Source organism: Trachurus japonicus, chromosome 4, assembly GCF_045865225.1.
Source record: "Trachurus japonicus isolate A0001 chromosome 4, Traja_1.0".
In the NCBI taxonomy this organism is placed as follows: Eukaryota; Metazoa; Chordata; class Actinopteri; order Carangiformes; family Carangidae; genus Trachurus; species Trachurus japonicus.
In genome coordinates this window covers 31,460,955-31,533,043 of record NC_140910.1, presented here as the reverse complement: position 1 = coordinate 31,533,043, position 72,089 = coordinate 31,460,955, and the positions used below count along the sequence as shown (strand labels likewise).

The 72,089-nt window shown below is 42.9% G+C and overlaps 1 protein-coding gene across 1 annotated transcript; it reads left to right on the top strand.

Annotated features, from left to right (window-relative positions):
* Positions 1-13,370: 13,370 nt before the first annotated feature.
* Positions 13,371-66,681, top strand: efna2b (ephrin-A2b). The gene is made up of 4 exons (XM_085775358.1): positions 13,371-13,543; positions 63,163-63,455; positions 63,533-63,598; positions 66,494-66,681. Exons 1-4 carry the CDS (start codon positions 13,371-13,373, stop codon positions 66,628-66,630), a joined length of 669 nt encoding a protein of 222 aa, XP_085631484.1. The 3' UTR covers positions 66,631-66,681.
* Positions 66,682-72,089: the final 5,408 nt, after the last annotated feature.

Genomic DNA, 72,089 nt, shown 5'->3' with positions numbered 1-72,089 from the left:
CTAGGAGAAAAAAAAATTATTAAAATGGCTCAGCTCATTCCTGCTCCATGTCCACAAAGTGTCCTCTGACTGATATCCTCAGTTCCCACAATGCACTGCACATCCTCCAGGGGCAGATCCACTTGGTCTGAACGCCCCACAGCGAGTATTAAAACACAACAACATCTACCTGTCTCAGGTATGTCCCCTCCTCCTCCTTGGCCAACAGGTCAACTCTCCACAAAACTAGACGCACAAACTCCCTACATCAGGACTGAGACCCGGTTCCTCAGGTTCTGATCACAGCGCAGTCGTCACAGTCGGACAGTGGAGCAGTGATGTCACCAGAGGCCGAGACACCGACACCGAATCAGGGACCTGGATCCTCAAAAGTTACTGAAATTAAAAAAAAAGAAAAAAAATCAATCTCACTTGATGTGAATCATGTCTCCCCAGGTGCCTTGAATGCATCATGAGCCTTCAGTGTCGGGGTGGGGGTGAGATAGGTGAGGCAGGTGAGGCAGGTAGAGGGGTTGGTGGGGGTTGGGATGGGGAGGGGATGGGAGGGGGGGTGGTGTGTTAACTGTACATACATGTTTTGTAGCACAGGTGAGTCAGTGATGTTGGTTTTATATCTGATGAAACGTTTATTTTGATTCAAGTGTCGACGGTTCTGAGCCTTAAACTGTGTCACAGACAAAAACACATTAAATCACTTTTTATCTACGACTGTGTCATTACTCTCTGTGTTTGTGTGTGTTGGTGTGTGTGTGTGTGTGTGTGTGGACAGTAGATCATCTAAGAACGCCAGAAATGCATTAGAATAAATCAAAATATGTACACTCCATTTTCAATAAATGTATCGTTTTGTCTTTTATAGATATTTTGATATTATTATTTAGTGGTCGACTCACCCAGCATTTCCTCGTTTCGGTTTCCCAGACGGTGCCCGATGGGTCATGGGAATAACGCCGTCGGATCGAACTTCGAACCGCCGACTTTCGTTCTTGATCAATGAAAACATTCTTGGCAAATGTTTTCGCTTTCGTCCATCTTGCGCCGGTCCAAGAATTTCAACGTGCACATGGAGGCTCATGGGAAATGTAGTGTGAAAACACTTTGCTTTCGAAAACTCCTCATAGTCCCTTTTTAATAAACAATAAGTACGGTAAACTTTAATGATTATCATTGAGGTTGTAATACAGCGGGATCCCCAACCATCGCTTCTGTTTACAGGATTTTTTTTTTTTTCAGTCTTAGATTTAATTCAAGGTGGCATTAAAAAGATCTTTAAAAGTCTTAATCTTAATCTTATTTGAGTTGCTGAAACCTGCAGATACCCTGTGTGCTGATCAAATGATGATCAAAACGATTGCACCTCAAGAGTCCGGAGGTCCTGCTCTGCAGTGGAGACACGGCCGCGGAGAGAGAGAGGATGGTTCCCTCTTTACCAGGAACTCCTGCAGTGGAAATGCACCTAATTGTAATAAACCCACTGTAGGAAAGTTTGTTTAATTCAAGTTTAGTTATGACATCACTGTCCAGGGATGCAAACAGCGCGCCGAAAAGCGAAACTCGCTTTTTTCATGACCAGTTAGGTGACTTGTGTGAATCGTTCAGATCCGAAGAGTTTTTGTTTTTGAGGGGAGGGGGTGGGGTCTCAGCGTCTCAGCTGGGGTCAGTAAAATGTTTTTCTAACAGGTTGACAGTGACAATCACGTGAAACTGAGGCGAACTCATTCATGGTCTCTGATTATACTGATAACAGCCTCTTCCAATGTAGACGCACGACGTGCGCGCTCGTTACCCAAAGCGGCGCATATCCGCGTGCATTCGATACGACGGCGACGCCGTTTTTCCCCCGGTGCATGTCCGTGGAGCTGTGCGCCGCGGACATGCACGGTTCCCTACGTTGCTGTGTTAGGCAGGTGTCTCCCACGGAGCTCTGCCCCGTTTCAGAGGTGAAGGAAGCCCTAATAAGTGGAAAGACGTCGCCTCCGCGATGTAGAATGTGTTCAATTCAAAAAGTGAAACTGCAGGCCTAAATGTCCATTACAGACTGAATGAAACATCCCATGTCTTTATTTATTCAGTTTATTTTAATAGTAATAATTATGACTAACATTCAGTGAAGACCTAAAATTCAGTATCTCCAAAATTGAAATATTGCAAAGGATCTTTTTTTTTTAAAGCATTTCTAATATAGAAATGTTGGCCTTCTGAAAACTATGTCCATCTATATGCACTCAGTACTTGGTTGGGGTTGAACTACTGGAAATTGACTTTTCCATGATATTGTAATGTAATTATTTGTTAATGGTGAGCCCCCCCGGCCAGACAATTCCTCTCTTTTTTGGTCCTGACCCGTTTGCATCCCTGTCACTGTCTCAGGATGACCTCACAGGGGCACGGTGGTTAAGTCCTCAGGTAATTTATAATCAGAATCTTCCTCATTCATCTTATTATCATATCATATCATCATATTCATGTTTATTTGTTCTGTGTTTGTTTATATTTTCAGTGTGTGAAGACTTAAGTTTATTTCTTACAATAGAAATTACAGTTCAACATAATACGGCAGCGAAACAAGGACTAAAAGTGAAAAGGTGTAGGCTGAAGTTTAGCTTATTTTGCCTACCCTATTATAAATCAGGTTACCGGTGCTATGCATCCACTAGTTCCTTTTTATCAGCAAATAATCAGAAAAAAGAGAATAAACAGCTCTACAGCATAGCAGGCATCACAGTTCATTGCTCTAACTTATTGATCATCCTATTTTCGACTGTTTTTTTAAATGAGATTTTGGTACTGCATGTTTTTAAATCAATCTCCAGATTATTCCATAGATTTAGTGTTGGTTCTGATTTTTGACTTTCTGAATATACACATTACTCTGAAGTTGTAATAGCTTTGTCTTTTATTGAACTTTTACTGAAAACAGTCAGGTAGCGTGTTGTTCATTTCAAACACAAGCTGTGCAGTTTCAAAGTCCACCAGTTCTTTGAATTTTAGTTCATATGTATTTATAAATAATAAAATGCTGTGTTGTGTTGACTCCATCTTGTCACCAGCAGGTGGCAGCAGAGACACACACCTTACCACCTGTCGGTCTGTAGCGTGTGACGTCTGATCCGAAGCAGCAGGTGGCAGCAAACACTCAGAAACACCAACGGACCTTGACCTCATCGTCATCTTGTAGCTGCAGGGAGCGAACTGTACTTTTATTAGAAACACCTGTGCACCTGCAGCAGATCTGGATCCACCTGGCAACCAGCAGCTGATTCAGAGGAGGAAACACGCTGGTGTGTGTGGCATCATCATGTGACCTTCATGATCTTTGTGTGATATCTGTGTGGAGGCGAGAGGTGAAAAGTCGGTGAGAGTCGCCACTCAGGTAACCACCACCGCCGCCATCGGATCAGAGACCGACCGAACCGCACGTCAGGTTTCACTTCCTGTCGCTTAGTCTGAGAGAGCTGAACCTGATGAACCTGCAGAGAGAAAGAGAGAGGGAGAGAGGAGCTGTATCTAAGAGGACGATCAAAGAAGGAGGAGGAGGAGTGGGTGATGTGGGGGGGGTGGAGATAATAAAACAGAGGAAGAGGAGAAGTGAAGCGTTCACTTTCACATTCAGTCCTGTGGAAACGGCAGACGAGATTTGAGGCTTTACAGACTGGAGGAAGTTCATATCCGTGAATTCTTATACACACACACAATCACACACGCCCCCCTCCCGAATCGCCACACACACATGCACCACCAGCCGCCACACCTCCCCACCAACACACGCGCACACACACACACCCTCTCCCCACACAACAACGCTGGACCGGTGACACGCCAGCGAACAAAGAGGGATTGTGGGAGAAAAAGCGTCGGCACGCCAGCTTGGTCTGACACAAATCCTTCAGACTGAGCAGAGAGGAGGGAAGAGTTAGCATAATCCTACACACACACACACTTACACACACTTTCTCACACTCACACACACACACTTACACACACTCTGTCAGGTCTGTTCACCGGGCGCCGAGTCTGATCTGCAGGTGCAGGAACACGACGACCAGCTGACCTCACCTGTCTGACTGACACGTTCTTTCTCCTCCCGTTAGGGTTGAGATTTGTTTACTTTGTTCACTTCCTGTTTACATCACTCTCTGCTGTTTCACGTCACGTTGAACTCATCACCTGCCACCGCAGTCGGGTTGTAGTCACATGTGAGCAGGGACGGGAACCTGAATTTGGTTCTTTTATTGGTGCCGACCAAGGTTTTATCGTGAACGAAAACGAACGAAATGACGAAAACTAGAATTAACTGAAATTAAAAAAAACTATAATTCTTGTGGAGTTGTAGTAAAAAGGCAACTGGACTTCTTCTCTTGTTTGAAGACGTTTCACCCCTCATCCAAGATGCTTCTTCAGTTCTGAGACTAAAGAAGAAGCATCTTGGATGAGGGGTGAAACGTCTTCAAACAAGAGAAGAAGCCCAGTTGCCTTTTTACTACAACTCCACAAGAATAAGATGACCTGGATGACTGAGAACCTTCACTGACACAAAAACTATAATTAAAAGAAAAAAACATAATTGAGTTTTTACAAAACTAACTTAAACATATTGAAATTATAGATAAAATTCACTTCGTTTTCGTCAGTTTCGGATTGATATGAAATCGATTTATTTTGCTTGAGCAGTTTTACGTGAGCTGACCATGTAGTAGTCCGTTAAAGCCTAACGTTAGCGTTTTACTTCTGGCCATCGCATTAAGCTTCAAATACGGTAGAAAAGGAGTTCATATGTGAAGATTATCTCACTGAACTAAATTTGTAAGTATCAGTATTGTCTGACGAAGAGCTGCTTCTGCTCGAAACGTTAAGTCTTGTCTTGTGTAAATAAATGGACTGCATATTGGAGCCCTGTGGTGTGCGAGCCGTTCTACTTTCTTTTTAACTTTTGTATGTTTCCGGCTAAGCACCTGCCCAAAGTTTTTTGACACGGATGTGCGTGTGGATTTTTCTTTTTAACTATCAGAAACTGTGTTTTAGTCACAGAGCTGATTTTCTGACATCATCCAAAACACAATGCAGAAATCCCATTCACTTTCTTTTCCTTGAACCAGCGCCGTGATGAACTTCAACCCTGAATCAACTCTATAACATGTGTCTGTCAGACTGTAGAAGATGAAAATCTCCTGGAAAATGACTTCAAGAAAAGTAATAGCTATATACGGACAAAATTGGATCACCCACTTTACTGCGACCGGAGTCAGAGGGAGTGGACCGACACAAGATGGCCGCCTGTGAGTTATCTGTACGTTGTCCGATCCATCCACGAAGAAGGAGGAGGAGTCTCGTCCAGGTGTACTGCAGCTGCTGCACACCTGCTCACGGTTTCAGCATCAGTCAATGACGGTGGACTGATGTGTTGCCATAGGAGCAACACACACACACACAGACACACACACGCCACCTCTCTCTGTGATGTGTTGATGTGATGTCTGAGTTTTCGGCAGCAGCAGGAAACAGATTGCTGGGCTCACTAAGGTGTGCTAATGCCTGGTGGGCAAGTACTTTAAATGCTAATTCTCCCGCCCACCGTCCTGCAGTCAAACATATCAGCCAACACACACACACACCCCCCGCACACACACACACACTAACACACACCCCCTCCACCCCCCACAGAGTGACCGCTGCAAACAAGCACATGGCGCCCGTCAGACAGCTAATCCCGCTGCCGAGCGCCATGTTTATATGTGTGTGTGTGTGATGCTGCTGCTGCTCGATGAGATGAGCGCCGGTCACGCGTGTTTGACGTGTTTGAGCGGGAGAAGAGGAGGTAAACGCCGCTTTTTTTTAGGCGGGAAGCCGAGGAGGAGGCGTCTCAGCGTGCGGCTAATGGCCGCCCGGCTGACAGGCCCCATCACCGCCCGGCGGCTTGACAGCTTCACCGCTTCCACCTAAAAGGCAGATTATTCAAACAGTCGTCTCTTCGGCCTCTTCCATCACACACACACACACATATACACACACACATCCTTGTAAATATATCTTCGTGAGGACATGTCATTGACATAATGTATTCCCTATAGCCCCTTACCCTAACCTTAACCATCCAAAACAAATGCCTAAACTTAACCATTACTCTAATTTAAACCTAATTATCAGTCCCTCCAGGAATTCGCGATGTTGCGATCGCAACAATTAACGCAAATTCAGCCAATCCCCGCGAATTTTTGCGATCTTGCAATTTTGTACAATCACCGCAACTTTTCCGCAAATTGGACCAATCGTCGGTGCTTTCCGCGAGTTACACAGCAGAGAGTGCGAGTCTGGACGGAGCGGTGGTTGAAAGTGAGTCCACGGAGGAACGGCGTGGCTGGGCTGACGGCAAGAAACTTGATACAACGTGCACAAAGTGATAAGTAAAGGAACACAAGCTGAGTTGAACGTGTTGAGTGTGTGAGCTGTCCTGCTTGACCACCCGAGGCTGTGTCAACCCCGCAGCACTCGCCGAGGGGGAATCCAGTGAGTGCGCCACTGCAGGGCCGGAGCGGAGTAGCCGGCGGCCAGGTGCCCCTTCCCCCATCCTAAGGCCCTGGCCCTGGACTTGAGTAGCCACCCTCCCCTTTTTATTCAAAAACTGGACTGTTTTAATAAAACAGTTCTTTTACCACGATTTTTAAACAGACATTTTAATTAAAAGTAAAACAACTTTAAACTCTATATAATTTTCCTGTGCCTTTCTTAACAAGTGGAAAATTGCTGGTATAACATGACATCACATTAATTTGTGACATTTCAAAATTTTCAATTTTCCTTTGATTTTTAATTATTCAGAACAAAACTGCAACTTTTTTTTGCAACTTTCGCTGTCTCCCGCAATTTAATCGCAACAAAAGCACTTAAAACATCGCAACATTCACCGCAATTTTTTCAAAATGTGGCCGCAAATTCAGGCATTTTAGGCCGCAACAATCACAAAAAAAGCCCGCGAAATCCTGGAGGGACTGAATTATAATCTAACGTCTTAACCCTCAAACAGCCCTTGGAAAAAGTGAGCACCGGCCAAAATGTCCTCACTTCCCAAAAATGTCCTCACTCTGTTGATTAAAAACTCGTTCCGGTCCTCACAACGTAGCATGTACAAGAACACACACACACACACACTCCTCAGGCTGCTCCGTCCTGGCGTCTCTGTGATTGGACGCCGTCCCGCAGGGGGTCGCCAGGTAAACCTGTCCCCGAGCGGTGAAACGTGAATAATCGGTCCACTCTGGTCTGGGTGGTAATTAACCCTTTAATTCTGTCTGAGAGGACGGAGATTGGTCACATGTAAGAAACACACACACACACACACACACACACACTTCAACACACTTAAACACACACACTGAAACACACACACACAGCAGGTCAATTAAAGCCCGGCGGAGGACGAATCAGCACAGTCCATTAAGTCGTCTGGTTTGGTCCGGACCCCCCACGGAGACGCTCTCCGTCCTTCAGCAAGGACGAACAGAACTTGTAAGAGTCTCCGTGGAAACGCACACACAACTGCAACTGGACCTGAGGTCAAAGGTCACATCAGCATCAACATCCATGTCGTCGTCGTCGTGGACCGGGACCGTCAGAACCGTCAGCTCGTCAAACACCTGTTGGAGTCACATGGAGTTATAACCAGTGATGGGAATAACGGCGCTCCTTTTTCCAGTTACAAGTAATCGCAGAAGTTTCCTCCGTTATAACGCTGTTACCGTTACTGATAATAAAACGCGTTACTCAACGTTACTTGACTCTAGAAGTCCCGTCACAAAATAATACACCCGTTAAAGTGGATGTTATTTTTTTAGTCCATCAACTAGTTGGAAAAAAGACGTTTATCTTTTTATTTAAGAAAAAACGTAACAGATACTACTAGAAATAGTTACTTTTCCTTGTAATAAGTTACTTTTATAATGTAGTAATTCAGTTACTAACTCTTTTACTTTTTGGGGAAAATAACAACTAAACTAACTATAACTAATAACTTTTTTAAAGAGACGTGCCCTAAAACTGTCGATTGAATTTAACCGATCAACCTATCACAGCTCTACATTACACACTCCTTCCTTCCTTCCTTCTTTTTTGACCCAATCGGTTTCCTCCCTCCATCTGTTTCCTTCTTTTTTCCCTTCCTTCTTTCCTCCCATCTTTCCCTTTGTCCTTCCTGCCTTCCTTTCTTCTATCCCTTTGTCCTTCCTTCCTTCCCTCCTTCTTTCCCTTTGTCCTTCCTTCCCTCCTTCCTTCCCTCCATCCTTCCTGCATTCCTTCCTTCCTTCGACCTTCCTTCCTTGACCCAGGAGGACAACAGGAGGGTTTTAGGGCAATAATTCAGTTTTCTCAAGCGTCATCATGTAAACGTACTGTCTGAAAGTTCTCCAAACCCTTCCTTCATTGGCATGACGGTGAGTAGACGATTGGTGAATTATCGATTTTGGGTGAAGTATCCCTTTTGGGACAACGAGGAGTTTCTCCATTGGCAGAACGAAAAATTCTGCGACAATAAAAAAGTCTCACTTTAATGTGGATGAATCTACGTTACCACTTGTTAATGGGCCCATTTTAGATAAATATATAGTTTTGTCTCTATGGTTATTTTGTTATTATTAGTGGTGGTGGAAATGCTGGGCGAGCCGACCAGCGTTTCTTTACTTTTGGTTTCGTGGCGAGTCATGAGAATAACGCCGCCGAATCACCGTTTATGGTGGGAACTACGACATGAGTCTGTCTTGCGCCGGTCAAAGAATTTCACGGTGCGGAGGCTCATAAATGTAGTGTGAAAACACTTCGCTTTTCCAAAACTCCTCATTGTCCCTTTAGCGGCAGTGGCTCAGGTGGTAGAGCGGGTCGTCCAATGATCAGAGGGTTGGCGGTTCGAACCCCGCTCTGTCCCGGTTGCTGCCGTAGTGTCCTTGGGCAAGACACCTTACCCACCTTGCTCCTGATGGGTCGTGGTTCGCGCCTTGCATGGCAGCTTCCGCCATCAGTGTGTGAATGTATGTGTGAATGGGTGAATGCGATGTACTGTAAAGCGCTTTGGGTATCGTTCAGGTATAGTAAAGCGCTATATAAATACAAGACCATTTACCATTGTCCCTTTAACTATGACTAATTATTATTTTAAAGTAACCCAGAACCTGTCGTCTGGTACCTGTGACCTGGTCCAGGTCCAGTCCCGGCCTCTCCCGACTCCAGGTGAGGTCAGTGAACGCCTCATTCATTCACTCTCTGGATTCTTCTGGGTCGGTGTAGAGCCGAGCCCCCCTGCAGACAGATGTTACCTGGTCCAGATGTGTAATTAGAACACACTGATGTAATGTGGAGCTGCTGCTGTGCAATAACCACGACTCTCTCTCTCTCTTTCTCTCTCTCCCTCTCTCTCTCTCTCTCTCTCTCTCTGTGTCTACATGGTCAGTGGTTGTCGAACGCCCGGCGGTCTCTGCATTTATTCATGGGGACCCTCTGAAAGTTTAATAGAGCAGCTCCATTAATCTGTGAGCCCGCTTTAAAAGCAAGAATTAAAGATTCATCTGTATTCCTCCTCCCCCCTCCTCCTCCTCCTCCTCCTCCCCCCGCTCCCACTTTCCCTCCAAAGCTTACACTCTGAAATATGTATGAGTGCTGAATCACTGGGAGAGAGAGAGGAGGAAGAGGAGGAAGAGGAGGAGGAGGAAGAGGGGGGTCGTCGTCCTCCTCACAGCAGCAGCAGCAGCAGCGTTACAGGTTCAAACCCCCCCACACTGATCAGCTGATTCACCACAGAGACACAGGTGAGATGGCAGGTGTGTAGTTTACAGGTTAAAGGTCTAGATATAAGGTTTAGATATCTTTATATATGTTTAAAGGGATAGTTCAACATTTATTCAGATTTTCCTATCACCATAATCCCTATAGTCATAGCAGTAGGTTCATTTTTACCTTTAAAGCAGAAGTAAGCAGAATATTTGTGTTAATATAAGTCTTAAATAGTTGTATCTTCCGACAGCAATCACTTCTATAGAGTGTTTGGTCTGAAACACGGGTCTGTCAGTCACTCTGCTCTGCTGTAAGCCGAGGAGAAAACTTTCCTTCTATCCTACAACCTTTATCCAATGAGGAGAGAGAACAGCATAAAGGGGCGGTCCTCTCTGTGTGTGCAGCCAAGGGATGCGCCTGAATGTGGTGACGTAGGGACGAGGGCGGGGGCTGCTAACTCCATCGGCTGACAGGAAGTTAGACAAAACCACCGGATCGCTTACTTCTGCTTTAATTATCGGTGCATTTTGAGATCGGCGGGGCAGAGACGTGAGCTGCTCAGTGAACACAAATATGAAGCAAATACTCAGAACTACTTTGCACTTTTGAAATCCCTCCACCCCAGCAGTCGTGTCTGGAATGTAGTTCCGGCTGCATTTGCCTCTAAAACAACTCTGTCTGGTAACGTTGTGTTATCTCATAGCGTGGTGAATGTGTATTTGATGAGTTTGATGATGAGGGACAGGGGACCTGTACCGTTCACCTCCATTGTGTTCACTGAGCAGCTCACGTCTCTGCCCCGCCGATCTCAGAACAACATTAAAGGGACTATGAGGAGTTTTGGAAAGCGAATTATTCTCACACTACATTTCCCATGAGCCTCCGTGCGCACGGTGAAATTCTTGGACCGGCACAAGACGGACGAAAGCGAAAATATTTGCCAAGAATGTTTTCATTGATCAAGAATGAAAGTTGGATGTTGGAAGACGATCAGATAGCATCGTAGTTCCGACCATAAATGATGCCAACTAGCGATAAAGACAAAATGATATACAGTATTTATCGATAATGGACCCATTAACAAGTGGGTAATCTAGATTCATCCACATCAATATGAGACTCTTTTATAATCAAAAGCAAACTCCTTGCAGGGGTCTCTTTAAAGGTGTTCAGAAATGGCCGTTTGTCCTGTTTGTCACGCCGAGTTTCCACGAGTTTACCCGAGTAAGGAAATCAAATTTGATTGGTCGTTATCGAGCGGGCGGGATATTCAATGTTTGGGGCGAGACCGAGCTCGGTGTGTGTGTGTGTGTCTCAGACGTTTGATTGACGGATGACGCATCCAATATCAGTGGCTGATGAATCGTGAGCAGGCTGACGTATAATCCGTGCGCCTGCATTATCCGATGTGAAAAAGAAATACCTCACTTTCATCCCGGATTTACTTGAAAATAGAATTTTGCACAAAGTTTGGGCTCCATCGTCTGATAGATGAGTGGATTCACCTGCACCTTAGTCTAGATCCGGGTCTTAACTCCAGATTCTGGTTCTGATCCAGATCCGAGGCCCCGGTGGTGTCCACTTATTTCTGTTCGCGGAGCTGCCGCCGCCTGTGGTTGGAGGAGGAGCAGGAGGAGCAGGAGCATACTGCAAAAACTCAAACTCTTACCAAGAACATTTGTCTTATTTACTTAAAATAAGACTCATCACATGATCACAATAAAAAGTAGCTTGTTTTTAGACTTTTCCTTTTTTTTTTTTTACTTCTTCCAAGCAGATTTTCACTTGAAATAAGTAGAAAAATCTGATAGTGGAGCAAGTTTTTCTTTCTTTCTTATTACAAGCATAAAAAAAAACTTGATTTCACTGGCAGATTTTTCTACTTATTTCAAGTGAAAATTAGTTTGAAACTAGTGAAAATGATCTAAAAACAAGATCATTTTTAGGTGAAGAGTCTTCTTATTTAAAGTGGAAAGAGATTCATATTGAGTAGAAACTAGACATTTTGAGAAGAAATAAGACAAATATTCTTGGAAAGATTTTGGGTTTGGACCGGAGCACACTGCAAAAACTCAAACTCTTACCAAGAACATTTGTCTTATTTCTAGTGGAAACAAATCTCATTATACTAAACATACATTAAAAGCAGCTTGTTTTTAGACCCCTTTTTTTTTTTTTTTTTTTTTTACTTCTTTCAAGCAGATTTTCACTTGAAATAGCCTAAGTAGAAAAATCTGATAGTGGAGCAAGTTTTTCTTTCTTATTACCAGCACAAAAAACTTAGATTTTTCTGCTTATTTCAAATGAAAATTAGTTTGATTTTTTAGGTGATGAGTCTTATTTTAAGTGGAAAGAGGTTCGTATTGAGTAGAAATAAGACAAATAGGCCTATTCTTGGAAAGATTTGGGGTTTTTGCAGTGCAGGAGGAGGAGAAGGAGGAGGAGGAGGAGGGAGGAGGAAGACACCGCGGCTCAGAAGCTCCGCCCAGCGGGGACGCACCGGGAGCAGCAGCAGCAGCAGTCGGAGCTGAGCCGGTGCCCACACCAAACGCTCCTCCTGCAGCTGCACAAACTTTCTCCTCCTCTCTCCCTCTCTCTCTCTTTCCCTCCTTCTCTCCCTCTCTGTCTCTCTCTCTCTCTCTCTCTCTCTCTCCTCTTTGTTCCTCTGGTTCGGACTCAGTTCGGTTCGGCTCAGAAGAGTCAGAAGAACAGCTGCGGAAAGTTTGTTTGTGAGTCCAGGTTCGGACGGAGGAGAGACAACTGCACAAACCTGCAAAAAAAAAAAAAAAACTCTGCAAAAACCCACAACGCTCCTTGATGCGGACTCGCGGTGCAGCGGAGTGTTGAACTTCCAGAGCCGCTGCCATCAGCTCAGCCGGGAGCAGCGGGAAGGTTTGGAGGGACGGTGAGATCCTGGAGCGGTTACATAAGAGACTCGCAAAGACATAAAAAAGAAAAAAGGAGAAAAAAAGAAAAGAAAAAAGAAAAAAAAGCATAAATCCTGAATGAGAGGATCCAAGGAGCGGGGATCGATCCGGAGCTTCCAGCAGAGAAAAGCAGCAGCAGCAGCAGCAGGACGCACATGCACATGGACGCACTGATCCTCCTCTGTGCACAACAACCCGGTCCCCTGTGGCTCTGATCCTGGTCCTGGACCAGGTTCGATCCCCTTGGCTCTGGTTCTGGTTCTGGTTCTGGTTCTGGTTCAGACTGATCTGATCTGAAGTGAAGTGAAGAGGAGGATGAGACTGAGACTTTGGGACAGTTTGTGCTCGTCGTGGACCTGCAGGATTAACGTGAATTCACCGGTTTGTGTGGAGGAGAAACGGTCCCCGTGAAGAAAAAGAAGAGGAGGAATCATGGATTATTTTTATTTTTATCATCATCATCATCATAATTATTGCTGTTGTTGTTGGGGAATCTCCAACTCCAACTAAACGCGCCTAATAATAATAATACTAGGAGTGAAATCGATGCTTATTGATAAGTTATATCGATGTTCTGCTGAGAGGAACTCGGAGCCTCAGACCTGATTGATGTGTTTGGGTTCTGGTCCTGGTGGTTCTGGTCCCTGCAGCTGAAGAAGAGAAGAGAAGAGAAGAGAAGAGAAGAGAGAGATGTTCCGGTTCCCGTTAAAGCCGTTAAAGCCGCCGTTCCTCGTGCTGCCGGTGCTCGCGCTGCTCCTCGCGCCGCTGCTCAGACTCTGCTGCTCCGCCGCCGCCGCCGCCGTCACCGACGACCGGCTCTTCTCAGACCGGTACGCGGTCTACTGGAACAGCTCCAACCCGAGGTAAGAAAGACCAGAAGACCAGAAGACCAGAAGACCATGCAGCTCTTAGTCTGGTCCAGTTCTGCAAAGTTTAGTTTTATCTGAGGCTTCAATATGTGTCTAATTAACCTCTGACCTAATTAGAAAAAAGGCCTCAAGATTAAGATCCATCTATGAACTTTCTCCTCTCTCAGACTGAGAAGCATCAAAGCAAAAACAACCAGATTTAACAGCAGCAGCTTGTTCCTCTTCTTGATAATTAATAATTGTTCATTCTTCACTTTTAACGTTTTGCAAAGTTTAGTTTTATCTGAGTTTTCAATAAAGGAGAACAGGCATATACACAAACACACACTAATTAACCTCTGACCTAATTAGAAAAAAAGGCCTTAAGATTAAGACATCTATGAACTTTCTGCATCAAAGCAAAAACAACCAGATTTAACAGCAGCTTATTCCTCTTCTTGATAATTAATAATTGTCCATTCTGCACTTTTAACGTTTTAACGACTTCTTAATTGTAATGATTAGCCTACGACTTTGCACTTTAACAAGCATTAATACAAGAATATGCATTGTGCACTTTATTTGATGAGGCTGCTCATCCCTCAGCAGGTTAACCTGGTATTGGTGTTATTTATTGGTATTTTTGGCTATTTGTCTTATCTTATTATCTTCCTTTTTTCTTTTTTTCCTTTTTTTAAAAAAAAATCTGTTTTTAGTTTCTAGTCTGGACCAGTTCTGTAAAGTTTAGTTTTATCTGAGGTTTCAATAAAGGAGAACACACATAAGCCTATACAAACGCACACACTAATTAACCTCTGACCTAATTAGAAAAAAGGCCTTAAGATTAAGATCCATCTATGAACTTTCTGCATCAGAACAAAAACAACCAGATTTAACAGCAGCAGCTTGTTCCTCTTCTTGATAATTAATAATTGTCCATTCTGCACTTTTAACGTTTTAACGACTTCTTAATTGTAATGATTATTACCACTGTGCACTTTAACAAGCATTAATACAAGAATATGCATTGTGCACTTTATTTGATGAGGCTGCTCATCCCTCAGCAGGTTAACCTGGTATTGGTGTTATTTATTGGTATTTTTTTGCTATTTATCTTATCTTATTATCTTCCTTTTTTCTTTTTTTAAATCTCTTTTTAGTTTCTAGTCTGGACCAGTTCTGTAAAGTTTAGTTTTATTTGAGGTTTCAGTAAAGGAGAACACACATACACAAACGCACACACTAATTAACCTCTGACCTAATTAGAAAAAGGCCTTAAGATTAAGATCCATCTATGAACTTTCTCCTCGGACTGAGAAGCATCAAAGCAAAAACAACCAGATTTAACAGCAGCAGCTTATTCCTCTTCTTGATAATTAATAATTGTCCATTCTGCACTTTTAACGTTTTAACGACTTCTTAATTGTAATGATTACCACTGTGCACTTTAAGAATATGCATTGTGCACTTTATTTGATGAGGCTGCTCGTCCCTCGGCAGGTTAACCAGATGTTGGTTGCAATATTGGTATTTTTTTGCTATTTATCTCATCTTATTATCTTCCTTTTTTCTTTTTTCTTTCCTTTTATTGTTGGATTTTATCTAGTATTTAGCTATTTATCTCACATTTATTGTCTGAATCTGATGGAATGAGGGTTTTTGTATCGTTGGGCCGCGATGAAATAAATTCCCATTGATCTGGTCGACGTGGCAGTAAAGTATTGAAATAGAAATTGGAAATAGTCGGTCTGCACTAGTGTATTGATCAGGTCCTGGTTCGAGTTCATCTCTTCATCCATAGATGTGTCGTTGCAGTGAGTGAAGGTGAACCTGTACCTGTTAGGCCCCGCCCCCTTCGGCCTCTCGATTCTAGTAGTAGTAGAAGAGGAGAACCAATCAGTCGTAGCTCAGCAGGATTAATCAATAACCACCTTTGGTTTGATATCTGATCGATTATCGAGGTGGATTCTGAAGCGGACGATCTGACGTCGATTTTCGGATTTTCTCTGATTATTAAAAAACCAGATGAACTCGTGTAGCTTAATAAGGAAAACAGCAGCTGAGTTAATCAATAGTTGATGATCAATAATCAATAGTGGTTCATTCTTAAATTCAGACCAAGGTGCCAGAGATTTAAAAACCGATTTTTCTCTGCATCGAACTTCACGACTCCACGGTTCAACAAAGACACAAAGAACACACACACACACACACACACTGACCCTGGATCAGTGTGTGTGTGACCTCAGCTGTCACTGGCTCGTCAGTATCTGCTCCGTCCTGGCAGCAGAGGGTTAACGGCTCGCTGCTCTCTCCTCCGATTGGTCGGCTGGTGTCTGAACGGACCAATAGGAGTTGAAAGAAGTCGGACTCGGTTCGTTCTACTAAATGTAGGCCTACTAAATGCAGCTTTTATTTTGAAAGGGGGACGAAGGAAACACCTCGTCAAAGTAAAAGTGGGAAAAATAAGCGTCGTATTACAGGTGTGTGTGTGTGTGTGTGTGTGTGTTGTCGTCTTCAGAGCACCATGAGACACGCAGCCGTCGGTGTGTGAACATATTAACATCATGTGATGGTGATGGTGATGTCACTGTGACCTCAGAGGTTTTACATCACGTGTCTCTGAGCTCTGATTGGCTGCAGCGTCGCCTGGTTCTGTTGTCATAGTTGTAGGAGTGAAAGCAGAATATTTAGAGGCGCAAACTGTAAATCGACTTGCAAAGTGAAATATTAACGTTTCCTTTTTCCTTGTTCGCTCAGTCATGATCCTCATACGAGGGAGAGAGCGATTATTATATCGGCCATTCTGCATTTTTTCGATAATCGGTATCGGCCGTTTTTTCACCGAAAATCAGTGATGGGAATAACAGCGTTATAAAATAACGGCACTGCTTTTTTCATCAAAAAAGTTACTGCACTGCAAAAAGAATATTTGTCTTATTTCTTGTCAAAATGTCTCATTTCTAGTCAAAACGAATCTCTTTCCACTTAAAATAAGACTTATCACCTAAAAATGGTCTTGTTTTTAGATCATTTTCACTTGTTTCAAACAAAAAATTTGACTTGAAATAAGTAGAAGAATCTGCCAGTGAAAGCAAGTTGTTTGTGCTTGTAATAAGAAAGAAAAACCTACTCCACTATCAGATTTTTCTACTTATTTCAAGTGAAAATATGCTTGAAAGACGTAAAATGTGTCTAAAAACAAGCTACTTTTTATGTGATGAGTCTTATTTTAAGTATAATGAGATTGTTTTGAATAGAAATAAGACAAATATTCTTGGTAAGATTTTGAGTTTTTGCAGTGTGTTTCCCTCGTTACAACGCCGTTATTGTTACTGACGATAAAATATGCCGCTACTTAACCGTTTTTAGGTTTTTAATGCATAAAAGTACCACATAAATCTGTTAATTACATCAAGGCTTTTTGACTTTCTCAGTAACCTCTATTTAAACTAAATAAAACACTTTTTTTTCACTAAATTCTAAAATGCTCTGGTTAAAATTATGACATTTGTGTTGTTAGGGTTGGTTTTGACCGTGTTATGATGAGAAGAACAATAATGAGAGTTAAAAAGTGCAAAACAACCTTTTCATGGATAAGGAGCCTAACGATGTAACCAAGAGATGAGGAACAAATGGGATGATAAGTAATTGTTTTTAGTGTTTTACAGCTGATTTAAGACTCAGGTCAGAACCGAACCGAACACAAGAGATGGAGGCAGAAAGCTGACACAAGAGGAAGGTTAAAGAGGAACTCTGCAGGATTTCACCTTAACTCTTTAGTATTTCCATAAGACTACACAGATATACACATGGTAACCTTATCCACCGCTCCATGGATTGATTTCTCACCGGCTTCTTCGTTGCTGGAAACAGATGCACATGGAGGAGAGGAGGGTTAGAGACACAGAGGAGGAGACACCTGGAGAGTTCAGACTTAATTCAAGAAGTCAGGTTGCACATTAAAAAAATACACCCGTTAAAGTGTAGCTACGTGATATACACAATTTTTTCCAGTCCATCAACTTGTCAGAATGAAGCCGTTTATCTGGAACTAACCAATTCAGTATCAGTATGAGGAATACTGAGTGAGTTGGTTAGTTCCAGATAAACAGGAGTTTAGGGCGCTGAGTCAAGTAATTTTACATATTTAAGCATTTTATTTTATTTATAAAAGTAACGCAATAGTTATTTTTTGTTTTATATCATAGTAATTCAGTTACTAACTCAGTTACTTTTCAGGGAAAGCAACTAGTAACTATCAGTAATTACTCTTTCAAAGTAACGCGCCCAACACTGCTGATTACCACTAAAATAAATTAATTTCTCTCTCAGCTGTGTAACAACGTCCCGCCTACTGAACCAAGGTCTGTGTTGGAGGTTAAGTGTTCTACAAAAGGTCTTTTTTTTAATCAGATTTTTCATTTTCATTTTTTTTTATTGGTTCCAGCCAAGGTGATTTCAAGACTTTTCCCAATAAACAAACCAAAACACAGCACTTTTCTTATTCCCAGCTGTGTTATTCTCAATTCTGATACCAAAATCTTCATCTTTACTTTAAATACATTGGTTCAAAATATCAGTTATCGGTTTCCTTGATTACTAATACTTGGTATCGACCCTGAAAAAAACCATATCGGTCGATTTTTACTTCACACACCTTGGCCTGACACCTGTATTGACAGATTATTGATTCTTTAAGTGTAAAAAAAACCCCAAACAAACAGCAGATTTACTGGTTGCACATGTGTAGGTAGGAAAAAGCCTCCGTTTAGGGGCAGAGTCTGACTGGTAGTACTGGTGGTACTCATGTTGATGTTTGACAGTGTCAATCAATCAATCAATCAATCAATCAATCAATCAATCAATCAATCAATCAATAAATCAATCAATCAATCCGTGAATTTCAGTCTGTTTTCTGTGTCACAACATTGAGCTGAGTGAGTTTTCAGTATTTGAAGCGGTGAAAGGAAACGATTGGTCAGCGCTCAGTGAACAGCTGATGTCATAAATAATTGATGAATGAACATGAATCGATATCAAGTATTGATTAGGGCTCCACAGTTTGTAACAGAAAAACAAAAAACATCGTATTGTGATTATCTGATTTCATTTCTGTGAGCAGCTTTTTAAAAAAACTGAGCAACGTGATTTTGTTTGCGGGTCTGGTACCAAACTAACGTCCTGTCCTTGTTGTCCAGGGCGTCTCCGTAGCAACACAGCACTGATGCTTGGTAACCATGCACACCTGAGAGAGAGAAATGGGTCAAAGGCCAAAGTGTTGTACTGTCCCTGCTCAGGTGATGGACAGTCCGTCGTCGTCCACATCTGATTGGACGTTTGGTTCCTCAGTGTTTAAAGGTGTTCAGAAATGGCCGTTTGTCCTGTTTGTCGCCTCCTTCTACGAGTTTCCACAAGTTGCTGCACGAGTTTACCCGAGTAAGGAAAACGAATTTGATCGGTCATTATCGAGCGGGCGGGATATTCAATGTTTGGGGCGAGACCGAACTCCGTGTGTGTGTGTGTGTGTCTCAGACGTTTGAATGACGGATGACGGAGCAGCGTGACGTATAATGTGAATCCAATCCAATCCAATGTGAAAAAAAATACCACACTTTCATCCCGGATTTACTCGAAAATAGAATTTTGCACAAAGTTTGGCCTACATCGTCTGATAGATGAGTTATTACACTAATGTTAAGACCCACAGTGGGCTCAAATTCAGTTTTCTTTTCTGTACAGCTTTAAGTGAAGTCGTCCATTTGTGTCATGATTCGTGTGTGTGTTACTGTACATTAGTAACTTAATATAAGTGAGTTAAATCTACGTTTCTCTCCCACCTACACACCTGTACCGTTACAGTCTCTGTCTCTCTGTCTCTGTCTCGTCCGTCTCTGAGCTGCTGGGGGAGAAAATGGCGGACGGGTTTGTTCCCAGTAAGAAGAACCACTAACACACACAGCTGCAGCCGCCATTTTGTGTTTCCTCTTGAATTGGAGGTCACCCCCCCCTCACCACCTCACCACCTCACCACCACCTCCCCTCGCCCCACTAACCCCCGACACCCCGACCTGCAGGAGGAGCAGCCGAGCGTCTCCTCACACACACACACACACACACACACACACACACACACACACACACACACACACACACACACACACACACACACACACACACACACACACACACACACACACACAAAGACATGAAATCCAGTACCAGACGAGTGAAGAGTCGAGTCAGTTTTTTTCGTCCGGCGACGGAAGAACGATCAGCTGAGTGAAAGTGTCTGTCGACCTGAGAGACGACTAATAAAGTTCTGACCGTTTGAACACGGACGATGTTTTGGATTCAAAATTAACAGATTCAATTTTTTTTTACCTGGAAATGTAGAACGAGTCTTTGTCACCTGTGATCAGTCCGGTCGTCTGTGAAATCGATCACTGGTCGTCCAATAGAAATATTCTTCTTGATTTTTTTGCACGAATCAAATCTTCATAATTGTTATAACTGTGTTTTTGATCAAACACATTTTTTCATGAGCGCCCGGTGTCCAAGCTCTAAACGTTCACAAAAAACACAACTGGAGGATTTAAAGCTGTTTGAGAGGAGGAACTGTTTCTGTCTCTACGTTGTGGTAAAACAGAGTGAAACAGTCGTCACAGTGAACCGAGGTGACGGACGTGAACACCACTTAATATTTTTTTATTTAAAGCAGAAGTAAGCGATCCGGTGGTTTTGTCTAACTTCCTGTCAGCAGATGGAGTTAGCAGTCTCCGCCCTCGTCCCTACGTCACCACATTCACGCGCATCCCTTGGCTGCACACACAGAGAGGACCGCCCCTTTATGCCGTTCTCTCTCCTCATTGGATAAAGGTTGTAGGATACAAGGAAAGTTTTCTCCTGGGCTCAGAGCAGAGCAGAGTGACTGACAGACCCGTGTTTCAGACCAAACACTCTATAGAAGTGATTGCTGTCGGAAGATAGAACTATTTAAGACTTATATTAACACAAACATTCACCTTACTTCTGCTTTAAACACTGTACACCTCTTAATTTCACACTTTACACCACTTCACTTCACTCCACTTCACCCTGGTTACAGGTGTGCAGATGTGCAGGTGCTGATGTTCATGCTTGTGGGTCACATGATGCAGGTGAGGGGGCGGAGCTCCGGTCGGCTGGTCGTTCTGTCGCTGTGACGGACGGTGAGCAGGAAGCAGCACTCTGTGTCTCCATGTCAGCTCGCTTCCTGTTGGGTGTGTGTGTGTGTGTGTGTGTGTGTGTGTGTGGTGGTGGTGGGGAGTGGAGTCGACCAATGAGGCGTCGGCGTGTCATCAGCAGGGAGGGGCTTCTGTCGACCCCCCCAGTTATTTTTATATTCTCTCCTCCTCGTGTCTCAGCACTTCATCATGCTTTCTGCTCCCTGCTCATGCATTTTAATGCCTGACCCACATTTCACGGGATACACACACACACACACACACACACACACACACACACACTTGGGGGAACTTTGAAGTCCTGGCTCGAGCTCACAGGAGGAGGAGGGTGAAGAGCTGCAACCTTTCACTGTTTTCTGATGAAACCGTGGGGGGCGGCGGGGCGTTAGCAGAGCGTTAGCTTAGCATAAAGAGTGGAAGCAGAGGGAAAGTGTTAGCGTAGCATAGCTTGAACCTTTTTAATTAAAACCTAAAGGAAACTGATCTGAGTGCAGTTAAAATAAACATTTCTGAATTAAGTTGACAACGTGGACGTGTGTCTTTTGTGTCTCTGGTGTCGAACTGGACCTGAACGTCTCACACAGGTGTGTGAATGTGTGTCAGCTTCTTTTAGCAGAGATTTTCTTTTTCTATTTATTTATTTTTTTCTTCTTTGATGTGTTCAGGTTCAGTAAAAAAAAAACAGAAACGGAAAAACATAATCAATATTGTGAAATATTTTTTTTTTACTTGATTTTACCAGAAATCCATACAAGAAATTGAAATATCAGATATTGAAGCATTTGTGGACAGATTCGTGTGTGTTTATCCGTGTGTGTATCTGTGTGTGTTTATCCGTGTGTATCCGTGTGTGTGTGTGTGTGTGTGTGTAAACAGGATTAGCCGCAGGTGTCCTCTAACAGGATTACAGACTCCTGAGTCGTCTCATCTTGTTGATCCCAAATTATCGTCGGTGAAAACAAAGCTGTTTGTGGACCGAGGGGTCACACACACACACACACACACACACACACACACACACACCTACACCTACACCTACCTTCAGGTCCAGCTGTGGAAACATCAGGACCTGCAGTGTTGAAGCTCGGCCGCTGAACAGACTCAATCAATCAATCAATCATAGAATTGAATGTTTTCGTTTTTACAGTTTAAACAAACTTTATGAAAATAAATTTAAACGACGACAATAAAAACACGTTTGAAATGAATCTGAGAGCCAGAGATGAACTGAACCAGAGGATGAGTTCTGCTCTTCTCTCTGAGGACGTTTCCTCCTTTGATCAGCTGATCAGAGAGTATTGATCGGCAGCTCTGAGCCGACCGATCGATAGATAATCCAAAACGGTCTAAAATGACAGCGTGCACCTGCAGTCGCCACAGGGTTCGAGTCCCTGAACGCACCGCGTGGGACTGAGGGAGGCGTTCAGGGTCGGCTCAGGTCAGAACGGATCCGTTTGACTTTATTTTACAAACCTCAACGGTAAATATCTCAATATAATGAATGAGTGAATGAATTTTTATTTTCGTGTATATCGCTCTTCATCTCATCGCCGAAGCCTTTTCAAGAAATAAAGAAAATGCAAATATATTCAACTGAAAAAGAAGTTTTAGCTTCTCAGCATCGTCTGATAACACAAATTTGTTATTTGGATAAACAATTTTTGTCTTATAGAGTCGTAGAAATGTCACATAAATTACAAATTCTATCGTCTTCTGCTGTGCCAACATATCTGCCTCTCTCAATATGATTAATAATATATTAATAGTAATAATATAAGAATAATATTTTATCATATACAACACAACCGGTCTTTAAATTTGTGGTTTTCAGAATAAAACGGCAAAAATAATAATTATAAAAGATCTTTAAACGTTGGTGAATAAACAGTCGTGAGCTCTAATAATTTAAATTATTGAAGATTTATATTTAGTTATCGATTCAAAGATCTAAGTTATAATCATGTTATAATTTAACGTGATGAATTGAACAACTGGAAACTGTAAAATACGGAAATGAGAAGAAATCGTTTTTTAAAAAATGTGTGTTTGTGTTAATTCGCTGTTTTAATCGTCTCTGTTCGTCTGTCGCTTCATCATGTGAAGGTGGAGTTTAATGAGGAGCGCTTGATTCTGTGTGGTGGCAGCTCAACACACACACACACACACACACACACACACACACACACACACACATACACACACCCACACACACACACACAGCTGCTGGTTTTATGTTTCATCAGTTTCGTTTCTGAACCTTCAAGTTGTGACGAGTTCAGGTTCCTGTGATGAGTGAGGGACCAGGTCAGAGTGTGTGTGTGTGTGTGTGTGTGTGTGTGTGTGTGTGTGTGTGTGTGTGTGTGTGTGTGTGTGTGTGTGTGTGTGTGTGTGTGTGTGTGTGTGTGTGTGTGTGTGTGTGTGTGTGTGTGTGTGTGTGTGTGTGTGTGTGTGTGTGTGTGTGTCATTGTGTTATTCATTATGAATGACCTGTTTCCTGCTCGGAGACGACTCATGAATCATTGAGTCGACCAATCAGAGAGCAGCAGCCGCCGTGTTTTTATTCTCCACGTCATTCAGCTGAGAAGAACCGGACTAAATCAGTTACTGGATCTGGACTGGACCTGGACTGGATCTAGACTGGATCAGTTATTAGATCTGGACTGGACCAGTTACTGGACCAGTTACTGGACTAGATCTGGACTAGATCTGGACTGGACCAGTTATTAGATCTGGACTGGACCAGTTAGTGAACTAGATCTGGACTGGACCAGTTAGTGAACTAGATCTGGACTGGACCAGTTACTAGATCTGGACTAGACCTGAACTAGATCTGGACTGGACCTGAACTAGATCTGGACTGGACCGGTTACTGAAATAGATCTGGACTATATCTGGACTAGAACAGTTATTAGATCTGGACTGGACCAGTTATGAGACTTTTCCACTCCACAGTCTCGTCTCGGTTCAGGTCTTTCTCCATCACAGCTGAGTTCTTCATAGTTCTTCCTGCTCAGCGGGTCGAGGTCGTCGATCCTCTCCTCGGCTCCAAACTCGGTCGTCTGCTCCTCGGTAACGAACCACAGCTGGTTTTCACCACAGCAACATTTAACTCAGGTGACAGAGCAGCAATCGTCTCAGTCCAGTGGCACAGCTGGGTTTTCAGTGACGATGCTTTGGCCAATCAGAAGGCAGTCGGCTGACGTCACGTTTCAGTATCGCCTCGGCTTGGAGCCACTGAGGCGTTACCAGAACAGAACCAGGTACCAGGTAGTAGGGCCCGGTGGGGAAGGGGAAGAAAAGAGCTGAGCCAAAACACATTACGCCTGGTTTATGCTTCTGCGTCGTGGTGACAGTGTAACCACGGTGTCGACGCTGACCCCTATGCGGACCCCTACTCCGTAGCCTGACGTGCACCTCCAAAAAATCCTGACTACGCGTCGCGTCGCGAACCACAAGGACTGTGATTGGTCGGCTCAGAACGTCAGTGTGGTAAATTCACCCGTTCAGCCTCGACTGGTCCGACAGACGACAGACCATAACCTCCGCAAACGTCTTCTCCGTCACCTGCGCTTCAACATTTGCAATAAAAGCGTTCGTTTTTCAGTTGCCATTGTTTTACTGTGACCGGAAGCAACGCGTTCCTCGACGGGTCTACGCCGTCGCCGCGACGCAGAAGCGTAAACCAGGCTTCAGACGTTCAGAACACGAGACTGTGATGAGGTCATGAGGTCTGAGTCGGTCCAGGTCTGACCTAGTTTTCCTTCTTTTTATTACCGCCACAAAGCGAGAATCTGTTTTTCTTCTTCATGTGATGGGGAAGGGGGAGAGGGGGGGGGGGCAGGAAACCATTTTCCCCAGACGGGGGTGGGGAGTCTGGGGGTTTTGGGGTTTTTTTTTTGGGGGGGGGGGGGTGTTGGTGGTCCATCAGGATGAAGCTTCCAGACTGAAGAGATTTGGGTTTTTCTGAACTGTCAGACCCCCCCTCCTCCTCCTCCTGTGGCTGTGGAGGTGAGGAAGAAGAGGAGGGGGGAGGTAAGGATTGGGGGGTGAGTAGAGGGAGGAAGGGGGTGGGGGGTGGGGGGGTGTTCATCTCCAGAGTTAACAGGATTATGCAGATGCGTCTGGTCTTTAATGGAGATTATAGAAACGGTCGACGGCTCAGACGAGACACAAAGAGAGAAAAGGAGCAGCTGCTGGAGGGGGGGGGGGGGTGGGGGGGGGGGTGATGGAGATGGACAGCTCCAAGGACAGAGACCTGGTCCTGGTCCTGGTCCTGGTCCTGGTCCTGGTCTGGTTCTGGTCTGGGTCCAGACAGAAGCTGCAGGTCACAAGTCACAGTTTCTGAAGAAACGATGCGTTCATGGACCTCACGTTAAACTGAGAGACTGTAGGACATGAACCAGACTCTTGGTCCTGGTCCAGCCTGGTTCTGGTTCTGGTTCTGACTCAGCAAAGTACAAAAAAGTTTTGACAGCAGTTTAACACTTTAATTCATGAAACTGCACAACAGCAACTAGCGAACGGACGCGTTTCTGCAGTCAGCCGTCCTCGGCGTTAACTGGTTAGTGAGCCAGCTGGTTCCGATTAACATTAATATGTCCGGTAAGATACAGAAGTACAGAGCATTTATAAATAATACATCGAACAGTCAGGAAGTACTAGAAAAAAGTCTAAGCACCGTAGCAAAATAGAAAATATTCACGTGTAAAAAACAATGACAAAAATATAAACTTCCACTCCTTATTTGTAAGGTGACCTTGGCTGACTTGAAAGGCGCCTCCAAATAAAATGTATTATTATTATTACTGTAAACAAAAAACATGAGACTCGACTACTTCTGTCCCCATGAATGTCAGATTATAAACACCATGGCCAGCTGAATTAAAATGCCTGGCAATAGGAGACTTCTCATCATGGTTTCTAATGCTACTTTTGTGTTCTGAGATCCTGGTCTCAGTTCTCTTTTACCTACGTAGGTAAAAGAGAACTGAGATCAGAAACCACATGGTCCTCAGTTCTCTTTTAGTCGTTTTAGGACCAGGATCTCAGAACACAAAAGTAACATTAGAAACCATGATGAGAAGCTGGCCATGGTGTTTCTAGTCTGAGATTCATGGGGATAGAAGTAGTCGCCTCCCTCTTAGGGGAGGTGACAGAGAGAAGAGACTCCTCCAACGAGAGTCTTACTGGATCCACCGTTTACAGACGGAGCATCCAAAAGGACTAAATGAGGAATTGTTGTTGTCATGTTTTTTGTGAATGTAGATAGTAGGGCTGACCCAAAAAAATTAGAAGCTTCGAAGCTTCGTTTGTTGCCATGGTAATCGATCATGAAGTCTTTTTTCCTTTTTGACACCGGTTCTCATCGGCAATTGTTACATTAAAATGAGTTGGCTACTTGGCATCCTGGAAACCTGCCTGATTTGGGAGAAATGCAGTGTTTGTTTTGAATTGTATTGAATTGAATTCCTTTTATTGTCATTCATACCAAGGTATTGCCATTACTTTCATTATTTCCGCTACGATCGCGCACCCCCCCGGCCGTCGAAGCTTCGATTTTGATCGATTTTATGTCCGCGAAGCTTCGATGATCAAAATATGATAATCGGGACAGCCCTAGTAGATGGTGATATGTACTGTACATATGCTCCTTCTTTACTGCCTGGGATGAACTTCATGTTAAACATGTAGACTCATTCTTTTTTCACAGGCAGCGGATGTACCACATCTATTGGTCACTTATCTGTCATCTGCGTTGCTATGGACCCATGTATGTTTTATTCTTATTGTCTGATGCATATTATTGGACAGTAGGGAGTAGGGACACTTGTGGTTATTGTCTACAACTTGTCGATTTTTATAGAAAAGGATTTTCTCATGTTTTTTGTTTATATTTTTATCATTGTTTTTTACACGTGAATATTTTCTATTTTGCTACGGTGCTTAGACTTCTTTCTAGTATATCTAGGAGCTGAAACGTGTCCGTTTGCTAGTTGCTGCTGTGCAGTTTCATGAATGAAAGTGTTAAACTTATAGTGAGTGCTGTCAAAACAAACACACACAGACTGTTGGTCAATGGGATTATTGATAGTATTGATGCTATTGATGCATTTATTGATTCTAAATGAGGAGGTGTGTGTGAGAGGAGAGGGAGACGGGGTTTGTGTGTGTGTGTGTGTGTGTGTGTGTGTGTGTTTGGCCCTGGTTACTGTAATCCCCCTGCTCTGTGATTGGCCGACAATGTGGGAGCTCTGTGATTGGCCGACAGTGTTAGAGCTCTGTGATTGGCCGACGGCCTGCAGATGGTTTTCCAGCAGCCAGTAATAATTGATGGTGTGTGTGTGTGTGTGTTCCCATAAATATATAAATCCTTTGCAGCTTTCATCACTTCTCCTTGTCTATCTGCCCCCCCCCCCGGTCTCATGTCGAGTGGGCGTGACCTCGTGGCCTCGTGGCCTCGTGGCCTCGTGGCCTCGTGGTCGTTCACTGTTAAAACTTTTCCTCCAGTTTGTTTTAAACGTTTCATAAACACTGATTCTGACATTAGACGGATCCAGTGGGACGTGTCTACTTCCTGTACAAACAGGTGTTCAAAACATAACAAAACAACTACCCCCCCCTCCCACCCATCCACCCCATCTCTCACCTGAATTGGCTCATGGCTCCTTGGGAGGTTGTTGCCATGGCGACGTGCTCCCCCGGCTGCCGTGGCGATGAAGCAGAGGGGGAAACGAGCTGAAGACAGTTCAGGGTTCTCTCCTTCTTTCCTGCCCTGAAGCCCCCAGGTGCATGCTGGGAGCTGGAGTTCCTCCCCGGAGACGGAGCAGAGTCCAGATGTTGACACCTGAACCTGAACCTGATCTGTAAACCAGATGTGTGTGGGCCAGATGTGTGTGGGCCAACTCTGTTCAGTCCTGTAACGACTAGGGTTGCACATCTCTCTGTGATAAACGATTCGATATGAATCTAGATACACAGATTACGATTCGATTCAAAAACGATATCCTTTTAATACAGACCGATTCGGTCCGATTCGATACAGTGTAGGACGATTCGATTCTACGGTTAATATTTGTTGTAGGCTAGATATTTTATAAAATAAAGAATTGACTATCTTACAGTAGTACTACAATATTTTTTCAAATATATCCCCAAGCATTGTTGCTTTAAAGCACTGGCAAAAAAACGAAAGAAGAAAAAGAGAATAACAACAAAATCACATGTCAATGTATTTATTCTTTGACTTGGACCAATATCTGTGAGAACGTTTTTGTAATTAGCCCTTTTCCACCGAGCTGGTTCCGGTGCTGGTTCGGAGCCAGTGCCTGCTCAGCACCAGTTCTTGGTTCAGCACCAACTCCTTGCTGGGTCAGAGCTAAGAACCGGTTCTTCCAGGGGCTGGCAGCGGAGTTGCCTTAGCAACAAGACTGCTACGTATTACGTTTGTTTATCGACGAAGCTAACTAGCTGAGCTACAGGCGGTGGCTAACAGCAGCTAACGCTCATATCAAAATATACGTCGAAACGTAGTTGCCGGTCGCGGCGATTACAGCGAAGACGGCTGCTTTTTTTCAGCCGGGTTTAGAGTTATCGCTCATTAATAGCCTAGTCTATGCTTCCACGTCGGGTCCAGTGTTCAACACCCGCAGGTCGGACCAGGTTGTCTACCTGTAGCAGCAGCAGAGACAGGTGCAGCTCCTGGATGGGGAGTGTGCTAATAGCAGCAGCAAAGCTAACATCAGGACGTCATCTGTTAAACCCCCCGTCCCCTCCGTTATTGGACACAACATGAAACTACTCCAGTTAGCGAATCGTGTTGTAACAAAGATATTCGCAGGAAAAAAATTGTTTATACGTGGCCCGTTGATTGATTTATGAGCTATTAAAGACACCGCTAACGGCTAAGCACTCTAGCCCATAGCGATAACCGGTTCATGACTCTACAACCGATTCATCTAGGAATTCATGGCTAATTTGTATCGATTCAGGAGGCTGCTACCGATACAGCCGAATCTCTCACTTGTTAAACCGAATATCCGGTCGCATCGGTTTATCGTTCACAACCCTAGTAACGACCCGTAATTTGTAGGAATTCCCCCCATCTAGCGGTGCGGTTGCATATCTGAACGTATTCTTGATGTTGCATTCACGTGAAACGGGGCAGACGTCAGACAGACAACAGACGCTGCATGTAACAGGATAAACAAGCGTCTATGTAAACAAGTGGTCCGCCAGCACGAGGCAAAACAATACAGGCCTGACAATATGTTGTCATGGTGATGTGGTATTATCGTTTTACCGTCTTTCTCTGGTGGAGTAAAATGACATCCGGTTGGTTTGCCGACGGCCGTCTGCCTGACTGCACCTGAATGCAACACCGGTGCCTCCGTCCTTCCTCACACTACACAGTGGTGACAGTTTTAACAGGCCGTTTCCGTGGTTACCTACGGTCACGATGCAACATGGCCGCCTCGGTTCGGGGCGTCGCCCACTTATGTATTTGTAACGACCTGTAACAACTCATTCTAAGGAACCAGAAAGCTTTTATTTGGATGCAGCTGTGATTCACCTTCAGTGAAATACGGATTTATGAAAGACAGGTTTGATCTTTGCTAATAAAAAGCTTTAAGTTTACTTTTTATTTATTTAAATTTATTCGAGAGGGACAAAGCTCAATACATACTATATCGTGCCAGATTTCGCTGTAGGCTGATTTTCATTTGCAGTCCCTGGGCACAGACGATGGTAAACAACATGAGAGCAAGGCGTGTTGTCATAGAATCTAAAGTTTGAACTTCCTTAGAGAAATGAGAAGAATTCAGAGTTCGATCCCTCATTAAACCATTAGTTGCTAACGACGAGCCTTTAACGAGCTTCGTCGGACTCGGCAGGTCTAGGACTTCCTGTGACTCTGTGATGTCACAACAGAGCAGTCACCAAGCCCCGCCCACCCACCTGGACCCACCTGGACCCACCTTTGACCTGTTCTGCTCAGTGCAGCATCAGCTCCTCCAGTGTTGCTACGGATGCAGCGGCGTAGGTGTCGACAGTGCAGCACGCGCCATTACTCGGGATGGGTACCGAATTGAGACCTTTTATTGGTGCAGACCGAATTGACCCTTCGCCAACTCCTCCCACAAACGGCTATTGTCCAATCCTACGTTAGCAACCGTAACTATAGGCCTGGCAAGCTTTCCGCAGCGAGTCATTACATTTGCTTTTGTGGACACATTTTGAGACTAAAAACGAAAAACATTTGTTTGTAGAGAAGGATGTTGTTGTTGCTGCTGCTACTACGGCGGCGGCGGCGGCGGCAGCAGCAAAATAGAGATGTTCAGATACGAGCGGACTTTTTTTTCGACTTGAGCAAGTGTAAATATGGGGATAACCATATGTTCACCTCCGAAATGAGAGCTGTACTTTTAGGGCTTTTACCTGGGCTTTTAGGCCAGGGATCCTCCAGGCAGGGAGCTGCTTTCACTGATACAGCGGTGGGAGAAAAAAAAACAGCAGCCAAAGCTGTATGTGGTTCACAATTGCCCAAAAACTTGCAGTTTGTCTACGTTTCATGACCAGTGAGATGACCTAAGTCTTGGTGGGTTGATAGACGGTAAAATGACCAGCCCTTACTGCTGCTCTGTACATTGTCCAGTCGTGTCGTTGAACAGATGTTTTATCCTCCTGCGCGAGTCACGTCACTGAAAACTCTGAATGATCTTTGTGACTTCTTCTCTCTATTATCTCAGAACAGTTTATCCAGAAATGTGCTGATATTTCCTTTGAAATCGATACCAAATACTGCCAGGAGCATGGCTGGGAGTGAAAGCTTGCCCGCCGTAGCAACAGTAACCAAGGGGGCGGGGCTTACACGAAGGGTCAATTCCCACCTAAGTAGCGAGTATCGATTCATGTGAAGTTAAACGGTTCCATATTTCAGTACTTGAATGCACCTTCGCGTCAGTGAGAGTGGATCCAGTATGGGAGAGTCTGTCTGACGCAAATATTTGAGAATCAATCCCGGAGAATATTGCAACAGTACCGCTTCTCATTACACCATTACGTAACCCAATGAAGTCCTCGTCATGTAATGAAAGCACATCTCAACTAGGACGAAGTTTCCTCTCGTCAATACGTGAATATTCCCCACTACCGCTTCTCATCACAGTCTTGCAGAGTTGCACCTCGGTTTCATTTGTTTTTTATTTGAGAGAATTCAAACAGAACTTTCTGGTTGTTGTAGGAGTATTTTCCATGTTTCTCTTTCTGTGACAGTAAAAAGGGAAATCATTACCCGTCCCTAGGCTAAAACATAAAATACTCCTACAGGCTGAGGAGTTGTCATGTTGTTGATTAATAAATATTCAAATTTCAGAAGTTTTGGCTATTACAGACAAAATAACTTTAATTACCACACGTACACACAAAAAGTACCGAAAACAGGTACGGTGGTCGCCACTGCAACTGATGAGGTTGTTTACACACTTACTGGTCTGGTCTATGACATTTATTGTGCACAAAATAAACTTTGTAAGTAGATAATTATGTGAAGTTGCATCTAAAGAAGAACTTCAGACACTGGTTTTGGTGGCGGTGGGAGGATGATGCGTTCTGTCGTGAAGGCCTCTGGTTACAGAAATAGTTTGATTCCAGCAGCCATCTGTCAGATTAACACGGGGAAGAAACTTTGAGAGCTGTTGGTTTTTATTTGGTTTTATTTGTATCTATATATGTTACATGTTCTGTGCTGTTTGTAAATGTGAATTTTTAAAGCTGATTCACTGCAAACAAAATGTACCTGAGGGTATAAACAAAGCAATTTTTAAAGCTCTGTTTGGAGCGGATCGGGGTCTGGGCCGCGTTCACACAACAAATGAACCACACCATTGGTTGATTGACTGTAAAATCCAACACACTGTTCTATACAGTGCAAACCGCTTACACAGTAGTGATCACAGATCTAGTAATCAACCGCTCGTATGGATCAAAAGGCCTGGGACAGAATCATTTCTATACAAATGCTGTTTAAATCATTAGTTTATAGTAATTAAGAAATCCGTTCATAGTGTTCATTTTGAGTCATTTTATGAATGAAAACATGTGCAAAAACAATTTTATAACTACTGTACATGTATTTATTTTATTTCTTACTCCCATGCTGCCAGCCAATGTGTGTGTGCAGTTTATGTTCAGTACAAAATAAAAGTAAGTCAGTGCCAAACCGATCAATCTGCACTACGGACAGACAGGAGGCCGACTGGTTTTTACTAAACTGCACAACAGCGTTAAAGGCAATTGTCTACTTATAATTTTAACCACAGTGAGCTCTACATTACTGTGCTGTATTGTGTACAATATTTGAGTTACGTCTGCGCAGTAATTAAACTTGCACGGTGCCTCTGGAAAAGCATTTGAAACGACTGTACAAACATTAGATAAAATTCAGTGAATGCTGAAGCTCCGTTTCCTTACATTTTCTCATTGAAAAACTAAACAAATGGCTTTTAGATGATGTTCTGCATAAAAAATGAAGTGAAATAATAAAAAATCGTCAACTGCTTATAGCGCTCACATTGACTCTGTATAGACTCATAGGCCGTGTTTCCACTGCAGGAGGAACTTTACAGGAACGGTCCTCTAACTCGACCGTCGTTTTTCCAGCAGTGTCGATGCTTTCTGATGGTGCTGGGTTTTAAAATGTAGTTTTGATCGTTACGTATTTGTGTGATAGCGTTTGTCTGTCTGTTTATTATAGGCTGCATCTTCTCATTCTACTAATATCATACGTTTTTCTCTGACTTAAGGCCTTTGCACACCAAGTTCGTTTTTTTTTTTTCGTTGGAAATCGCTGCACGTTTAAAAATAAATTCAACCTCATGTTGTGTTGATCATGTTTATACATCGACTCCAGAACTTTCGTCCGTTATTTAAGTGTTCAGGTTGGATTTTCCTTTCTGATTCTGACCTCACATCAGTGTTTACAGGCTGATCCCGGCCGAGCTGCCTGTGTGTGTGTGTCTGTGTGTTTGAGTGTGTGTTTGAGTGTGTGTGTGTGTGTGTGTGTGTGTGTGTGTGTGTGTGTGTGTGTGTGTGTGTGTGTGTTGGACTTACAGCCAGCTGCTGGAATTTGGTCGTCTTCTTTTTAACGTGTGGCTACAGTAGAACTGACACTATGGAACCACTGAACTAAACTGTTGTCTCTTTGCTCTTTGAGTCCTCTCAGGATTGGATGGACAAAATATTTTATTTTTATTTTGCGATAAAGTCATCGTCACTGCTTGACGACTTTTGTCCCCCATGTGTGGATGGATACTCGAGTATCGATACCTCCTCCGATGCCAAACGTGTCCGTTTTAGGATCGATGCTCATAAAACAGTATCGGTCCAATCACCAGTTTGCACTAATCTGGGGTTAACAACTATTTTTTTATGACAGTAGACCGTTATTTTGCTGTTTTACAGGACCTATTCCCCGCCCGTTGGAAGGGACTACATCTGCAAACTATGTAGACTGTGTAGATTAAATCAATCCACGCTCATAGACCTAACGAGAGCAGCAGGATTAAAGTTGGGGTGTTATTCTTGAAAAAAAGTGTTTCTAATGAAAGAATAAGAAAGATAAGATGTGATTTATTCGCTGCTGTCTCAAAGAAATTTCAGACTATTCCTTTAAATGTGAATTCAGAATGGTCAATGTAGTCCTCAAAACTACGCTCTAATCAGCAAATTTTCGTATATTAATGCTGTAGAACTGTGGGAAATGCACTTTCCCACATACCATGGATACACCCTGGCATTTAATGTCTATTTTTTAGTGTTTTGTTGCCACTGACAAGTAAAACTAAACTCTGTGTTTTAGTGTCATTGCAAAATTATAATTTGAAACTGTCTGTTTTTTCGTTTTCCTCCCTCTTCACACATGAAGCTTTTGTAAAATGTATCGGCATCTGTGTCGGCAACACCACCTTTGGTTTTATTTGGTATCAGATCGTAATGAAAATCAGTGGGATCGCACATAGTTTGGAACAGAAAATAAAACGCAACAGACTCGGTGTGTCGGACGGATTAAAAAACATACGAAAAAACAGACTCGTTGTGCAAGGACTTTTATTCTCTTTGTAGACCCTTTTTAAATAACGCTGGGTTTTAAAAATGCTGCTTATTTCTGGCGCTTTCTCTTGGCATTTGACCAATCAGCACCGAGTAAACCTGAAACCAAGAGTTTTCTGAGTCGCCTCGATTGATTGATTGATTGATTGAACAGCGACTCAGATCGTCAATGCTCTGGTTGTGGCTCCGCCCCCGTCAGCAGATGTGGTCCAGATGTGGTCCAGATGTGGTCCAGATGTGCTCCCCCCCCCCACCAGTCTCTTCTTCTGCTGGTTGGCATGCAGCCCCCGTCTCGCGGCGCCTCGGGACGCCGTGGGCGGAGTCAGGTCAGAGGAAAATCAATGAATAGATAATCAGGCCCCCCATCGCTCCGTCCTCCCATGATGCCTTGCAACGCTACGTGTAAATGGAAGCGACACGCCGAGAACATTTTCCCTCCAAAACCCAAACCCCCTCCCCCTTACGCACACACACACACACACACACACACACACACACACACACACACACTGAGGTGGAGACGCTTCGTCAAAATGAAGATTATAGTGATTTCATATGGGTAATGTGTGTGTTATATGCATCATACACTGTGTGTGTGTGTGTGTGTGTGTGTGTGTGTGTGTGTGTCCTAGTGGCTGCAGTCCTCTGAGAGACACACACACACACACACACACACACACACACACACACACACACACACACACACACACACACACACACACTGACCTCCCTGCAGTAATTATCTGCCCCCCCCCCCCCTCCTTTCATTAGTCCCATATTAATCAGCCTCCTGTTGCTCTGAATCATCACAGCAGGTTTGTTTGGGGGGAGAGGAGGGAGGGAGGGGGGGGGCAATTAGTGTTTCTATTAGTGTCTGAACACACACACAGACAGACACACACACAGGTCATTATTTACAGAAGTGTTGACTTAAAAAAAACAGAAATCTTCAGTGAAACGTGTCTGGTTCATATCGAACTCATCAATATCTAATAATCAACTGTTTCTCAGTTTGTCCTGAGGCTTTTATTTTGGCGGTCTCACCAGGAGAGTTTTTTTTTTACCCTGACGGGGGTTTGACCTCTGTGTGAGCTCCCCATCGGCTTCCTAGATAAATGTTGGTCTCATTGATGAAGTCTAACAGCTGCATCAGTCGCATTAGTTTGTCTGAATGAAAAGTGAAGCTTCAGGTGTGAACTGGACAGAGGAGCAGCGCTGCCTCGGGGCTCTGGGTGAACACAAATCACCGCATTTACATCAATAAATAAATGTTTTACAATGAACCGATCGGTCTGCATTAAATTAAATTAAAGGGATACTTCACCCAAAATCGATAATTCACCAGTCATCTACTCACCGTCATGCCAAGGAAGGGTTTGGAGAACTTTTAGAGTCATCAAAACGCTTTTGGAATTTCATATAATGAAAAGTTCACTTTTGATTGGTCCAAAACACACACTATGAAACATCCAGATACCTCCATACTGCTCGTCTGTACTGACCCAAGTGTCCTGAAGCCGCCACATGGAAAAGTTGTTCAGAAAACATTAATGTGATCTCTGTTTTTAGCCTTGTTGTAGCAGTAGCTCCCAGTGGCTGCAAGAGATTTGCTGCCAGATGTTCTTCCATGTTTACATCAGACATCTAATGGTTTATAATGACCAACGAACATCTCGCAGCAAATCTCGCACATGTGCACAAACATCAACAGCCACTGGGAGCTACTGCTACAACAAGGCTACAAACAGAGATCACATTAAGTTTTTCCCAACAACTTTTCCATGTGGCGGCTTCAGGACACTTGGCTCAGTACAGACGAGCAGTATGGAGGTATCTGGATGTTTCATAGTGTTTTAGACCATTCAAAAGTGAACTCTATCTGCCGCCATTATATGAAAACCCGTTGCCAGCCGGACCCCCCCTGGAACTTCTAAAGCGTTTTTTATATGACTCTGAAAGTTCTCCAAACCCTTCCTTGGCATGACGGTGAGTAGACGATGATTGGTGAATTATCGCTTTTGGGTGAAGTATCCCTTTAAAATCAAACTACAACTGAGGGAAATTCGGTGTGACATTTGTTTTTGTCTGGAGCCGATCGGGTTCTGACTCTCTGACCCTCTTCTTCCTCCTCCTTATGGAACAGAGATGAGGTCACAAACAGCCAATCAGAGTCACAGGAGCATCATGACCTCACAACGTAACTCCGGGACAGGAAGAGGAAGTTACAAAAATAAAAGTTGAAATAAAACTGTGGCTGTGTCCGAAATCCCCCCTACTCACTATAGTGTTTAGTGATTATTAATATTCACTATATAGTGCACTATAGTGACCACGCCATTTTGTAGTGGTGTCCGAATGTTTAGTGATTATTAATGTTCACTATATAGTGCACTGACTCTATCCCAAATGTAGTGAGCATCCGATGGTCACTAACCGGAGCAAGATATCCCATCATGCATTGCGGTCACGGATCGCCGTTACCACACCAGCCCAGAGCGACCGGTGTAGCTACCAAATAAATGCAGTAGTGACCGGTGTAGCTACCAAATAAATGCAAGTAGCGACCGGTGTAGCTACCAAATAAATGCAAGTAGTGACCGGTGTAGCTGCCAAATAAATGAAGTAGCGACCGGTGTAGCTACCAAATAAATGAAGTAGCGACCGGTGTAGCTACCAAATAAATGCAGTAGTGACCGGTGTAGCTACCAAATAAATGAAGTAGCGACCGGTGTAGCTACCAAATAAATGAAGTAGTGACCGGTGTAGCTGCCAAATAAATGAAGTAGCGACCGGTGTAGCTACCAAATAAATGAAGTAGTGACCGGTGTAGCTACCAAATAAATGCAGTAGCGACCGGTGTAGCTACCAAATAAATGCAGTAGTGCAGCAGCCTCAATAAATGTGTCCAGCTGCCAGAGTTGTCCGGTCGCGGCTTCCACAGACTCCCACAACAAACGTCGGAGCAAATTTCCTAACAAGTGTTATAAACTGACCACAGACTCTGGATAGCGATGCTAATTTCTGTTAGCCCGTCCATGGTGTTTTACATTATACGTTAGCATTAAGCTAGCAGACTTTATCCTTAGTTGTGATACTGGCTGACTGTGTGTGTTTTGAACGTTGTTTTAAACTATGTGGGTTTGATTGAACATCTTTGATGCTTAAATATATATATATTACCGCTTAATATATTGCTTTACTCCTCTTTTTATGTTGGTACCTATACACCCGTAGGTCTATGCTACACCGGCCGTTACCATGGTTGTATCCATGGTACCTACACCGGCCGTTACGATCGAGGTCGGAACGTTTTAATTACAGAACGTAATACGTCATTAACTGTGCGGCGGAGTAGTGTCCGAAAGTGTTTTTTTATTTTACCAGTGAGTCACTATATAGTCACTATACTGAATTATAGTGAGTAGGAACTAGGGAATGAGTGAGTGATTTCGGACACAACCTCTCACCACAAAAACCAGATGACCTCGCTGTGACCTCGTTGTCCGTGTCCCTGAGCTCTGACTGGCAGGTTCATAGCTGGAGCGCTGAGGAAGCTGATTGGCCGTCGTCGTCATGGCGGCGGCTGGTGGCTGGCGGCGGTGGCAGCAGAGACGCTCGTCTCCGTCTCCTGGCAGGATTTGTGTTAAATATTAATGAGCGGTCAGATTAGCAGAACTCCCAGCAGCCACTGGGGCTGTGTAATCCAGGCCGTGTCGAGGTGCTGATAAGAGCGGGCGGGGGGTCCCAGTGCCCTGAACGCCCCCCAAAACCCCTCCAACCCCCCCCCCCCAATACTCCGCTCATTGACGGCTTCCACTGAGCTGATTGGCCACAGAACAGGAAGTGAGTTTGTGAGAGAGTGAAACGAGCGACAGGTAGAAAAACTCATTAATATTAATATTAATACATATAAACATGAAAAAAAGCCTCGTGATAAAATACAAGACACTTATTATTTAAATTATATATTAAATAACAATGAAGTAGTTGGTGAAAAGACACTGATAACATAAAATCATCTCACATCACAGAAATATGTAAGATAAGATGAGAATAACTTTATTGATCCCCGAATTCCATTCATCAAATTATAGTAAAATAAAGATTTTATGTCTTTGTTGTAGCTCATCATATCATATCATATCATATCATATCATATCATATCATATCATATCATATCATATGAATAGGTCTTTTTTAGGTAACACTTCACAATAAGGTACACAAAGTTAGAGAAGTTACTCATTTTCTCTGTCTCACTTTACTTTAGGGTAACTAATGACAGAAATGGCCGTTTGTCGAGTTGTCACGAGTTGCCGCACGAGTTTACCCGAGTGAGGAAAACGAATTTGATTGGTCGTTATCGAGTGGGCGGGATATTCAAAGCTTGGGGCGAGACCGAGCTCCGTGTGTGTGTGTGTGTTGTCTCAGACGTTTGATTGACGGATGATGGATCCAATATCAGTGGCGGATGAATCTTGAGCAACGTGATGTATAAAAAAAATAACGAAAAAAATACACACTTTCATCCCGGATTTAATCAAAAATACATAATTTTGCACAAAGTTTGGGCTACATCGTCTGATAGATGAGTTATTACACTAATGTTAAGACCCAGAGTGGGCTTAAATTCAATTTTCTTTTCTGTACAGCTTTAAGTCATAGTTAGTTCCTCAGTAATTTGATTAGGAGTTACTGAAGAACTGACCATTAACTAATAGTTAGTTCCTCAGTAACTAACTCTAACTTTGTGAACCTTATTGTACAATTTTCGAAGTATTTTTTGTTTTTTTGCGTAGCAGTGACATCATAACCTCACGCTCTTGTTACAGTTTGTCCTCCGTTCTTCGTGGTTTTGGACGTTTTTGTTGTTGTGAACTTTGCTGTGTGATTATGGGATGTTTCAGCATGGTCCTAGTGTCCCACCAGTTGATTCGTCTGTTGGTTTGTGGTCTGTTTTACTCCACTAAAAGTCGGTGTTGCGTTCAGGGACCCACTGCCGCCGTCAGAGCTGGTGCTGGTGAAACGGAGCAGAGGTCAAAGGTCAAAAGGTTTAGAGAGTTTGTTTCTGTTGCTGATTTAAAAAAGAAAAGAAAAACACACACACACACGTCGTCACGGAGACGATCTGATCTGATTGATTGATTAAATTAGGCTATATTTAACCTGATCGGACGGACGACTTCAGAGTGTTGAAAGTGACTGTGACCTCGTGGCGAGGAAATGTAACGTGAAGGTCGCAGCGTCAGGGACTCGTGTGTGTGTGTGTGTGTGTGTGTGTGTGTGTGTGTGTGTGTGTGTGTGTGTGTGTGTGTGTGTCAGCATCCGTTCTCAGGGAATTCTGGGAATGATGCAGCTTTTGTGGACGGCAGCGTGTGATTGGTGGAGCGTGTCGACCGCTGACAGCCGGGACAAAGAGGGGGGGAGAGGGGCGGTTGTCAACGAAGCTGAACTAATCCACCCTCTCCTCGACCCTCCAGACCCCCCTCACCCCTCCTCACCCCCCCTCCAGACCCCAACACCTCCCTCCAGACCCAGACCCCCCCTCTGACCCACTAAGGAACTAGAAACATGAACAGACGTAAAAAATATTTTCATTGATTTTTATTTTTTTCATTTTTTTAATAAAAATTGTTACACTTTTTAAAATATAAATACATTTTTATTCATATGTTCAAGCTCTAGTATATGTATCTATATCTATTTATATCTATCTCTTTATCTTTATGTGATTTTATAAATAAATAGATAAAGTTTCAATTTGATGGAATAGAAAATCTGATGATAGATAAAATATGAAATATAGGCCTACAAATATCAGTCTGTTGTAACACATTGACTTTATTGACTTTATTTTACAGGACAGCCCCTTGAGATGTGCCATCTCATTTTCGAGGGGGTCCATATTATCAACGGAAATACAAACATACGTAGTACATATTACGTATAAAGCTGCATTTACTTCAATTTACTGTGGCTTTTTAAAAAAATACAATACAATTATTATTTTGAAGTCTGTCGTTATTATTATTTCACCTCATATATTGTTATATTTACAACGTGAGTGTGTGTAGAGGAGAATCTCTCGCTCTGCTGCACGGAAACAAAAATTGTGTTTTTGTGTTTTCAGTATAAAAACATTTTAAATATAACGAAATCAAAGAAATTATTTCAGTGAATGAAACTAAAGAAACATAACAAACCGTAATAATAACGTACGTATGTATGTGTGTGTGTGTTACACAAAATATTATATTTGAGAAACTTTCATATAAAATCATTTTCATAATCAGACCTGAACAGGATTTATTTATTCTCAGAGAAATTCAGTTTAAATGAATTTATAATTTAAAATCATAACGACGACGTGTTTTAATAAAAATAACTAAAAACAGTAAAAATGAAACGTTAATTTATGACCTCCTGTTTGTCTCATTGATTTATCGCTGTCGTTTTTACTTTTTCTTTTTCAGTCGATTTAAAATCTGTTTAAATGTTTTGTTTTGTCAGAAAAATCAAAAACTAAAAAGAAAAACAGATTTTCTGCCTCAAACTCAAATATAGATTTTCACATTTTGAAGCTGCGACTGAAGAATTTAGATTCTTTTTTTTCAGTTATTTCATTGATTTACAAAAGTAGAAATAGAAAAAAGTATTATTTGGGTGAATTGATAAATTGTCTCCGTTCAGTTTTTATAAAGAGAAAAAAAAGAAAGATGTAATATATTTCTGCTGCTTCATACTGTCTAACTCCTCTTATTAATATATGAATTATTGATTATAGTTTTTTAATGATTGTTCAGCTTTTTTGACTCACGCTAATTTTTATTTCTTTTCTTGTGATAAAATTCAGAACCAGATTCTATGTCTGAACTGTTTCTGAATTAAAGTTGAGAAGCTTTTGGTTTAATGATCGATCAATGAACCGATTGATTGAACAGTTTTTCCTGCTGTGAAGTGAACGGACTGAGCTGAACTGGGGGGGAAAAAAGACCCCCCCAAAAAAAGGTGAGAAAGTCAAACTCGACACGACGTCGAGTGTCGGGTCCAAAAATAAAGCGTCGCTCTGCACGCGCTCGGTGCGTCTGCAGAGCCGCCGGGTTTCAGCTTTCACACTCCAGAGAGCGACAAATCAAACGCTGTTGACCTCTGACCTTTAACACCCCACAGAGCCACACACACACACACACACACACATACACACACACAGGATTTTATTTTGACTTTATATCTGATTCTCAACAAACAGCTGAACTCGACTTTTTGTTTTAATTTGAGATCGAACGACACCCACACACACATAAACACACCCACACACACATAAACACACACACTCTGAAGGAAAGATGAATGAATGATGTCAGCAGTGACATCACGACCTTCCTCCTGTGTGAGACGTTCAGGTGTTTCACGGAGAATCAGAATCTTCTGTATCTGCAGTGTTTGTTTACAGGCTAAAAGTGTGTGTCTATGTGTGTGTGTGTGTGTGTGTGTGTTTGTGATGACGTGACAAAGAGAAAGTGAAACCAGCCGATTAATGTTTGTTTGTTTCAATGGTTCTTTAATGATCAAAGTCTCTGATCAGGTTTCTGTGAATTGATCCATTGAGTCGCAGTTGTTTCCCAGATTGATCCGGTCCAGTTGATCCGGTCCATTTGGTCCAGTCCAGTTGGTCCGGTCCTGTTGATTCGGTCCAGTTGGTCCAGTCCAGTTGGTCCGGTCCAGTTGATACGGTCCAGTTGGTCCGGTCCAGTTGATCCGGTCCAGTTGGTCCAGTCCAGTTGCTCCGGTCCAGTTGATGCGGTCCAGTTGGTCCAGTCCAGTCCAGTCCGGTCCAGTTGATCCGGTCTGGTCCAGTTGGTCCGGTCCAGTTGATCCGGTCCAGTTGATCCAGTCTAGTTGGCCCGGTCCAGTTGATCTAGTCCGGTTGAGCCAGTCCAGTTGGTCCGGTCCGGTCTGAACAGTCAACATCAACAGTTTCCTGTGCAGGACTCTGGTCCAGTGGGAACAGCGTGTCCTCTCAGTAACCCTCCTCCCTCTGTGGGGGGGGGGGAGCAGATACCCCCCCCCACCCCACCCCAACACCTCCGCCCCATTGATTGGTCACGGTCCTGCTGCCTGTCACCCCCCCCCTCCTCCCCCGGGGGCAGACGGGTGAGAATCAAACAGAAACATGTTCGGTTCATCAGGTCTGGACGTCCCACTGATCCCTGATCTCCATCAGTCCCACGCTCACTGTGTCATTTACATTAAAGGGATAGTTCACCCAAAATTCTAATTTCACGCATTATCTACTCCCCCTCATGTCGACTAAGGGCTGGAAGAAGTTTCAGAGTCCTCCGTGGCTTCTCTGAGTTACGTGGGGCTCCGCGCAGCAGTATTTGTCCATATAATGTTTGTGAGTGGATACCAACTTTCTTCGTCCAAAAAGACACACCAAAAAACATCCAAATACCTCCATGCTGCTCGTCTGTAATGTCCCTCTTGTATTGAAGCCCCAACATGAGAAATTGTTCCGCCGGTGATTTGCACTGACACAGGAAGAGCAGTGAACTGAGACACTGGGAGCTTCCGCTACAAACAAGCTTAAAATATAGGCTTATTTAATTTTTTTCGGAACAATTTCTCATGTTGGGGCTTCAATACAAGACGGACATTACAGACGAGCAGCATGGAGGTATTTGGATGTTTTTTGGTGTGTCTTTTTGGACGAAGAAAGTTGGTTATCCATTGACACCCTTATATGGACAAATAGCCACGGAGGACTCTGAAACTTCTTACAGCTCTTAGTCGACATGAGGGTGAGTAGATAATGAGTGAAATTTGAATTTTGGGTGAACTATCCCTTTAACACCCCCTGCCCCCCCCTCACTCACCCCTCCTTAACCCCCCCGACTAATGAAACCTGAGTCTGTCTGAGACCATGAAGCCTCCTGATCCTCAGTGAGCTGCAGCAGCTGATCTCCACAGATCCACCAGGACCCTGAACCTGATACGGCCGAGTCCACGACATGAAAGACTCTGACTCTGAGTCTGAGTTTTTACTGTCGCCGTGGTCACGGGACCGTCAGCTGATCACCTGGTAACCTGGTAACCTGGTAACCTGGTACCTGACTGACACCCCCACCTGCTACTGACGCTGTGGAGCCGACCAGGTCCAGACCAGGAAGTGAACCTGAGTCCTGGTCCAGATTCTCTCCAACCCTGATTGTGTCTGACTGTACTCGACTGTATCTGACTGTATCTGACTGTACTCGACTGCATCTGACTGTATCTGACTGTATCTGACTGCATCTGACTGTATCTGACTGTATCTGACTGTATCTGACTGTATCTGACAGTCAGATACAGTCAGATTCTGACTGTATCTGACTATACTCGACTGTATTCGACTGTATCTGACTGTATCTGACTGTACTCGACTGTATCTGACTGTACTCGACTGTATCTGACTGTATCTGACTGTATCTGACTGTATCCGACTGTATCCGACTGTATCTGACTGTATCTGACTGTACTCGACTGTATCTGACTGTATCTGACTGTACTCGACTGTATCTGACTGTACTCGACTGTATCTGACTGTATCTGACTGTATCTGACTGTACTCGACTGTATCTGACTGTACTCGACTGTATCTGACTGTATCTGACTGTATCTGACTGTATCCGACTGTATCTGACTGTATCTGACTGTATCTGACTGTACTCGACTGTACTCGACTGTATCTAACTGTACTCGACTGTATCTGACTGTATCCGACTGTATCTGACTGTATCCGACTGTATCTGACTGTATCTGACTGTACTCGACTGTATCTGACTGTATTCGACTGTATCTGACTGTATCTGACTGTATCCGACTGTATCTGACTGTATCCGACTGTATCTGACTGTATCTGACTGTATCCGACTGTATCTGACTGTATCTGACTATACTCGACTGTATTCGACTGTATCTGACTGTATCTGACTGTACTCGACTGTATCTGACTGTACTCGACTGTATTCGACTGTATCTGACTGTATCTGACTGTACTCGACTGTATCTGACTGTATCTGACTGTACTCGACTGTATCTGACTGTATCTGACTGTACTCGACTGTATCTGACTGTACTCGACTGTATCTGACTGTATCTGACTGTACTCGACTGTATCTGACTGTACTCGACTGTATCTGACTGTATCTGACTGTATCTGACTGTATCCGACTGTATCTGACTGTATCTGACTGTATCTGACTGTACTCGACTGTACTCGACTGTATCTAACTGTACTCGACTGTATCTGACTGTATCTGACTTTATCCGACTGTATCTGACTGTATCCGACTGTATCTGACTGTATCTGACTGTATCCGACTGTATCTGACTGTATCCGACTGTACTCGACTGTATCCGACTGTATCTGACTGTATCCGACTGTATCTGACTGTATCCGACTGTATCCGACTGTATCCGACTGTATCTGACTGTATCCGACTGTATCTGACTGTATCTGACTGTACTCTACTGTATCTGACTGTATCTGACTGTATCCGACTGTATCTGACTGTATCCGACTGTATCTGACTGTATCTGACTGTATCTGACTGTACTCGACTGTATCCGACTGTATCTGACTGTATCTGACTGTATCTGACTGTATCCGACTGTATCTGACTGTATCTGACTGTACTCTACTGTATCTGACTGTATCTGACTGTATCCGACTGTATCTGACTGTATCCGACTGTATCTGACTGTACTGGACTGTATCCGACTGTATCTGACTGTATCTGACTGTACTCGACTGTATCTGACTGTATTCGACTGTATCTGACTGTATCTGACTGTATCCGACTGTATCTGACTGTATCCGACTGTATCTGACTGTATCTGACTGTATCCGACTGTATCTGACTGTATCTGACTATACTCGACTGTATTCGACTGTATCTGACTGTATCTGACTGTACTCGACTGTATCTGACTGTACTCGACTGTATTCGACTGTATCTGACTGTATCTGACTGTACTCGACTGTATCTGACTGTATCTGACTGTACTCGACTGTATCTGACTGTATCTGACTGTACTCGACTGTATCTGACTGTACTCGACTGTATCTGACTGTATCTGACTGTACTCGACTGTATCTGACTGTACTCGACTGTATCTGACTGTATCTGACTGTATCTGACTGTATCCGACTGTATCTGACTGTATCTGACTGTATCTGACTGTACTCGACTGTACTCGACTGTATCTAACTGTACTCGACTGTATCTGACTGTATCTGACTTTATCCGACTGTATCTGACTGTATCCGACTGTATCTGACTGTATCTGACTGTATCCGACTGTATCTGACTGTATCCGACTGTACTCGACTGTATCCGACTGTATCTGACTGTATCCGACTGTATCTGACTGTATCCGACTGTATCCGACTGTATCCGACTGTATCTGACTGTATCCGACTGTATCTGACTGTATCTGACTGTACTCTACTGTATCTGACTGTATCTGACTGTATCCGACTGTATCTGACTGTATCCGACTGTATCTGACTGTATCTGACTGTACTCGACTGTATCCGACTGTATCTGACTGTATCTGACTGTATCTGACTGTATCTGACTGTATCCGACTGTATCTGACTGTATCTGACTGTACTCTACTGTATCTGACTGTATCTGACTGTATCCGACTGTATCTGACTGTATCCGACTGTATCTGACTGTACTGGACTGTATCCGACTGTATCTGACTGTATCTGACTGTATCCGACTGTATCTGACTGTATCCGACTGTATCTGACTGTATCTGACTGTACTCGACTGTATCCGACTGTATCTGACTGTATTCGGGGTCTAACTGTAACTTATTGACCTTGGCTGTTTCCTAACACCCCCTACTCACTATATAGTGACCACGCCATTTTGTAGTGGTGTCTGAATGTTTAGTGATTATTAATGTTCATATATAGTGACTGAATCCATCCCACAATTCACCGCGAAATGTAGTGAACATCCGATGGTCACTAACCGGAGCAAGATATCCCATCATGCATTGCGGTCACGGATCGCCGTTACCACAGCGGCCCAGAACGACCGGTGTAGCTACCAAATAAATGTGTCCGGGCTGCTTTGAGTTGTCCGGTCGCGGCTTCCACAGACTCCCACAACAAACGTCAGAGCAAATTTCCTAACAAGCGTTATAAACTGACCACAGACTCTGGATAGCGAGGCTAATTTCTGTTAGCCTGTCTATGGTGTTTTACATTATACGTTAGCATTAAGCTAGCGGACTTTATGCTTAGTTGTGATACTGGCTGTGTGTGTTTTGAACGTTGTTTCAAACTATGTGGGTTTGATTGAACATCTTTGATGCTTATTACTGCTTAATATATTGCTTTAGGTCTATGCTACACCGGCCGTTACCATGGTTGGTACCTACGCTGGCCGTTACGATCGCGGTCGGAACGTTTTAATTACGTAATACGTCATTAACTGTGCGGCGGAGTAGTGTCCGAAAGTGTTTTTTTATTTGACCAGTGAGTCCATATAGGCTAGTCCACTATATTCACTATATAGTGAGTAGGGAGGAGGGAATGAGGGAGTGATTTCGGACACAACCCTTGTCTCACATTCTTTGTGTCTCTGATACTGTACATAACGCTTGAGCTGAAATGCATGCTGGGATACTAGTGTAAAGTTTGCTCTCTGATAAACCTCTCAGAGTGAGAGCTCGTCAGGCTGTCGGCCCGTCCTGGTCCTGGTCCAGATGTGAACGGTAGTCTGGTTCTGGTTCTGGTTCTGGCTGATGATGCTTCACAGGAAGAATGTAAACTGAGGGAGTCCAGATGTGTCATTGTTTATACTGGACGGTGCAAGTCACACAGTGTCAGTGAACGCAGCACGCAGCGCCAGAGACTCCCGGTAGAAACCAGCAGAAACCAGTAGAAACATCCGCAGTAACAGCAGCATTACGGTCATTTAGCAACATAATGTAGAGACTGTGAACGGTGTTGTGGTGTGAACACATCAGTGACAGCTGAGAGGGGGAAGAGGAGAGAAGAGCTCACACACACACACACACACACACACACACACACACACACACACACACACAGACACCATCTGCTTGTGTGTGTGTTAGTAGCCAACAGTTGCCAGCCTCTCACACTTGAAGTCAACAGCTCATGTTACAGCAGCAGCTCCCGACAGATGTTGGAGAGTTACAGTCGACAACCTGAACCTGACTTTAACCTGATCCGTAAATCCTGATCCATAAATCCCAATCTATAAACTCTAATCTAAAAATCCAGACTATAAATCTTGACATATAAATCCTGATATAAAAATCTTTACCTATAAATCCTGATCTAAAAATCTTGATCTAAAAATTTGATCCATAAATCTTGATCCATAAATCTTGATCTAAAAATCTTGATCTATAAATCTTGATCCATAAATCCTGATCTAAAAATCTTGTTTGATAAATCCTGATCTATAAATCCTGATATAAAAATCTTGACCTATAAATTTTGATCTATAAATCCTGATCCTAACAATCAGGCCGTCTGTTTTGTTTTATTTTGAAAGGCAACAGGAAGCCAGACTGTTGTGTTTTATGGTTTTAAAATTTGAGTGAATCTGACTCCAACAGGGGCGTCGTGTGGCGTAGTGGGTTGAGCCCCGGTTTGAATCCTGCATTGGACGGCCCTTTGCTGCATGTCATTCCCCCTCATACCCCCATTTCCTGTCTCTGTATACAATCTTTTGCACGTTTTTATTTCTTTTTCTGTATTTTTTCTTCTTGTCTTGGTTTAGTTTGTTGTGTTTTTTATAGTCGCACTATTTGTGTATTAATACGTGTTCAGATTGAGCAGATGAACTTTAAAAAATGTAATATTGTATCTGTATAGACCCCAGGAAGAATAGTCGAAACTAAACTAAACCAATCACATCACAGAAAAACGGATGCACTGTGTGTGTGTGTGTGTGTGTGTCATTTGTTGCCTAATGAGATCATCAGCATCACAGACTGATTTGATGGGATGTTTCTTTTAATGAGGCAAGAATGAGAAGCTAATTAGTGTGTGTGTGTGTGTGTGTGTGTGTGTGTGTGTGTGTGTGTGTGTCGGGGGACAGGATGTGTCAGTGTTACTCTTTATGAGGCTCTGGAGAGTTTTGATTGTTGTGTGTGTGTGTCAGAGTCTCTGGGGGAGTTTCAGAGCAGCAGGTGTGTGTGTGTATTCACCTGTGGAGTGTGTGTGTGTGTGTGTGTGTGGTGGTTTGGTTGGTAGTGGATCACCATGGAAACGGATGGGCTGTGATCTCTGCTCCTTTAGTTTGTCTCAATTGGCTGAAAAGGTTTGTGAGATCAGCGACTGTTGAGACACGGAACAGGAAGTCGTTCACCGGTTTAAGTGACCTTTGACCTCATGTCATCACGACCACTTGACCTCAGAGAGTCGACTCATCTCTAAAGGCCGTCACACAGGTGGGTGAAACATACGTGGATTAAAATCGATTTTATGTCCGCGAAGCTTCGATTATCAAAATATGATAATCGGGTCAGCCCTAGAAATTAGTTTGCGGTGGTACGCTCGCATTTCATTTCGCATTTCAGTTTTTATTAGTTTCAGTCACGTTCATGCTCTGTTTTTGTTTTGTTTTGGAGGTAAATACAGAGACTGCTTGATGAAAAACTGTCCCTGAAGGCAACGTGCCTCAGTGGTTTTGCATGAATTTCCCTCTACAACAACTCTGTCTGGTAACGTTGTGTTATTATCTCATAGCGTGGTGAATGTGCAGCTCACAACTTGTCCACCAGAGCGTTGTTGTGGAGTTGTTGGATTGTGTATTTGATGAGTTTGATGAGGGAAACCAAGAAATCCCATAATGAGCCTCCGTAGCGTAGCTCTGAGTAGCTCACGGCTCTGCTCCGCCGTTCTAAAAAATAGCTTGCACCGACAATTAAAGGTAACGAACCTACTGCTACACTGCAAAAACTCAAAATCTTTCCAAGAATATTTGTCTTATTTCTTGTCAAAATGTCTCATTTCTAGTCAAAACTAAACTCTTTCCACTTAAAATAAGACTCATCACCTAAAAATTAACTTGTTTTTAGATCATTTTCACTTGTTTCAAACTAATTTTCACTTGAAATAAGTAGAAAAATCTACCAGTGAAAGCAAGTTCTTTGTGCTTGTAATAAGGAAGAAAAACTTGATCCACTATCAGATTTTTCTACTTATTTCAAGCGAAAATATGCTTTAAAGAAGTAAAAAGTGTCTAAAAACAAGCTACTTTTTAAAATGTGATGAGTCTTATTTTAAGTATAGTACTTGTTTTGACTAGAAAATGTTGAACTATCCCTTTAAAAGATCCAGGTTCGGACCTCGGAGTTTGACGTTACACAGACGACTCACTCCTCCACTCATCTACTGATTAATAGTTATTGATCAGCTCAGTCGTTACAGATGTGATGTGTGGATGAGGTCATCGTTCCTCAGTTTAGACTCAGATGATTTTCATGACACAGATTTTCCAGGACCTCGATCCTTCCTGGATCACCCCCCCCCTCACACACACACACACACACACACACACACACACACACACACACACACACACACAATGATTGACAGGACAAAAGATAAAAGAGGGCGTGTGGGTCACTGAGAGTGTGTGTGAGACACAAAGCAGCTTCAGCCTCATATTGTTGATGGTCTGGAGAGGGGGTTGGGGGGGTCAATGAGGGGCTTCAGGAGAAGTTTTGTATCATTTCAGTGTTTTTTCGTCTCCATGGAAACGTTTTGTTTGAATAAAACTCCAAACGCCGCCGTCCACCCCTCCGTCCCGCCCCGGCGCTTTGAGTCTGACCTCGACCACGCCGCGACACGTCACACAGCGGGTTTGATTGACAGTTTGAACTTTGGGTTGAGCACACACACACACACACACACACTGCAAAAACTCAAAATCTTTCTAAGAATATTTGTCTTATTTCTAGTCAAAACAAATCTCATTATACGTAAAATCACATAAAAAGTAGTTTGTTTTTAGACACTTTTTACTTCTTTCAAGCATATTTTTTACTTGAAATAAGTAGAAAAATCTGACAGTGGAGCAAGTTTTTCTTTCTTTCTTATTACAAGCACAAAGAACTTTCAATGGCAGATTTTTCTACTTATTTCAAGTGAAAATTAGTTTGAAACAAGTGAAAATGATCTAAAAACAAGTTAATTTTTAGGTTATGAGTCTTATTTTAAGTGGAAAGAGATTAGTTTTGACTAGAAATGAGACATTTTGACAAGAAATAAGACAAATATTCTTAGAAAGATTTTGAGTTTTTGCAGTGCACAACCTCTGTGTTTCTGACCAGGCTAACAGTTTCCCTTCACCTCCAGTGTTTGTGCTAAGCTAGGCTAACTGCAGATCAGTGTCACACAGTTTGACACGCAAAACTGTGATTTACACACACACACACACACACACACACACACACACACCGACCGTCTGGTGTGGAGTTCATCATTGGTCGTCGTGGAAACCAGAGACAAAGGCAGTGGAGTCCTGTTACAGTGAACATGTGGCTGCTACTGTGTGTGTGTGTCTGTCTCTCTCAGTGTGTGTGTGTGTGTGTGTGTGTGTGTCTCTCTCAGTGTGTGTGTGTGTGTGTGTGTGTGTGTGTGTGTGTCGTGTTCAGTGAACCTGATCCCACATAGTCTGAATATTACAGCACTGAGGAATCTGTGAGCTCCATAACTCCTGTCAGTGCTGCTGTAATGTGTGTGTGTGTGTGTGTGTGTGTGTGTGTCTGCATGTGTGTGTGTGTGTGTGTTTGTGTGTGTGTGTGAGTGTGTGTGTGAGAGGGGGGATCAGGTGCAGATCTGATAGTTTTGTCTTGTATCTTGTAGTTTCTTGTCTGAACCTGAAGGAAACACTGAGGCTTTTGTCGCCGAGGACACACTCAGGTTACAGTGACACACACACACACACACACACACACACACACACACACACACACACACACACACACACACGGACACACACAATGCAGAGTGTCTCCAGAGGCTCCATCATGTGACTGTGGCTGAAATAATGAAGCTGCTGTGGGAAAATCCTCCGTGATGGATCAGTGACAGGAGGAGCTGAGAGTCCTGGTCCTGGTTCTGGTTCTGGAGACTCTGAGATCTGGAGTCACCAATGACCTTGACCTGGTGTTGATCAGAATTAGAGCTGCAACAATTAATCAATTAATCAAACCAAATAATCGATAATTAAAGGGACAACGAGGAGTTTTGGAAAAGCGAAGTGTTTCCACCACTACATCTATGAGCCTCCGCACCGTGAAATTCTTTGACCGGCGCAAGACAGACTCATGTTTTCATTCATCAAGAATTAAAGTCAGAGGTTGGAAGACGATCACATACCGTCGTAGTTCCCACCATAAACGGTGATTCGGCGGCGTTATTCTCATGACTCGCCACGAAACCGAAAGTAAAGAAACGCTGGTCGGCTCGCCCAGCATTTCCACCACCACTAATAATAACAAAATAACGATAGAGACAAAACCATAGATTTATCTAAAATGGACCCATTAACAAGTGGTAACGTAGATTCATCCACATTAATATGAGACTTTTTTATAACCAAATAGAAACTCCTCGTTGTCCCTTTAATCAATTAATTGAACAATAATCGATTATTAAAGTAATGGCAAGGCAAGGCAATTTTATTTGTATAGCCCGTTTTTACAAACAGTTTGTCTCAAAAGGCTTTATATCCCATTATAACAGCATCCTCTGTCCTTAGACCCTCACATCCACTGAGGAAAAACTCCATGGAAACCCTTTTAACAGGGAAAACCAGGAGAAACCTCAGGGTGAGCAACAGAGGAGGGATCCCTCACCCAGGACGGACAGACGTGACATAGATGTTGTTACAGACAAGAAAACAGTTTATAACAGAGAATGTGGAATCAATTATTCTGATAATCTAATAATCGGGTTGGGTAGTTTTTTAAGAAAAAAAGTCCAAATTCTCTGATTCCAGCCTCTTCAATGTGAATATTTCTGGTTTCTTTGTTCCTTTATGACAATAAACTGAGTCTCTCTTTGGTTTGTGGACAAAACAAGACACTTGAGGACGTCGTCTGGTAGTTTGAGAAACACTGATTGATGTTTTTCAACATTTTTTTTTAAACATTTTATTGACCAAACAACTAATCGAATAATTGTTTACATATATATTATAGATTAATAATAATTATTTGCAGCCTTAATCAGCTGTGATCAGTTTTGGAGGGTCACATCTGCGTTCTGGCTGAAGGACGATACAATACCAACTTTATTTATAAAGCACTTTAAAAACCCAGTGGACCAAAGTGCTGTACAAAATTAAACATTAAAAAAAAAATATATAGGCTATAATATTCGGCATAAGACACAAAATATACATAAAACGAAACAGAATAAAAACAAAAAATAAAATAAAATGCATTAAAATAACGCTATATAAAACCAATAAGACAAGGGTTAGGGTAGATGATGATGATGATGATGATAATAATGATTGTATTTGTAGAGCATCTTTCAAAATAAGATGCTTAACAATAAAAAATGATTAGTGCAAATAAAATACATAACAATATAATACAGGAATACAGAATAAAAAACTAAAAGAGTCACAACAATAAGAAACAGAATCCGTTTAAAAAGGCCGGACGATGGAAGTGAGTTTTAGAAGACGATGCTGAGTCGGCCTCAGTTTGCCTCGGCCGTGGTCACGATGATGATGATGATGATGATGATGAAGATGGCGTTGCCGTTGGCGGCGGCGGTGAACCCTTCACCTCGTGGCCTCCGTCCATTAGACAGATGATGATGCGAGCGCTGCGAGGACGGGGGTCAGTGAACGCAGCGTCACTCGATCCTCCGGCGTAACTCAGTTAACCTGCACTTTGCTAATGGTGTTAGCCCGCCCCACCCCACCCCAATCACCCCCTTCATCCCCCTCCTCCTCCTCCTCCTCCTCCTCCTCCTCTTCCTCTCTCCATCAACCTCCAAACTCAATCAGGACCACACCCTGGTGCTGCGTTCAGGTCACTCGGGAACAATCAGCGCTGTGATTCAGCAAACCTTCCTGTGGATGACAACAACGTCTCTGTATGGAAACCTGTCAGGGCCAAAAAGCTGCAGCTGCTGCAGGAGACAGAGATTAGATGGACTCACTGTAAAAACTCAGAGAGCGTCAGCAATGTTGATGTGTTGATAAACCTGTTGACCAATCACAGGTCTCCAGATTGCCGAAATTTGAGACAGTGCAGGTAAATTTTTCATCGACTTGCACATGTGCAACCAGGAATCTGAATTTTTAAAACTCTGGTGAAACAAGACAGGAGCGACTCAAAGGATCTTGAATTTGTCATGTATGAGGATTGTGAATGATTTACATTTTATGATAAAATTCTTGAACGCAACATGTAAAACTTTGACGCATTTTGTAAAGAAAATGGTTATAACAAAAAACAGGGGAAAAAAATTGTCAGAAAAACAGAAAAAAAACATTCAAAATGTAGCACAGGTGCTAGAATTGTGCGTACTAAGACCTAGGTTCTGAGGAGTAATAGAGAGAGTTTTGGTACGGTAAGTAACAACTGACAGTTTTATTCCAGAAATGCAGGAAAATACCACTTTTACAGTGAATAGAAAAATAACAAACAAAATAAAATAGAGCTCTTTTCTTTTATAAAAATAAAATAAAATAATAAAAATAATCTCAAAAAGAAATAAATGTCACTGGGTCCAGTTTCTTTTGTTCAGTTCTTGTTGTACTGGTACTGTTCTTTGTGTTGTTGGTCTTGTCTTTCTAATGTACACTACCCGGGTAGGAATAAGTGTGTGTTCATGTGCTTATCTGGGAATCCAACGTATTCAAGATGATCCTTCTTCGCAAACCCTGCAGCAGCTGGCCAGTCTACTAGCAGGGATTGCCGATCTTCTCTCCATGGGTCCGGCTCGCCATCGAAGTCGTCCTCTCGGGTCCAGGGTCACACAAAAACCAGTCTACACATATTGTGCAAACAACAAATCAAATTACTATATCATTTTTAATAAAAATGATATCACCATAAATTAATTAATGTCAGTTTCAATCAATTAATCAAGTTGTAAACTTAGCTTTTCTTTAAATATGTAAACAGGGATAATCTCCCCATGAATTTACTATTTTTTTAACAGTGTTCTTCTCTAAATAATTATTTATCAGATTTTTAACAGTATTTAGACATGAATTTCCTCATATCCACACTCACCATGAAATTAGAGCATTTTTTAGATAATACAGTAACATCTTTTTAACCTTTTTTAACACATTTTTCAACAGTGCTTTCAACGTGAAATAATGAACTTAAACACAATATAGCAATACAATACTCAGTGTATTCAGCATGTATAGCTTCCAAAACACTCCGACTGGTTTTAACTCTTGTTCTACTAAGCTCAATGATGCTAATATGGCCGCTTAGCTGACCGACGGTCTCATTAGCTGACCGCCGTACTAGCCGCCAGCTACACATAAACAATGCCTTCACTCACCGGAGTTTCCAAGGTAAACAAACAGTTATCCTGCTCCGCTAATGTGAACGAACACTCTCGCCGACGCCGCAGCTCCTCTCACACACTTTTCCTCTCTTTTCCACAGGTTTTCTCCAAGCTCTGGATCTCACTAACACATGGGGGGTCTCTCTCTTTGTTTATCTGTGTCGTCTTTTTCCGTAACTCTCCCGAGTGGAGGGTCGGCTCTGACGTAACTACAGGTGCCCACAGGTTCAGAGCAAAACACTCGCGGAGTTAACCCTATAGTGCCCAGAGACATTTTAATGTGTGGGTTACACCCTCCCCCCTTTAAGTAGCATGAGTCCCATCATGTACCTGATACTCAGATTTAAACATCATAAATTGGTCGATCAGAAATGTTACTAAATGAATCAAGTGCTTGATTAAAACTCTCGAGAAAACTCTGAGCAAAGGAAATCAGAGGTTTACCTAGCTGTGGGTAATGAAAACGACCTGGTGCTCGCCTTATCCTATCTGACTTCCTCATGTCTGTGTTCTCACTGCTTGTATTAACTGTTTCAGTCTCTTCCACAGTCTGTCGATCAGGTAAGTCAGTGTTTGAATGGTCATTGTCCATGTTTTCCAGATCTAACACATGCATATCGTCTGTATCTGTCTTGTCTGTAACCTCCTCACTAGGTGACTGCACTATGTCATCAGACTCCTGTTCACAGTTCATCCTGTCAGTGTCAGGACTAGTCTCTATTACCTCATCTGGCATGGTCTGAGGATCACCTACAGTAAGAGGTAATGGGGTGTTAGAGGTTTCAGACTCATCCTGCTCATCAGATACAATGGGGGGTTCTAAGTGTTTGCTTTTATCATACACCTTAATGAATGTGTCTGTATGAACAGGTGGCTCTCCCTGAAAACCTACATACTCATCGTCATCGTCAGAGTCAGAATAGTCAGGCTGCTGTAACTGAGGAGAGCTTTGCCTGGTTCTCGGACGGTGGGGAGGTTTCGGCCTATCAGATGCACTTTCACTTTCACTTTCAGACAAACGACCACAAGGAAGTAAAAGATCCCGATGGAGGGTGCGGGCGGGGCCATCTTCACCCTCTGGTAGGACTGTGTATACAGGTAAGTTCTCCTTTTGTTTCAAAACACGATACACAGTGGACTCCCATTTGTCTGCCAATTTATGTTTGCTTCGCAGGCGAAGATTCCTAACCAAGACTCGATCACCAACTTGGAGGGTAGCTTCTCTAACATGCTTATCAAACCGCTTTTTGTTTCGCTCAGCCAGTTTTGCTGAGTTCTCCAGGGCAAGTCGGTAACTCTCCTCCAGCCGAGCTTTAAGATGGCGGACATACTGGGAGTGAGGCACTGGTTCTTTATCTTTAACTGGGAACCCAAAAGCTAAGTCAACCGGGAGCCTGGGCTGTCGCCCAAACATCAGTTCATAAGGGCTGAACCCAGTGGTCTCATTTTTGGTGCAGTTGTATGCGTGAGCAAGAGGTTTAACAAAATCACGCCAATGAACCTTCTGCTCCTCCTTTAATGTGCCCAGCATGTTGAGGAGGGTACGGTTGAACCGTTCGACTGGGTTTCCCCTCGGGTGATAGGGGCTCGTTCTCACCTTCCGGATACCTGTCATAGTGCAGAGCTCCTTGATGACACGCGATTCAAAATCTCTGCCCTGGTCGCTATGAAGGCGCTCCGGGTACCCATAGTGAACCAAGAAGTGATCCCAAAGGCATTTTGCAACAGTTGTTGCTTTCTGGTCTCGTGTAGGTAAGGCAACGGCATATTTTGTGAAATGATCTGTTATGACTAAAATGTCCTTGGTATTCTTGCTGTCTGGCTCCAGGGACAAGAAATCCATGCAGACCAATTCCATTGGTCGTGATGTTCTGATATTGACCAAAGTAGCTGCCTTTTCAGGCTGGGATTTTCTTCTCACACACCGTCCACAAGTCTTTATCTTAGTTTCAATATCTGCCGCCATTTTTGGCCAATAAAATCTTGACCTTATCAAATCATGGGTACGCTCCCATCCCATGTGCCCCATGTCATCATGAAGGAGTTTGAAAACTGTTGGTCTTAAAGCTGTGGGAAGAACAAGCTGATAGACAGTTTGGCCATGACACTGCCGCGCCCTGGTTAGAAGACCACTTCTCATCTCAAAGCGTTTCCACTCTTTCAGCATCAACCGGATATCAGGTGAGTCAACCTTGATGTTTCGTGGGACATCGACACCTGATTTCAACAGCTGGATCACATGGCTTATGTTAGGATCAGCTTCCTGCTGCACCCTGAGGTCGGCTTCAGAGAACAAGGGCACAGTCACTTGACCAAATGTCTCCTCTTCACCATACACATCAGGTACAGCATCAGCGTGAATAGCCAGAGATTCAACCAATGTGATGGAAGGCAACTGGTTATCTGTCTCGTCAAGAAGATGTTTGTGACACACAGCTGCGACTGTCTGTGAATCCAAGCTGTGATCAGATGGAGATGATGTCAGAAGGCGTGAGGTGAGCTGTTGAATGCGCTCTGCCTCTTCAAGAGACTCATGATCCGCAGCCAACTCATGATGGGGCCGCCGCGACAAACCATCAGCATCCTGGTTAGCTTTCCCAGCCCTGTATCTGATGTGGAAGTCAAAGGTGGATAAGGCTGCTAACCAACGATGGCTTGCTGCATCCAGTTTAGCGGAGGTAAGTACATATGTTAGCGGATTGTTATCCGTCACCACTGTAAAGGTGTTACCATAGAGATAATCATGGAATTTTTCAACTATCGACCATTTCAAGGCAAGAAATTCCAACTTGTGAGCTGGATATCTGCTCTCACTCGGTGTCAACCCCCTACTTGCATAAGCAACTACTCGCATTTTTCCCTCTTGCTCCTGGTATAGAGCCGCGCCTAAACCCGTTGAACTGGCGTCTGTATGGAGGACATAGGGGATTTTTGGGTTTGCAAACGCTAGTACAGGAGAAGAAGTCAGTTTTTCTTTAATACACTCAAAAGCTGCTTGGCAAGCAGGGGTCCACCTCTCTGCAAAGGGTGCTCTGGGATTGAAATACTTGCCAGCACAACTAACTATCTTTTGACCTTTCTTCAGTGGTGGATAACCTCCTGTGAGGTCATTCAAGGGTTTTACAATCTTAGAGTAATCTTTGATGAATCGCCGGTAATAACCGGCGAACCCTAAGAATGACCGGAGCTGCTTCAGGGTTTGCGGTACGGGCCAGGTCTTGGTGGCGGCGATTTTTTCAGGATCGGTCTCAACTCCATCCCTTGAGACGATGTGGCCCAAATACCGCACAGACGTTTGGAAGAATCGGCATTTTGATGGGGACAGCTTTAAGCCGTTTTCCCTCAATCGCAGGAGAACATGTTTCAGCCTTTTCTCATGCTCCTCTAAGGAATCTGAGAACACGATTAAGTCATCAAGGAATACCAGGACCTCCTTGAGGTTAATGTCCCCCATGCACCTCTCCATTAACCTCTGAAAGGTGCTGGGTGCGTTGGTTATTCCTTGTGGCATTCGGTTAAACTCATAAAACCCAAGAGGGCAGACAAAAGCAGTTTTGGACTTGTCCTCCTCCTCCATCTCAATCTGATAGTAACCGGACTTCAAGTCCATTACTGAAAACCACTTTGAACCAGAAAGGGCCGAAAAAGTCTCTTCAAGGTTTGGGAGCGCATAGGCATCCCTTATGGTCTGTGTGTTAAGTTTGCGATAGTCAATACACAGGCGGACATCGCCGTTTTTCTTTTTGACTATTACAATGGGTGAGGAATAGGGGGATTCTGACTCCCTTATCACCCCAGCTTCCAAAAGCATTTGAAGATGCTTCTTCACCGCTTCATAGTCATTAGGATGAATGGGCCTCGATCGTTGTTTAAAGGGCACCTCATCCTTGAGCTTTATTTTGTGTTTGACTCTCGTAGCGTGACCAAAATCAAGATCGTGACAGGAGAACACATCAGAGTAAGTGCAGAGATGTTCTGTCACTCTTTCCTTCCATTCCTCAGGCAGAGGAGAATCGCCGAAGTCGAATGTTAACTCAGCCTCTTTTGGCTGACTGGAGGATTGAGTAGATGCACTACAACATGCTGCTGTCACAGAATCTGATCCAGAAGAGCTCTGAGGGTTATGAACTTGATCGGCTACATGGAGCTCAGCAAGAACACAGTTGGTTGGAAGAGTTATGTCATGCTCTGTCTCATTTCTGACCCACACAGGAAGTGTATGAGGACCATGGTCGGGCAACGTGACAAGGCAGCAGTCAACAAAGATTCCCCCAGGTAAGGCAGATGAACTTGGTTGCTCCAATATTGCCCATTTTTCACAGATGGGTTTTCTGGCTTTAATGGAGCTCTCAAGACTGACTCTATCACGTGCTGGAATGACATGTTGTTTGTTACTCTTTAATGTCAACAGACCGATCCTCCCAGTGGTTGTTGCTGTGTGCCTGAGTTTGAGAGTTTTGAGAATTTGCCTATAACTATAGACAGAGGAAATGTCAGATGTGGCTCTGTCCTGACAATGCTCACTATACAACACATCAAGAACATTTGTGCCTATCAAAACTGGCAAATCAGCGTTGGAACGCAAGTCAGGGACAACTAAAGCCAATGTGGAGATCTCAGGTAGTGTGTCAATGAACTCTTTTGGAAACTCAAGGCTGACCCCTATATAACCCAGGTAAGGCACTGCCTGCCCATTTGCACCCTCAACATCAAAATCACTGATAGGCTGTATAGGTCTGTCTGACAGGTTCTCATTGTAAAAGGAAGCTGATATTGTGGTCACCTGTGACCCAGTGTCCAGCAAAGAATTGCACTTAACTCCAGCTACAATAACATTAGCTGTGCATTTCTCACCAATTAACCCCTTTGGAATCCTGGCCTGGTGCTTTAAGTTGGGTTTATATGATGAGGGTTTCAGAAAAGCTTTACGTGTGGGACTTTCAGTATGATTTGCTCCAGTCTGTCCCTCAACTGGAACAGCGCTTAGTTTAAATCAGCCTTATTTTGCTCGTCCCAGGCCCTTTGCTTTGCTTTTAGTTCTTTTCGTTTGGACTCAACCACATCAGGATTGGGCTCACTGGTACATGTGGTAGCAATATGGCCGTCCTCACCACAGTTAAAACAATACCAGGGGCGAGGCCTCCTGCTACCCTTGCCTACACTTTCACCCACTGGAGTGCGGCTATCTGCTAATGTCTCTTTTGGCTTACCTTTCTTTAGATGTGGTGCTTTTGTCTGTGACCTTTTGGTAGTAGGCTCATCTATGGAAGCTTTGAGGCATGTAAGCTGAGTCTGAAGTTGAGCGATTTGCTTTTGTAGTTTCTTTGTCAATGTGTGTGTTGAGTCATCAGTGCTGGCTGTCATGTCAATATCTGAGTACACACTTAGGGGATTGGACTGCACCTTTAATTTTGTAAGCCCAAGGTGCTGCTTCATGCGGCTAGACTTTGTAGCTTGTTTGTCCTCCTCTGTTCGTAGGCACAGCAGCAGTTCGGAGAATGTGGGAGGTTGGGATTTCTTTTGTTCCAACTGGAGGCTGATGATTAAGCTATTGTCCCAGCATCCTCTGCAGAATTGTTTCAGCAGTTGGCGGTCAAAGTCACCAGCGGGAACACCACCACCTTTTACAACTTTGCTCAGTGTGGTCTGTAAGCGATGTAAATAGGCAGAGGGTTTTTCACCTGCATTTTGATTGGTGCTGAGAAATTTTGCGAACAGCTCATCAACATCATCCACTGTCCCGTAGGCTGAATCCAGAAGAGTCAAGAAATCATTGGGCTTGGAAAGAGGACCCAGATGTTTGACGATGTTGGCAGCGGGAGGTAAGAGACTCTCGATGATCTTCCTGGCCACCTGTCTGTCTGGGACAGAGGGATCTGCAAGGTAAAACTCCACATTACTTCGCCAACTGTCATATTCAACTTCCATATTTGGACAGGGGCTCTTTCCTGAGAATGGTCTGAACTTAGAGGAGCTTGGGTAAGTTTGGGACAAGTCACTGCTTTTTACAATGTGTTCAACTATCACCCTTTGTACCTCAGGTATGCTGATTTGCTCAGGTGACAAAAGAGGGGCTGACTTCTCAGCAGCAGCAGCAGGTGAGGTTGTGTGGTCTGGTTGGGGGGTGGTCTGACTGATCTGGGGAGGCTGAGGTTGATCTGCCATCACTGAGGTCACTGCATTTGAATCAGAGGAGGACTCTTCAGGAGTAACTACGTCCTCACTGTTAGTTGATTTTTGAATCCTGTTCAGTTCTTCTCTCAAAAGCCTCTCATAGTCTGAGCCACTCAGCCTTGCAACTCCCATTAATTCAGTTAAGTAGGACTGAGTAAGGTCAGAAGTCAGCTTAGAGCTATAAAGAGGTGACAAAAGTTGAATGGTGTGGGTGATACTAGGGTCAGAGGTACGTCTGTGACATGGTAACTCACCCTGAAGTGCTTCAATAGCTGTACCAAACTGAAACTCAACTATGGTTGTGTTCTTAAAGTCAGGGTCAGAGCTGTCAACAGGTATTACTCTGGAAATGGAACCATATTTCTCCAAGAACTCAACTAGCTCCTCATCTACATCTTTGCCTGTTAACCCATGAACTAAGACTGCATTTGGCACCTTGACGCCCTGTGCCTTTATGACATCCATACTGCAAAACTGTGATAAAACTGTCAAATTGTGTTCAAAGTTTCAATAGCCACTCCTCCTGGCTGGCTCGCCACTTTTTATGTAGCACAGGTGCTAGAATTGTGCGTACTAAGACCTAGGTTCTGAGGAGTAATAGAGAGAGTTTTGGTACGGTAAGTAACAACTGACAGTTTTATTCCAGAAATGCAGGAAAATACCACTTTTACAGTGAATAGAAAAATAACAAACAAAATAAAATAGAGCTCTTTTCTTTTATAAAAATAAAATAAAATAATAAAAATAATCTCAAAAAGAAATAAATGTCACTGGGTCCAGTTTCTTTTGTTCAGTTCTTGTTGTACTGGTACTGTTCTTTGTGTTGTTGGTCTTGTCTTTCTAATGTACACTACCCGGGTAGGAATAAGTGTGTGTTCATGTGCTTATCTGGGAATCCAACGTATTCAAGATGATCCTTCTTCGCAAACCCTGCAGCAGCTGGCCAGTCTACTAGCAGGGATTGCCGATCTTCTCTCCATGGGTCCGGCTCGCCATCGAAGTCGTCCTCTCGGGTCCAGGGTCACACAAAAACCAGTCTACACATATTGTGCAAACAACAAATCAAATTACTATATCATTTTTAATAAAAATGATATCACCATAAATTAATTAATGTCAGTTTCAATCAATTAATCAAGTTGTAAACTTAGCTTTTCTTTAAATATGTAAACAGGGATAATCTCCCCATGAATTTACTATTTTTTTAACAGTGTTCTTCTCTAAATAATTATTTATCAGATTTTTAACAGTATTTAGACATGAATTTCCTCATATCCACACTCACCATGAAATTAGAGCATTTTTTAGATAATACAGTAACATCTTTTTAACCTTTTTTAACACATTTTTCAACAGTGCTTTCAACGTGAAATAATGAACTTAAACACAATATAGCAATACAATACTCAGTGTATTCAGCATGTATAGCTTCCAAAACACTCCGACTGGTTTTAACTCTTGTTCTACTAAGCTCAATGATGCTAATATGGCCGCTTAGCTGACCGACGGTCTCATTAGCTGACCGCCGTACTAGCCGCCAGCTACACATAAACAATGCCTTCACTCACCGGAGTTTCCAAGGTAAACAAACAGTTATCCTGCTCCGCTAATGTGAACGAACACTCTCGCCGACGCCGCAGCTCCTCTCACACACTTTTCCTCTCTTTTCCACAGGTTTTCTCCAAGCTCTGGATCTCACTAACACATGGGGGGTCTCTCTCTTTGTTTATCTGTGTCGTCTTTTTCCGTAACTCTCCCGAGTGGAGGGTCGGCTCTGACGTAACTACAGGTGCCCACAGGTTCAGAGCAAAACACTCGCGGAGTTAACCCTATAGTGCCCAGAGACATTTTAATGTGTGGGTTACAAAAAAAACAAACCAAAAAAATAAATTACTTTTTTAAAAATTCAAGTGAATGCAATACGCTTCCGTAATTATTACATCATGAGGTGAAAATGTATTAAATTATTACATAATGCAGCGCTGCAGTGTTAGTCTGGAGCCCTGAATCAATAGTTTTGTGTGAGTTCACTCTGATATATACCCATTATATGGCCCAAATAGAAAAAAGATGACTTTAATCCAAAAAAGTATTTTCAATAGAATAATAACTCACCTCAATAAAAAAAAAACCTTTTCAGTCAAAGAAAAAAAAGTGCTCAAGTGCAATTTTTTTTTTGCATTCAAACACTTTATTGTTGTTGATTGAAGTGATTTATTATTTGATTGAAAATATCTTTTTTGTTTAAATAAACTTTTCTTTCGATTGAATAATAAAGACACAAATGTAGCTCCATAGAGCAGCAGCAGCTGTGGAGACGTGGTTAGTTTGACAGGAATAGTAAAAACAAAGGTTCTGTGTTCGTGGATGGAGGGTCCAAGTGGGCGGGGCTTGGTGTCTGCTCCCTGTGACATCACAAAGTTACAGGAAGTCCTGACAGCTCGTTTTCCGTGTACATGTTTCATGATGATGATGATGATGATGATGATGATGATGATGATGATGATGATGATGTCGTCCCTCCTCAGGTTCCTGAGAGGCGAGTACACGGTGGAGGTGGCCATCAACGACTACCTGGACATCTACTGCCCGCACTACGAGGGGGCGGAGCCGGCGGAGCGGATGGAGTACTACATCCTGTACATGGTGAACTACGACGGCTACACGTCCTGCGACCACCGGCGCCGCGGCTTCAAGCGCTGGGAGTGCAACCGGCCGCAGAGCGCCAGCGGACCGCTCAAGTTCTCAGAGAAGTTCCAGCTGTTCACGCCGTTCAGCCTCGGCTTCGAGTTCAGGCCGGGCCACGAGTACTACTACATCTGTGAGTACTAATACTACTACCTAAGTACTAGCACTGCATCTGTGAGTACTAATACTACATCTGTGTTTCCTCCTCAGCGTCTCCTCATCCCAACCTGGCAGGTAAACCGTGTCTGAAGCTGCGAGTCTACGTCAAGCCAACCAGTGAGTCACACACTGTCGCCATGACGACGCCACATCAGCACCACACCAGAACCAGTCTGAACCAGAACCACAGTCTGAACCAGTTAAAACCAGAACCAGTCTAAACCAGAACCAGATGTTGACAACCGATATTACCCATCAGCCATTGCGCTCTGTTTACGTGCGTTACGTAAATTAGCTGGGCTAACGGTTAGCTACCTGTCTAACTTTAATAGCTCAGTGACTCAATAAACGGTGAAAAAATATTTTCTCCAGCAGATATCTTAGTTACAACATGACTGAGCTAACTAGTTTGTCCGCCAACGGGAGGGTTTTAACAGCTGACGTCCTGATGTTAGCTTAGCTACCGCCGTTAGCTTAGCTACCGCCGTTAGCTTAGCGACTGCCGTTAGCTTTGCTACTGCTGTTAGCTGTTCCTGTCAGCTGAGCCACTGATGCTTTCTACACACCCTGATGCCCCAAAACTGAATAAATACCACGCATTGCAACACAAAACTGCTTTGCTTGCGCACACAGAAATACGGTAGTAATGTTTCTTCAATCATTTCAGATCTGTCTAAACGGTGATAGTGGTGTGAAACATTTTGAAACTGAAAAACTTTATTTTTAAACTCAACCGGAAACAGCTGTGACGTTGTAGGGTGTTCCGATTGGTGTTATATAGACCGAATCGCCTTGTTTACATTCTACTTCCGGGTAGAAAACCAGCACGTAATTTGAATGAGATCAACAGTAACGAATGAGAGTTTAGCTATATCATATTTTTCACGCCCTATCACCGTTTAGACAAATCTGAAATGATTGAAGAAACATTACTATTTCTGTGTGTGTGTTTTGTGTTGCTATGTGTTGTATTTATTCAGTTTGGGGGAATCACGGTGTCTAGAAAGCATCAGTGGCTGCAGCTGACAGCAAGAGTACCCGTATGCAGGGACATGGGCGCCGCCATTAGCCCAGATCCATACCGGAAGTCACGACCGGAAGTTGCTCTTCTTCATGAGTATCATTTCAATGTAGATAAAAAAAATAACTCAGTAACTCACTGGTCCATAATAAAATATTGTTTTCCAGCGGATATCTTAGTTACAACATGACTGAGCTATAAAATATTTTTTTGCATGGATCGTTTATTAAGTTATTGAGTTATTTAAAAAACGCTGCTAACGGCTAACAGCTAGCGCCGAACGGCTAACGGCTAGCGCCGAACGGCTAGCGGCTAACGGCTAACGGCTAGCGCCGCTCCTGCTGACAGCAGACCAGGAGAGAGAGAGAGAAAAAATAAATGAAATGTCGTTGGTGGTGCTTTGGTTAGGGTTAGGCAATGAAGAAAGGAGTTGGTTAAGTTTAGTAAAAAGAGCAGGTGGAGGCTAGACAGGCCAGAGAGAGACGAAGAAGAGCAACTTCCGGTCGTGACTTCCGGTATGGATCAGCTGGGCTAATGGCGGCGCCCATGTCCCTGCACACAGGTCCCTCTCGCTGACAGGGACAGCTGACGGCGGTAGCTAAGCTAACGGCGGGAAGCTAAGCTAACGGCAGCTAAGCTGACGGCGGTAGCTAAGCTAACACCAGGACGTCAGCTGTTAAAAACCTCCCGTTGTGGGACACGACATGAAACTACTCCAGTTAGCTCAGTCATGTTGGAACTCAGATATCCGCTGGAGAAAATATTTTTTCATGGAGCGTTTATTGAGTCACTGAGTTATTAAAGTTAAACAGGTAGCTAACCGTTAGCCCAGCTAATCTCTGATAACCATGACTAATTACAAAAATGTGCACACATAAATAGTAATGTTTGTCCAATCATTGGTTTTATAGACTTTACAAACATCAGATTAGTCTAAACAGTGATATAGTGACATGAAAAAGTAGATATAGCGAAACTCTCGTCCGTCACTATTGTTCTCATGCTGGTTTTCTACCCGGAAGTAGTTGTAAACAACAAAGCGATTCGTCCTATGCAGCAGATTCCCTTTGCAGGGAGTAGGGAGTAGGGAGTAGGGGGTGTCAGTGCCCGATCCGTACCCGGAACACGATCCGTTCCAGCGCTTCTGCGCATGCGCCGTTTTACGGCATTAGCTTCAAAGCTATGCTAACTGATAGCCTAGCAGTAGAGCAGCTAAAAGTCCGCCGTAGCGTTGTTAAAACGTCACTTTATTAATTTTAAATATTTTTTCATGCAAGAAAGTCACAGTTTAGAGTCCTAATCTGTGGTCAGTTTATCCAACTGACGTCTGTTTGGAAGTTTGCTCCGGTTTTGGGAGAAGTGCAGAGCTACAGGGAGCAGAGCTGGGAGCAGAGCTGGGAGCATAGCTGGGAGTAGCCACCGGGAGCTAACGTTAGCTCGCTGCTCGGCTCATCTCAGAGGCAGCAGCCGGCCGGCTGAGGTGATCGACCGGTCACCCAGACGTCGTCATGCCGGTGGAGAAAGGAGCAGATTAATTTATGGTCTCATTGATTAGTTTGTGTGAATGAAAAGTGAAGCTTCAGGTGGAGCTGGTCAGAGGAGCAGTGCTGACTTGCTGCTGTCTGTATGTGCAGAAATCACCACATTTACATCAATAAATAAATGTTTTACAATTAACTGATCGGTCTACATTACATTTAATTTAATCAGAAATAGAACAGAGGGGAATTCGTTGCAACGTGCTTGTGTTTTTCCTCATAGAACGTCTCTGTTTTCATCCATATCCGCGGTGTCTGCCGTAAACTAAAAGAAGGGGGGAGTGCGCATGTGCGTGCGCATGCGCAGAAGCGTCCTGGAACGGATCGTGTTCCGGGTACGGATCGGGCACTGACAGGGGGCTCTGTCCAAGTTAACAGTGGATCGGAACGCAGCCATTACCTGTGATGTAACCCTGTGTTGCCGTGGTGACCTCTCTCTCTCTCTCTCCTCAGACGACTCGGTGTACGAGTCTCCGGAGCCGTTCCTGACCGACGACACCACCGGCGGCTGCAGCGTCGCTCTGCCTCACCTCGCTCTGCTCCTCCTCGCCATGTCGCTGGCCCTGCTCCTCCTCCTCGCCTCCTCATAGCACCTCCTCCTGCTCCTCCTCCTCCTCCTCCTCCTCCAGGAAGAGACGACGACGACGACCGCTCGGCCAATCAGAGGAGAGGAGAGGAGCGGCGGCGGCGGCGGCAACGGTCACAGCCTTGTTGGAGCTGAGGCGGCTGCTGATTGGTCGGAGCTCTGTGATGTCACACAGCTCCAGACCGCCTGACTCCGCCTCCCAACGCCAACGCCAGACGAGACAATCACAGATACAACTTTATTGATAACGCTGATCGGTGACGACGTCAGAGGTGAATTATCCTAATAATAATCAATAAACAAAGACGTGAAATATTTAACGAACTTCAATGAAAACAAAACGGACGACGCCGGAGACAAGGACGTCGACGTTGACCAATCGCTGATCGGTGTTGATCGATCGATCTGTGAGCCGCGGGAACTGATCGGAAAAACAGTTTGATCGGTGGATGAACTCATTGATCCGTCAGCAAATGTAAAACACAAAGACAAACCGATCAATCGTGTCAAACTGATCGATCGATCGATTAAGAAACAACATGTGACTGTGAGACAGAGACGGTCTGAGAGTCATCTTCATCATCATCTTCATCATCTTCATCATCTTCATCATCTTCATCATCTTCATCTTCATCTTCCTGTCACTCAAACACAGAATCGATCAGCTGTGCATCAATCCATTGATCATCAATCATTTTAAATGAAAACTACGTATAAAATAATAATAATGATATTTAATTTTCGGACTCTTAAAGCGTCCGACGTTAAAAAAATGTTTTTAAAAAAACAAACATCTAAAGCTCAATAATTTAACAAGCCCCGCCTCCTTTTTTCAAAAATAAAAGCCTCTCACAGTGACAGAGACACATTCACTTCAATTAGAATCAATTAGAATATTGATAAATGTAAAATCAACAAGAATTGACCCTTTGTCAAGTCCCGCCTTCCATGGTTACTGTTGCTAGGTTGGACAAACAATGGTCACAGAAGGGTTAACTCCCATTGAAACCATTGAAAATTAGGCAGATTTAAATTGCTTGTAGCTAAGGAAAATTTGAATTAACTTATACATCAGAAAAATGGTGTCCGTGATAGAAGACAGACGTGGCTAAAGAGCGACTGAACGGGCATTACACGACTTTTCCGAAAAGTGGGGAAAAATCATTGTTTTGGTCACTCACTAGCTAGTAGCTAACGATACTAGCTAACAACGCTAGCTAACGTTAGCTACAAGTTTCTCCTCGTAAAACTTCACAAAGTTCAAAGGACATTAGCAACGGTAATGTTACGTTTGCTAGATAACTTTGAAGGTTAAAGTATATGTTACATACATAGGCTAAGTATGTTTATTGATGTCTTGGGTTTGGGGAATGGGATAAAAATGACTCTGGGAATACGTTCCGGATGTCGTGAGTCGCTATTGCAGGAATTCCAAGCACATTTTAACCATATTGAAAAACTATAAAGTAGTTTTTGTCGAAAAAAATGCTGTCTACCTCGTTTCATTGGGTTTCATCCCAGAGTTGTCCAACCTTAGACATGGGGAGAAGCGCTCTGATTGGTGGAACAGCAGACCAATCAGAAGGCCAACAAAGGGTCAATTAACCACAGTCAACTTTAAATTACACTTTCTGATCAACCTGCTGACATGATTGAGGTCAGATTCTTCATCATCATCTTCATCCTCATCTGATGCCTTTCATTGTGTAAATCTGCCAAAGACTCGTTGAACTTCCTCCGGTTTCTTCTTCTTCTTCTTCTTCAGAGGAGGGGGCGGGGCTAAACCCTACATCCTGTTGCCACTGTAGCTCCGCCCAGTTCCAGTATATATATACTGTATATACACTGCAAAAACTCAAAATCTTTCCAAGAATATTTGTCTTATTTCTTGTCAAAATGTCATTTCTAGTCAAAACAAATCTCATTATATGTAAAATCACATAAAAAGTAGCTTGTTTTTAGACTTAAAATATTTTTTTTACTTTTTTACTTCAAAATGTCTAATTTCTAGTCAAAACTAATCTCTTTCCACTTAAAATAAGACTCATCACCTAAAAATTAACTTGTTTTTTAGATCATTTTCACTTGTTTCAAACTAATTTTCACTTAAAAATCTGCCAGTGAAAGCAAGTTTTTTGTGCTTGTAATAAGGAAGAAAACAGATTTTTCTACTTTTTTCAACAACAACAACAACAATTTTATTTATATAGCACATTTCATGCGACAAGCGCAAACTCAATGTGCTTTCACAAAAATAGAACAACATTACAGCTCGTAAAATATGTATAGAAAAAACACAATAAGGAAACAATAAGAAGAAAGTGTTGCAGATTAAAAACAATTTAAAAACTAAGAAACTTGTTAGGAAAGAGGGAAATATTGCAAATTAAAGAAAAACAACAATTAAAAACTAAAAGCTTGTGAAAAAAGAAATGTTTCAAGTAAAAATATTTAATTTAATTTAATTTATTTATTTAAAAAGGACAATGTACATTAATAACATCAGCTCTTTTCTCTTTTTAAGGAAGAGAAAAGAGGAAGCCCAACGTAAATGTACCGGGATTAGCAAGTAGCTAATTTTCACCCGCAGTCCTCTGGCAGTTTACATAGAGAAGATTTCATTACAATTAGACAAGACACAGGTAAACAAGACAGACATAATACAGATGAAATAAGACAGACAGTACAGTAAGAACTCGACAGAGCAAAACACAGGGATCAGAGGCACAAAAAAGTGTTCTAACAAACATTCAAAACAGGCAACAAAACAAAAACCTGACATACAAAACAAAACACAGAAACAGAGAGGTAGAATAAAGTGCTATAGTGGAAATGCTTTAGACTGTAAAGTACGTTAAGTGCAGTAAATCAATTAAAATTAGAAGTGAGTGCAATTTTATGCTTGAAAGAAGTAAAAAGTGTCTCAAAACAAGCTAGCTTTTACGTGATTTTACGTATAATGAGATTTGTTTTGACTAGAAATGACATTTTGACTAGAAATAAGACAAATATTCTTGGTAAGATTTTGAGTTTTTGCAGTGTATATAATATATTTATGGGGGGGCGGGGCTAGTCGAAGGGGAGGAGCCACATGTTCCTGTTGTTTTCATGGTGAAAAATCAAAACGAATGTTGCTGATTAATCGATAAATGGCCTTTTTTTCCCTCTGGTGCTGAAACTTTTAGAGACTGAACAGCGCCGCCGTGTGGTCGAGGCGAGCGCTTCTTCACTCTGCTTTTATTTAGTCTCTTCATCATCTCTTCATACCTTCATCCCTCTATCCGTGCTGATGGATGGAGGGGGGCAGCAGCGTGTCCTTGTATGTGGACGTGCAAGGGGCATGCTGGGAAATGCAGTATCTGTACTGGCGGCACTGTGACGGACAGACAGACGGACGGACGAGAGACGAGCCAATCGGACGTTTCCTGGTTTTGCACACCAAAAATTCAAAATCTTACCAAGAATATTTGTCTTACTTCTAGTCAAAATGTCATTTCTAGTCAAAATAAATCTAATTCTACATAAAATAAGACTCATCACATTTTAAATTTAGTTTGTTTTTAGACACTTTTTTATTTTTTCAAGCAAATTTTCCACTTTAATAAATCTGACAGTGTTTTGAAAGTTTGAAAGTTTTTCTTTCTTATTACAAGCACAAAAAACTTGCTTTCACTGGCAGATTTTTCTACTTATTTCAAATGAAAATTAGTTTGAAACAAGTGAAAATGATCTAAAAACAAGTTAATTTTTAGGTGATGAGTCTTATTTTAAGTGGAAAGAGATTAGTTTTGACTAGAAATGAGACATTTTGACAAGAAATAAGACAAATATTCTTGGAAAGATGTTGAGTTTTTGCAGTGTGGTTCTTTCAGTGTAAAAGCAGCAGGAGAATCAAGATGTTATCGTCGTTGTTGTTGCTGATGTTGTTGCTGTTGCTGTTGTTGTAGTTTTCTCCTTTTTTATTTGTTCCTGCTTGCATCACAATGCATTCTGGTCCCTGTAGTCCCGTGTGTCCCGGTTGAGTCGGTGGATAACAAAGTTCCTCCGGCTCGCCGTCCTACTTCTTCTTTCGTTGGTTTTTGTGTGTAAGAAACGTAACGGAAGAACGAACGTGTCTGGTTTACAATCTCTGAGCTCAATCAAAATGTTTTTCTACATTCAAACGTCGACATATTTTATTCTTTAAAGACTAAATAAAATGAAAAAAAACCTGTTTTGTATATTTTCTTATTGGATGCTTATAAAAGTCCTGTTGTAACGAATGCTTTGATCTGATTGGCTGAGGAGCTGGCGAAGGGGCGTCAGAGGTCGTCAGGTGCTTTTTCCTGCACTTGCATGAGCAGGAAAAATCAAACATTTAGTGAATTTACTTTGAAAAAGAAATTCAGAGAGAAAATGTTCCGAAGTGTTTGAATCTGTGTTTGATAAGTTCACCAATAAAAAAGAAACTTTCACTGAAGATTCCTCGTCTGTTCGTTCAGTTGTTTCAAACTCACTTTACTGTGTTTTAACTTTATAAAATCATCATTCTGAAATAATAAATAAATGAATATTTATTTCAGCTTCTGATAAATTATGGCTCTGATGCTGCATTTTACTCTTACTGTCAATAAGAGATAAATGTGTAGAAACTGCTTTGTTATTAATATAAAATATCACTTTAAACAGTTCATTGAGTTCATTCATTATTAGATTTTTCAGTTTTTCATATTTTAGAAATGTGAGAAACATTTTCACTATTTTTAAATGTTCATGTGTGAGTGATGTGACAGGGTCTGAATACTTTCTGAACAAGAATCATCTAAAATCCTCAGTGAGTCATTTATTGTTTTAAATTATTATATTTTAATGCAGCGGTCCAGTGGTGAGTCCGGAGCGGTGACGTTGGTTCGATTCCCAGCTGAGACGATCTGTGGTCGGTCCCAATTCACTGTCCGGTTAAATAAACATGAAAGGCCCCAAAATATATATATATTAAAAAAAACATTTTAATTACAATTATAAATTTTAAACTCTTATCTAAAGAAATAAATATTTTAATTGATAATGTTTGATAAACATGATTTAGATTTTGATCTGGATCAGTTTTTATTCTCTGAGTAAATCAGAAAATAAAAAACAAAAACATCTTCATCTGTTTTAACATGTTACAATTTTTACAGTTAAGAGAATTCAATAATTCTATAAAGGCAATTGCATAAGTAAATAAAAATAAAAGAAGGAAAATGTGTTGATAAATGAAATAAAAGTTACACACACAAACAGGTCTGGCTCCTCCACAGCGCTGCGCTGCCTCCTGCTGGTCACTGGGAGAACTGCAGCCTCTCCAGAGCATCATGGTCCTAGAGGTCAGGTTACCAACAATGGTGAAATATGGGACATCATTTCCAAAGGCTGACTGGGCAAAACATTTTTTTTTAAACAAATCTGTGCATTTCAGTGTCATTTTGGACCAGCTGTCTT

Bases quoted from the DNA above. Each gene is read 5' to 3' on its own strand.
- efna2b (XM_085775358.1), top strand. From the start codon at position 13,371: ATGTTCCGGTTCCCGTTAAAGCCGTTAAAGCCGCCGTTCCTCGTGCTG. The intron at 63,456-63,532 runs GTGAGTACTAAT...TTTCCTCCTCAG, and splicing joins CCACGAGTACTACTACATCT to CGTCTCCTCATCCCAACCTG. The intron at 63,599-66,493 runs GTGAGTCACACA...CTCTCTCCTCAG, and splicing joins AGTCTACGTCAAGCCAACCA to ACGACTCGGTGTACGAGTCT.